This window comes from Sinohyriopsis cumingii, unplaced genomic scaffold, assembly GCF_028554795.1.
Source record: "Sinohyriopsis cumingii isolate HCF-2022 unplaced genomic scaffold, ASM2855479v2 utg000615l, whole genome shotgun sequence".
In the NCBI taxonomy this organism is placed as follows: domain Eukaryota; kingdom Metazoa; phylum Mollusca; class Bivalvia; order Unionida; family Unionidae; genus Sinohyriopsis; species Sinohyriopsis cumingii.
In genome coordinates, this window is record NW_028315917.1 from 1,403,138 (window position 1) to 1,475,226 (window position 72,089).

Here is a 72,089-nt window from a genome sequence, read left to right on the forward strand (position 1 = left end):
GTTTAAGTACTGTGGCAAGGGCGATATGTATGTATGTATGTATGTATGTATGTATGTATGTATGTATGTATGTATCAATGGGTTACTTTTAGGGAGAAGATTTTTTTTTTTAAATCGTATAGTGTATTAATTATTTTGTAGTTTTTCATGATTACATAGGTCTACGGGTTTTTTTAAAAAAAGGAATACCTACTTCGCTTCGTGATATTCTATTATTTTAAAAACATTTTCTTTCAATTTCCTTTACATGATCATAAATGAATATTGGTAACAAAATCATCAATTAAGCTTGACTCACGGTGGAAAGAAAGAAGATATAATACTGTTACAAATAAAATCAAAATCTGAACTATTATATTTTAAATTTTATTTCTTAATTCGTAAATAATATTTAGATATATTAAAATTTGCTTTAATGTTACATAGGGATTTGATAACTGAATAAATTATTCCATTTGACCAGTCTGTGGGTATCCATTTGTGATCTGAGTTTAGAGCAATGTTGTTGAAACCAGAATTATCCCGAGAGGAAATATGTATTTAAAATATTACTTGGAATCACTAAAGTGCTCATTGCCTTTTGGAGTAACATGATTGTTTCGATGTTTTGAACTCGTTCAATGACATTTTTGTTTCCGACATTGCGTTATATCATGAAATTCAAGACTAATTAAATTAAAGGTTTCACAGTTTCCTGTTATTTTAAGACTAAGAGACTTAACAAAAATTGGAAGATCTTACGGTTTCCGAATTTGTATAAAACATTTCAGAGATATTACACATTGCCTTTCTAATTTAGGAATTTTGATCGTCATTGGTATGGTTTTATTTTCACACATCTGAGAAATCTTTAGCGAAACCAGCAAGCATTCACATCTAAAGTTGAGAATTTCGGTTTAAATCCTACAAGAAAGTGTCAGAGTTTATGAAAAAGGACAAGTTGCTTGAGTTTGCCATACGCTGTGATTTTTATGAAGCAACAGCATTTTAACAAAGACAGAGTTATGGAAGATCTTGATCATTTGGTGAAAAATACATTGTTTGGGTAATAGTGCTTGGGTTTGATTCGTAAATCTATATTTGGTTTTCATAGAAAAGTAAAAGAATTACAGCTAATAACCCAGATGGAATTCGAATTAAAAACGTTTTAGCTTTTTAGCTTCAGAAAAAATTGGAAATTCAGAGTGGAAAATGTAATGCTGGAGAGAGATAAAGAAGCAAATTCAAATTCATAGAGAAGAAATGGAAAGACATAGTGAAGAGGGGTTAAATACAAATGCAGATGGAGAGAGAGAGAGAGAGAGAGAGAGAGAGAGACAAAGAGACAAAGAGATACGTAGAGGGACAGAGACAGAGTCATACAGAGAGAGAGAGAGAGAGAGAGAGAGAGACAAAGAGACAAAGAGATACGTAGAGGGACAGAGACAGAGTCATACAGAGAGAGAGAGAGAGATGGAGGGAGAGAGAGAGATGCAAGTAACCCCTATTAAAGAACACAAAGTTGATAAATACTTTAATCTCTTTGAGAAAATACTTTAAAGATTAATATGGTCATGAGAGGATTGGATATTATTATTGCAAAGAGGACTTACTGGCAATGCTCGTGGTAGCTGCAGTATGCTGAAGTACAACAAAGTGATGATTATGATTCGGGGGAAGGAATATGTCCTGAATTATTATAAGGTAGTACCTGAAGCATACGAGAAAGGTTAAGGAATTGTAGAAAAGATACTGGACAGACCCATGTGGAATTTGCAAGGGAAACCAAACAATTATTTGATAGATGGTGCCGAGCCAAGAAAACTCGTATTAAATAAAGAGTTCATGAGGTACAGCCACATCAAAATCTATCTTGGTTCATAATTGTAGATATTGATTACATAGCCGATGATTATTACTTAACTAACCAAATCAGTAAAAGATCATTTCAGTTGCACAGGAGTAGTTCAAATAATTGCAGAATGGCACAATTTTCTTTTAGAAATTAAACATCTTACAGGTTTGATCAGAAAACCTTATCTCTTCATACGTGAATGTATTGTATATAAAAGAACAGGCACGTTGTTTATGATTGTTACAAGTTGAAACGTAAGCAGCATAATAGAGACAGATATATTCCAAATGCTTGTATTTGAACCAGGTCTATGTCACAGTCTTCTAATGAATGAAATATATTTGTTGTGTCAAATACACCCCAGTCTTATTTTCAAACTCTGTATCACTTTTGAGATATTTTTTCCAATCCTATCGATTACTAAAATTGTAATAGACACGGAGCTGATTATTTAGCTCTTTTTCCTAAGAAGTCTACTCAAAATCTTATTCAAGAAGAAGAGTGCAGATTTTTTAAATATTCCTCTCCATTATGTCAATTTTGCATCAGACTTAGTTTCCGGACCCATGAATGTTATTGCAGTGACTATTGTACCTATAACAACTATTGATCTATTACCAGGTAATGACCTAGCTGAGATAATGTCTCCCTTGATCCACTTGTAACTGACAAGCCTTGCTTGGATCAAAATTTGATATCATATAGCATGAAATCCCTGGTTTTTATCCTGCTTGTGCAATTACCGGACCTATGACAACAGGAGCTCATGAGAATCATTTCTATCAGGATATTGTTACTTTATGCTGATACATTTATTGGTCAGTCTTTTGAAGAAGTCACCTTTGTTCGTGTTATTGATAAATCAATAGGTACTGATCACAGTGATCCTTTTTTAATCAGGGTGACAAAAACAATCACTCGTTGCCGAACATGAATAATATCATGAGATCTCCTGTTTGTTTAACAGATGGCTATTAGTAAAACTGAAGCCAAATAAGTTCCAGTTTGTTACATTGCGAAAAATGAGATGCTTATGAGAAAATGGAGACCACACGAGATACTCTTTGGTGACTAGTGGTCAGTGAGCTATCAAATTGTGGGTTTCGAGGTTATACCAACAGGACATTATTACTCTAGCTCATGAAATTCCCTTGGCTGGTCACTTAGGAGTCAAAAAAAAAGATCTTGACTATTTTTATTGCCCAGATTTTAAAATGTGATGTTTATAAATGCTGTAGATCTTATCATACTTGTCAAAAGAATAGACAACCCAATCGAAATATATATAAGATGCATTTAACACAGCGTTTAGCAGAATAATGGTATACTATGTCGGCCTCGTAACCTAAGACCAACTCAGGAATTGAATACTTATTGATCATAATGTTTAAATCCACAAGATTTACGGAGACATTTCCTTGGACAGATATTAAAGGGTTTGTTAAAAGTATTTTTTAACACTTGATGGCTTCCCAAATCTTTCCAATATGATCAAGGGTCAAATAATAGTTCTGAAATTTTCCAAGAAGTTTTGCATAAATTTAAATCCTCAGCCTATCACCCTGAAAGTCAGTGAGCTTGTTAAAGGTTTCATGGTCGGTCTGATTTGCTTTGATACAGAAAATGATTGAATTAAGGATGTTCATTCTGTTAGAGAATCAGTTCAAGAATTGTTAGCCTTGAGACTTTTGAAGCAGTTTTTGGACGTAATGTCTATGTACCATTAAATGTATTAAAAAGATACTTCTTTCAACTTATGATTCAACGATTAATCTTCTAGACCAAGACTTATCCTGATACTAGGCTGACCAGTCCTAAAACTAACCTTTTAATGCAAAGCGCCAAGCGAGGCAGCTGCTAGTACCATTTTTCAAAGTATTTGATATGACTCGGCCATGGTTCGAAAAAGTGACCTTCCGCATCCGAGGCGGACGCTCTAACTACTTAGACCGCCAGACCTGTCTATCTTATTTCAAACAGATTGTAAAGGCCTATGAAGCAAATTAAATTTCCATTATTTGAGTATACGATTTCAGTTGTTTAAGAAACAGCTCTAATTATTTTTCACTGATTCAAGCTAAAGTTCCTAGCAAAGAAAAAGCTGTTTAATAAAGCAATTGCCTGAACTTTTTAACATTTGCATTTTTGAATTGTTTAAAAACGAAGTTTTTCTAATTCTAATTATTGTAATAATTTTGATTTAAAAGTTCATTGACCATTAAATATTATTACTAAATTTCCTTGTTGTAAATAATAATCTGAAGTATTTTAAATAAAATATATCATTTTTATAGTATGTTAGTATGTTTACTAAATTTCCTAATATTTTCAGACAAGTCTAATTATATATATATATATATATATATATATATATATATATATATATATATATATATATATATATATATATATATATATATATATATATTAATTCTTTGACTAAACTTCCAATAATTTTAATTATATCTTGAAAACAAAGAAAATATAACTCCTTAAAGAGAAACTAAGATAATTGTTATGTTTTTAATGATTATTTTATCACTTTTAATTAATTATCAGTATTGTGTATTAATATAAAATGATTATTTTGTAACTTTCAACTATTTTGAAACAAAAGTCATTATTTTTCAATTTTTGTTTTAGTAGTTTTAAATTATTTCTATATAAATTTTTATTCTGCTGAGAAATGTTTATTCTGTTTTCTCTCTTTAAATTATTTCTCATAAATTTTTCTTAAATTTTGACAGACAACATAACTTTTATCGAAAACTCTTAAGTTTTAATGACTGTTGTTCAAATATTGAAGAAAAAGAAGAGAGCGTTTAGAAAAAAAAACAAATTTTATTTGCATTCAGATTTGGTAATATTCAAGTATTTTGAATTACTATTACTAAAGTTTAGTTAAATATAATAATGTTTTGACATGAATCTGTACTTTTTGTTAAAATTTTGTTTAACTTATAAGTGTTTGTATTAAATTTATACAATAATTCGAAAATAATCGACAAGGCTTCAAAAATAATTAAAATACCTGAACTGTTTTAATGTCAATCATGCAGATTTTATTAAAAAAAAGTAAAATGATTTAATGAATGGGATTCAATGGCCCGAAACTGTTGGTTGCGTTGCTCTTAGCGATTATACATCATGCAATCCTTGTGAGTTGAATGATAGAGTAACAGCCACGGACATGATGTCAGTTCAAAATGACCATTATTTCCTTACAAGATCTTTTCTATCATGCGACAGGAAATACCTCGTTGTATACTTAACGGTTAAGTCAGATTATATTCTGAAGACATCGGGATGGCAAAGGCTTTGATAAAAGTTGCTAAATGATCTCAAGGCTTTTTGTAATTATTAGAATGCCTATGATGACGTATAAGTACAATTATGGATAGGAAAGTAATAGCACCACACTTGCATGGAACTTTACCTATTACCGTCATTGTTCATCTTTACTTTTTCAGCTTTTGGGTGCCGCTTTGATGATAGGGTCTTGCATCGTCTGCTATGACAACAACACGGCGGATAAGTACATGGGTTACACGTTCTTCCAAAAAAGCGTTAGAAAGTGCCAACGTCAGCGTCAATTTACCAAGTACTCTGAACATTGGTGAAACTATAAAGGTGGTTTGCATTCCAGTCATTGTTATTGGTGTCTTGTTTCTCCTACTTGGAATTTTTGGGATCATTGTCACTATTCTTAGGCTCAAAGCTTTACTGATCACCGTAAGTATTTAGTTTTGCATTTATGTTTGTATGTCTGTTGGTATCTAGGTATGTAATTAGAGATTTATATGAGTCCGTAAGGACATATGTGTATTTATATACATAAATACAAAAATTACATGCACATATATAAATGTACGAGGCTAGTCATGTCAAAATACGCAATAGATGAGAGGTGGGTAAATTGTCTGGTGGATTGACATAGTGTTTCTAGATATCTGGGTAGGGCAGTAGTTTGTTGACTGGCACGTTAGACTGGAAGGAGCTGAGTGGGTTGGTTTATTTATCCTTTGTTCCCTGGAATCCATGCTGATATATCTATATATTATTACTATATTTGTTGTATAAGGAGTCGCGGTAGCTCTGTTGGAAGAACATTTGAATCGTAATCCAAGTGTCTCAATTCGATACCCGCCAAAACCAGTCAGTGTCGGCTGTCTCATTGTGTCGTCGGAATAAGGCATTGAACTCTCATTTCCTCGGCGTTATGTAAAACAAAAAATGGACTAAAGTGCCGTTGAAACATGCAGAAAACAAACAAACTTGAAGGTATATTGTTATTTGATATAAATTTATTGTATGTAAACATATTCCAATACATCTGTGGTTCTTAGTCCGTTGGTCGCCATGCTGTTTTCAGTGATTCGTCGAGATCGACCTTAATAATCTGAAATTTCTTTCCCAAGTTGATTTATTTCTTTAGAATTTAATTGGTGGAAGAAAGTGTGCATGGAGAATAAGCTGACCTTGAATAGAGGGCGCCATTAAAGACGAGCTTTCTACTACTTTCAAGAAGTGCCCCATCCCCCGCCCCGCTTCCTGCTGACGATGGCACCTTGTCCAGAAAATTATCGATTCTCATCCGATGCGCAACCCAGGTCTTAAAATATGGAAAAAGAATGTTTTGCAAAACCAATTGCTACCAACACAACCGGAGAAGATATTTTAAAATAGTAGATTTGTTTTTCTAATGAAGAAATATTGAACTGGAATCAATGTTTCAGTGTGTGCCATGATGGTTCACCAGTAATGTTCGGAAGTGCGAAGGTTTTTGTGACAGAATGAAGGTAGTGAAACTGGCAGTGAACAATTTTCACTGATCCGCCATTGGGATACTTTTACTTTCCAGAGGCTGTTGCCGCAGTTGGAGCTTGAGATGAAAGAGTTCATTTAGGTTGTTAAATCCATCAAAGCATGGTCGTTCAGGAGCAAGTACTTTAGCCAGATGTGCTCTGATTTTGGCTCAGAGTATATGCACTCGCTAAATCACTGTCAGGTCAGGTGGTTGTCTCGATGTAAGGTCCTTCCAGAAGTTGTGGCATTATGCATTGAGGTGGAAATTGTTTTGCTGAGAATAATCATCCCACGCCAGCTCCAACGTTCTCCGATTCAAAGTGGATATTACAAGTGACTTATCTGTCGGATATATTTGTCGAAATCAACAACCTAAATATTTTTGAATACAACGCCATAAGATGCTAGCTGGACTAAAAAGAGAAGTAGACAGCTTTCAATGGAAAGACTGAAGTTGTGAAAGAGAAAAACTATAGGAAGACTGCTTCTTTTCTCACATTAAATTTGCTTATGGAATGCTAAAATGCTCAATTCATCGAAGTACAGAACGCCATCGTGGAGCATTTAGCAAAATTGATAATAGAACCAACTCCTACATTCCAGGTGACGTGGCGAAATACAGCTTAATGCGCAACACATTTCATGCTACCAAAATGATTTGCCTGATGACATTTCAGGCGTTTATAAGCATTAAGAACAACGTGTTGAGATCCAAAACGACGAGACATTTTAAAAAGCAAACTGAATCGCTCATTGCGTTCATGAATCAAATGTGATAAAAAACACCAATCCTGGTAAATGAACTTTAATAGTAATACTGCCTTTTATACTTCGTACTTGTGCGAGGCAGAGTTTCCAGCACATAGTATAACAAAAACTATGTTCCAAAATCGACTACAGTCAGAGCATGAACTAAGATGAAGCTTTTCAAATCCAAGACCACGATTTAAAAAACTTTCAAAACTTGTGCAAAGTCAAGGTTCGAATTAATATATCATAACTTGCTGAATTTTATGATCTTCTTTTAACAATATATATACTTTTGAACGAATAACTATTTTAATTTAATATAAAATTTTAACGTTTATACTGAGTTGCTTGTTTCTTGTTTCACAACTGAAGCACGAGTCGCCAGGCTAACACCACAAACCCAATCTGGGTTGCCACCCAAAAAGGTTAAGAACTCTACCATACATTAATCGTAGATTCAGGGAAAAGCGCTTTCCTCTGTTTGATATATAGCTGTTAATTTGCAAATATAATTTTAAGTACGTACATTTCTATGTCGAAATACAGTGTGTTTTTGTACACTGAACTGAGCGTTTAATTCTATTCGCCTAGTGAGTCAGTTCCCGTATAAAGTACCTTAACTTCTTCCCTTAGATCATTTTCACTTGTGGGTTGATGAGTATGCGGTTGAAGAGTGGATTATACTGCATGTGGGAGAAATTATGCCGCTCTAATATGTTAACTAACACGTTAATCAAATTTGTGTCATATATATATATATATATATATATATATATATATATATATATATATATATATATATATATATATATATATATATTGTTTTCTTTCAGTATGCCGTTGTGCTTTTAGTACTTGTCATGCTGGAGTTAATATGTGTCATATTGGTGACCACACTCAGAGGAAAGGTATTGATAAAAGATTTTGTTATTTTGAAAATTTACATATCATGATAACAGAAGAGTTTCTTTAAAATTTGACTATCAGTTCATTTTTAGAAGAAAACAAGAAATAAGAACAACAAAAACGATACAAAACCTTGGTTTCATATTCAAGACACATGCTAGTGGTTAGATTTTACTAGAAATTCTAATCACCTTTTATAAGTCATTAGGATAAAGATATTACCAGCTCGTCAATCAGAAAGAACCCAATAAAAGGTTCTGTATAAATTCGCATCCCTTAAGTTAACGATAGAGGCATCAGGCAGAGTGTAGAAAAGCTACGTGATTGCCATAATTAATAAACTATTTTATTTAATCTTCTGCCATTACAATATTCAGTTTCTGAGTTAGGTTTTCTTTTTCTTTTCTGAACAAATGGTGGGCGAATATATATATATATATATATATATATATATATATATATATATATATATATATATATATATATATATATATATATATATATATGACGGTTTGCTGACAAGTTCCCTAAAATAATTCAAACAGGAAAATGCTTGATTTCAGATAGAGGGTTGGATCACAGATTTTTTAAAAGACTCTATACGAAATGATTACTCAGGAATCAACGGAAGTGACGTAGATACCCTCCGATGGAATTTTATTATGCATAGAGTAAGTTTTGATGTATATGTATTCCCAGTCTAAAATTCAGTTTCTATAAATAATGAAACGACATTTTTTACTTACAGCCGTAAATAATACAATATATTGTCAAATAAAGAGTGCGAACATTGTTGTTTTCAAAGATTTAATACGACAATGACAGTTTCGAGTATTATGGCTAAATAATGACAGATATTAAAATATGGCAATAGGGAAGCACACACACACACACACACACACACACACACACACACATATATATATATATATATATATATATATATATATATATATATATATATATATATATATATATATATATATATATATATATATATATATATATATACATATATATATATATATATATAGAGAGAGAGAGAGAGAGAGAGAGAGAGACAGACAGAGAGAGAGACAGAGACAGAGAGACAGAGAGTGGATATATTTCATCGTGTAGTGATATTTCAACGTGTGGCGAAGATGACATATATCCGGTATTAATGCATGAAAAAGACATTTTTCCTTTTCTTACAAAGTATAAATTCAGCAGACCACCGCCACCACCCATTTCGTAAGTTCACTACAGTTTATGGCATTTATTTGTTAATCATAAGGAGGGGATTAAAACATGCAGACGACATGACAAAACGACATGTACGTGATGATCGAATCGGTTGCAATAAGTTAGACTTTTGGCATTCTGTAAACTATTGTACCCTATTTTTGACCCACAAATAAAGCCCAACTGAGCAAAGCAGCACACCGGATCATTGCAAAAGTTGGTAAGAGGAAAAACATCATAAAGAATGAACGGAGGCGAGTCTGACACATTTGGCAACAAAGCGTCGCATGATATGATGGGAAATTATGTATTTTCACATGAGAAAATGTGAAAAAAGAATGGCAGTAAAATGTGTATTGTTTTTTCTGTTATTTGCGCACGGATTGGAGACTGTTCAACGTCCTGGACCTAGGGGGAGACCCTCCCAATCAAAATAAAAAAACACAGTCCAAGAGGCAGAACACATCCACAAGGGTCACAAAAGACATTTAACCATCTCAATAATATCAGACCACATCATCATATCGAGGAACGAGTGGCAAACTCGCCAAACGCATTATTTACATGGATGGGTAATTCTGAACCCATCATGACAAGTCCAATTCGGGCTAGTGTTTCTGTAATAACGCAGCAGAACTTACGGGCCTCAGCAAATAGTATGACGGAAAGGGAAAGGGAAGATATGAGTGAAGATACCTTTATAGAGTCGGCATAAACAAATCATTCAAGGTTGAGAAATTTAATGCTCGAAATAAGAAATGAAGTAAGGAAATTATTAAAAATGTATATCTATTGAATGTTCCCAGGATGAGTTGAAAAGTAAAATTGAATTGCTTACTAATCAAAATCTGGTCCTATGCAAGAAGATTGAGAACCTGTTATTGAATTGGAAACACGACTGCAGGCAAACGAACAAAAGCTTGAGCAACATGAGGCGTGTTCCGGTCGAGAGAATCTAGTGTTTATGGTGTGCCTGAAATCCGCGAAGAGAAGTGGGAAGATACCGTAAAAAAAGATTAAAGTGTATATGAGTGATGCACGTGGTTTAGATTCAAGGATAGAGGTTGAAATAACCAATCGGCTGCAGTGCCGTCTTAAGGCATGGGCACACTGGGCAGTTGCCCAGGGCCTCACGCTTCTAGGTGCATCATGCTGCCTATATTGTTAGTGAATATTGAAAGATCTTTTGGCAATTTAATTTGCTTTAAAAGTGCAGTGGGAAGCACGTTTCCCAATTTTATTGACCGTTTATTTTTATTTTACATTTTTCTTCCTGTGGTGGGTAGGGCCGGTAGGGGGCCCAGTGCATTGCTTTGCCCAGAGCCTACAATGTTGTTAAGACGGCCCTGATCGGCTGAGATCAAAAGAAAACCCAAGACCCGTGATTGTCAAATTTTCAAGTTGTAAAGACAGACAGAAAATGTTGAGATGCTATAAAGAAACAAGGAAAGAAGCCCGTGAAGCAGCTACGAGGACCACGCCTGTGAATGAAGATGGAACGGCAGCTAGCAGACCTGTTTGCGTACGTGTGGCTGAAGAATCCCCGTTCAGAGTGAGAAAAGCTCGCGCCAAACTCTACCCGACATTGAAAAAAATCATTGAACAAGGAAGAAAAGCTTTCTAAAAGTGTGTCAAACTAATAATAGACGGTTACACTTATCTGTTTGATGAGGTTAGAAATGATGCTGTTCTTGTGGACAAAAGATAGGACTCAGATCAAGGCCTGCAAAATGGGTATGGGGAGAACCGTTCTACCTCTGTGTTAGGTTGTTTATTATGGAATATATCTGGCTTTGCCGAGAAACTTTCTAGAGAAAAGAGGTCTGATTTTATTAACTATGAAAAAAAATTTGATATACTAGGCTTTGTTGAAACATGGGCAGAAACTATCGACCAGTTTCATATTAACGGTTATAAAAACTTTAATATTGTAAGAATTAAATTACAATCAGCTAAAACAAATTCAGGAGGATCTCGGTTTTTGTTCGTGAACTCCTCTCCAAATATTTTAATATATAATGAGAAAAAAGTGCCTCAAAAAAATATTTGGTTGGTTGTTTCGTCTAAGGATAGCATACTGAAGTAGAACTTAATGTTTGGTTTTGTCTATTTGTCACCTGCATACTCTGTTCATTCAGAAGAAAATGTATAGGAATTGGTAGAAAATGCGTTAGCTCACCAAAAAATAAAATTGGCTGACTATAAAATAATAATTGCCTGTGCTTTTAATGCCTATACCGGAACGGAGCCAGATTGTATTAAATATGATAGTATTATTGACCAACTTCAAGCTTTCATTTATAAAGAAGATGACGTAACGTATGCTTTGGATAATCAAGACGTAAGGTAAATAAATCACTATGGAGGAAAACTTCTACAATAATGACAAATGACGGGATTTAGAATCGCCGATGGTAGATGTGGGATAGGGAAATTTAGATAGTATGCATGGCAATTCGGCATCAACAATAGATCATGTCTTAGCCGACGTATGTGTTTTAAAAATATATCCTCCTTTGACATAGATGATAGATTGGAATCAATACACATACCCATTATGTTTTCCATTGCCTACATGAGTATACTGGAACAAAAGGCTATTACGGTCCTGGGGTAACGAAATAAATAAATACATATGGAACAAAGAAGAATGTCTATCTTTTATCCAAAATTGCAAAGATCTATTATCTCAAAATATGGATAAGATTTTAAACGATATCAACAATAAAGAATTTAATCAATGCGTCGAAACAATTACTGATATCGTACATAGTGCAGCAAGCATAATGAAGACAATCAATCGAAAGTAAATCCTAGATGCGACATATTTAATAAGAATTGTTAGATGTCAGCCTTGGTTTGATACAAATTGCATAAACGCCAAAAGCAAAGCCTTAAGATATCTAAAACAAATTAGATTAAAATGCACAAGTTGAATCACTGGAAGATTATAAATTTTTTTGGCATATATATAAATCTCTAAAGTAATATGAATTAAAACAAAAAATAGTCTTTTATCTGCATTAAACTCTAAAAATGCACAACTTTTCTGGCGCCTTGTAAAAGAGCCAAAGTACTGGTATGCAAACCAGTTTCACGTCTGTAACTTGACATGAATGAATAATTTTCAGAATTATTTAATTTTTCCAGTTCTCTTTACCAGATACAGGAAACGGAAAACATTTAGCTAATTATTCAGGTTGACTTTAGATTGAACTATCACTGAAGAGGAGGTACGCCTAGCATTAGGTAAACTGAAACATGACAAAGCTGGGGAATAAATGTTTTATCCAGCGACTTCTTTATATGTACGAGCAACATAATAGCGGGTTTCACGGTTGCAACGGAGTTACTGATCGTAGCGCCTAAAATTACCTCCCTTAGCTCCAATGCGCATGCCCACAAAAAATTTCCAGTTCCGGATAATTCAGGAATCTTAGCTGTACTACAGATCATTATGGCTAAACCAATGAATCAATTATATATGTCAAACATATTTTGTTCATACTAGGAGAATAAATATAGACATTAAATCAGATAATTAGATTCAGTGTCCATACTTACATTATATCAGATAATTAAATATTTTCTTTCCATACTTAAATGATATCAAATAATTAAATACGCTGTCTATAACTGATAATATAGGTTCATTGTTCATAATTTCAGATACATTTGTAGGAACATTTCACTTTGCTCTCCGATTTTAAGCATTAATTGAACATTTTTGGCTATATAACTTTAACGAAAACAATCTCAACAATTTACATTTTTCATATGTTGACATATCCTTCTTTCTCTGTTACTTTCGCAAGGCTAATAGTTCATTTATAACACGAGTTAAGAAAGTTATAACATAAGTTCGATAAGAAAATTATAACACGAAATCGATACGTCAGCTGATTTGTAATAGTGAAAATTTTAAACCAGAATTTTTTTTTTTTAAAAAATAAAATGGAACACAGTATTTTAATGTGTTAAGATGAACTTAACAAAGCAATAATTACATTAGCTACCATAACGACAAAGGAGTGTAATTAATGCTGATGGAATATTTATTCATATTTGGGTGTAAATATCGTACAATATTCAGATTAAATAACATGCCCACTGACGTTTTTTTTTTTTTTTTTTTTTTTTTTTGCTTCATTTTCATTTTGAGTTTTGAAACATCAAGTATCGTACGGTACATGGAATAACTTTCAGCATGATTTTTCTTTGCTTATGCTGACACGTAATAACTCTCACATTTCTGATTGCTACCAGCGAATTCATCTATAACAGCCTTCTTAAAATTAGTTTAATTATGTTTAACTTTTCTTGCATCAAATATGTAAGTTTTAAAGATCCAATCATTTCACAGATTCCGTCATATTGCTTTGGTTCACGTTTTAAATCAATATTGATCCTTGTGACCGGATGTAAAATTGCAAACAGTATGATTTAAAAACGAGACTGCTTGTAAGAACATGCTCTACTAGTCAATAATAAATGGATACTCACAAATATTCATATTTGTTGTCTTTATCTATCAGTCACTCTTTCTATCTTAGTGTCATTTTACACGCGTTTCTAACCAGAAGTATGTTTATGTACTATATGTATGCAAACATACATTAATTCGAGGATATACATACCCATGCACCAGATGAAATGAGACAGACATACATACAGACAGACAGATAGGTGAGAGCCACAAATGTCCAATACTTGCATAGTGTGTCTAACATCGATACTTCTCCAAACTGTATACTTTAAATTTCCAACGGTTCAAGGAAATGAAATTAAAATAATCTTCAAGGAGACTCGTACTTGCGCCTGTCTCTTCAAGCGTGGTTGACATTTGTGCATTTTGAAAAAAATTAAAGTTATTTCATTTAAAATTTAATGCACATTAATAGAAAAGCAACAGTCTAAATCAATAATAAAAGAACCTTAAGAAATTATAATTTTTTTCCTCGTTGTCGTTCAACCTCCATTAACTTCTATGATTAAAGCTGTAAAAATAAACATATTTTCATTATTCTTCAAGCGAGATAAATTGCAAGAACTTTTTACGCAGCGATATACTTTCGCACAATAAAATAATACAATCTAGAGCATAAGGTAGTAATGGAAAGATGATGAAGTTCTGAAATGAGCAGATAATATTTACTTGAAAGCTGGCAGCAGCGCAAGTTAGTGAAAATAAAATAAAAGATGTAAAAACAATAGATCAAATATTGATTGAATTTCTTTTTAAGAAAGTGAGATACCGATCCTACTTGCAGAATGTAAGCGGTCTGTCACATTTTCTTGATCTACATCTGCCATCTTAATTGATTGACCTATCCGGAAGTGAGTTGCACCGAGATGTCCTCTGGTGTTTTCATGGGGAGATACTAACCGTGAAACCCGCTATAGCACCAATATTAACAATATTATTAAATAAACTATTCGATGTTGAATATTATCCGGAATATTGGTCAGCGGCTATGATCATATCAGTTTTGAAGAAAGGGGATGTAAAAAAAAAACTCGAATTACAGAGCATTAGTCTACTACATTTATAAAGCAAAGTGTTTACATCGATTTTAAATAACAGAATAAACGAATAGGTGGAGGAAAACGAATTACTGGGCAACGAGCAAGCAGGATGTAGAGCATTCCACATCAGATAATATATTTATATTATATACAATAATTTGTAAATATTTAACAAAACGTAGAGGTACTGTCTATGCATTATGAAAAAGCCTTTGATAGGATAGAGAGACGTTTAATGTACCAAAAACTAGTTAGTGAAAATATTAGTGGAACTGATGTTAAGAGTCATTAAGGCAATTTATAATGATGTAAAAGCGTGTGTTAAGTCCAAGAATTTTATTATTGATGTGTTTAATTATTCTTAGGGCGTACGCCTAGGATGGTTTTATCGTCTGTACTTTTTTCTTTATTTTTGAAAGATTTTAAACCCTTTTTAATTCAAAGAAACAGGGAGTATCTGTAGAAATCTTAGAACTATTCTTACTGTTGTATGTAGAAGATTTAATTGTCTTTGCTGACACTGCTCACTAGTTGTAAAATGTGCTCAATAGGTTGCATACATATCACCTAAAGTGGAAATTAAAAGTGAATATTAAAAACACAAAAACAAGATTCTTTGAATTTCGCGGAGGTGGCTATCTCAGAAATTACGAAAAGTGGTACTATGGCCAAACAGAGGTAAAGATAGACTCATCATAACTGTTTAGGATGCATATTTTCTTCAACGAATTCTTGGTATATGTGCCAGAAAACTCTATCCTTTCAGATGCTGAAGGCTATGCATATACTGAAGTAAAGTCTTTAAAAATTTGGCAGATTACCCGTACCTGGATTGCTTCGTCTGTTTTACGCGAAGACAGCTCCCATGGTTTGTTATGGAGCTTAGGTTGGTGGTGGTGGTGGTGGGGATTTATGTTGCCAATGATATCGAAAAAGCTCATCTGTCATTTTGTAAATATATCTGTGGTACATCTAAGTCTACTTCAAATGCATTCGTATAAAACGAATTAGGCAGAATTAGTATGTAGTGTGTAAGACATATACGTATTTTAAAATATTGGTTAAGAATTCTAAAAATGCCGGAAGACAGATATCCTAAACAATCTACGATTTACAGTTAAAATGGAGGAAATTGTGATGGTTGGGCTAACTATGTTAAGAAGCTTCTTTTTTTACTTTAGGATTTAGTATTGTTTGGTGTACTCAGGGCGTAAATGATGAAAATACATTTCTTAGATTGTTCAGTCAGAGATGTGAAGATATATTTTGGCAAAAGCTGCAGGATGAGATTAAGACGATGGAAAAACTGCACTTAATGGTCATTGGGAGCATAATTTACTTCTCAAAGGTGGGGAACGTGCCAATCAGAGATAATAAGGGAAGATATGAAAATATTTGCTATGAGGAAAGATTGTGTCAAATTTGTAATCTTAAAATCGAAAATGAATTCCATTTTATTACTGCTTGACCGCTTTATGGAGAAATACCAATGAAAATATTCACTCATCTTTGTATATAAAAATCCAACTTTAGAAAAATTTAGGTCTTTTATACACAATGATGGTAATGAAATAGTGATGACTAATTTAGCAATGTTTACTATAAAAGCCTTAAAGATTATAGAAACCGCTTTATCAACGACTCCTGCTACATAAGACTTTAGATCATTATCACAAAACTTGCTCCATGCAAATTTTGGGTTGCCCTTAAAATCCGTTTTTTTTTTATTATGTGTAGTATATACCCGTATCTAACCCAATTCAAAAAATGCCACATTGATTACTTTTTCATGTATATTACTTCCAATAGTTGCGATGTTCTTTTGTTGCGCTCTATAACATCTTTTTCCACCGCGTGATGTATGGATATGTATCATGGAACTGTGGCCTTTATTACAAATAAACCTTATATATATATATATATATATATATATATATATATATATATATATATATATATATATATATATATATATATATATATATATATATATATATATATATATATATATATATATATATATATATATATATATATAGTAATGGAAAAAGTCCTAATATCATCTTTGCCTCTTTGAATATATTATATATCTATTTATTCTGATAGATCTATAGATAGTAGATAGAAAACTGGATAGAAAGCAAGAGAAACAGACAAACTGATACTCATAATAATATATTTTCTGGTTGAATATAGATAGAAGTATTGTTTCGTGCAATGTGTTTTGATTCATAACACTGCCTTCCTATACGTATTGCAGTGTATGGGAAGAAAGTCTGTAGATGATTCAATTTAAACGGTGAACCAGAAGTCAAATTGTCATACATCTGTAATTGTTTTGAAACATATTTATGTGAAAAATAATTGGGAAACATTGTGCATGTGAGCGAGCCCAGCTACATGAAGTTTCATATTTTCAATAAGATGGGTTGATGACAGCGAATTTGATTTGTCAGGTTCAGTATCACACTTGATAACATAACTTCTGCATTACATTTTGTATGAACTTAAAGGTTATCGGTTTAAAATTCCTTCTTTCCCGGAGATATTAAATAAAATATCATTCGAGACGATAGATTTTGGATTTGAAGGTCATTTTTGTATTATTTACCAGATCATGTTAATGTGCTAACTGTGTGCATTCCTTTATACAACATCGAATCAATCCGAAGATTTTGAGGAGAGCAATCGTTTTCAGTCAAAATTTTACGTAGTTTTTTAAGTCCACTAAATATTTTCTCATTCCTTGAGTGTGTTTTATGTTTACTAGTCCTCTATCGCATTTGATGTCGTGAATTTTCTTCTATGGACTTCTAAATTGGATTGAACTTCAACCCTGATTTTCTCAACCATAGTTACCAACCAACGAATTTATTCATTTATTTATGTACTTTTTCAGTTTCAATGTTGTGGCGTGGACAGATATACGGACTTTCGTAAACTGCCATCAAGGAAGTGGAATATAACAATAGAGCTTGGCAGCATTGTTACTGGGAAACAAATTCTATTTGCCTGTTGCAAAGTTAAAAATGATATTGATTGTGTTCTCAGACCGAATAGCACAACAGCTTTCAGTGAAAAGGTAGGCATTGTATCCATTACAACAAAATGTAATTCTAAACTTAAATCTTCTTATGCAAATAGAACGTATTTTGTTTTAAAAACAACTATTATCTTTATTGTACAAGCAAGTGCTACAGTGTTCCTATCTGAAGACTTCGACATCGAACTGCATGAGTACCGTTGGCTTTTGAACAATCAATATCACGAAGAAGAGACATAATGTGCGTGTTAGAATTTTATATTGATATGTGAAAGCTCCATTTATACTTCATGACTTTGTTCTCAATCACACGTTTATGTATGCAAAACTATGGTCTGTGAAAGTTATCAACATATACCCATAGTAGTGAATGGGGTCACCCTAGCGTCAATGGGAATTAGCATTAAAAAAAACCTTGGGTCACTCTAGCGTCAAGGGAAATTTAACATGGGGAAAAATCGTGGGTCACTCTAGCGTCAAGGGGAATTGAACATGGGAAAAAGTCTTGGGTCACTCTAGCGTCAAGGGAAATTGAACATGGGAAAAAGTCTTGGGTCACTCTAGCGTCAAGGGAAATTCAACATGGGGAAAAGTCTTGGTTCACTCTAGCGTCAAGGGAAATTGAACATGGGGAATAGAGTTTGGGTCTGTCTAGAGACAAGGGGAATTTAACATAGGATTTTTTTTTTTTAAAAAAAATTTAAAAAAGGGTAGGCAATCGAAAGTCATTCTCTTTTCGAGACCTATGAGTGGCCCTGAAAAGGGCCTTTGGGTTTATGTTAATGTATCCATTAAAATAAAGGGCACCGCATTGGTCTTCTTCTTGTCCTTAGGCTGCGTCTCACTGTTGGCCAACGGTCCACTTGGATCGGACATACATTAGCATGTCCGTCCTAAACATCATTGAAGACACAAGGGTGGATGATTCAACTGTGGTCCACATCTTGAGGCGACGTGAACAGGTGAATCAATGCAGTGAATTGCGCTTATTTATAGGTAGAGGAAGGATTGAAACGGATTGAGTTCATTCACCAATCCAAACACGCGTTACAAAATTCAGTCAGTCCGCATCCAATCCGAAGAGAACAGTCTGTGACGTCACGTGGTCTATATAGATTCTCTAGCGCCTGTGTGCAGTCAATCTATGCGATAGTGATTCAACATGACGGAAACTCAGAAAACGATTCATTAGGGTGTACCAGCAGTGGAGACCGCCCAAGGGAACCCGGACTTACTTTCAGAAGAGGTAAATTGGGATTTTGTGGATTTTCTTACCTCACAAGAATTTGTTCCGGAACCTTCGTTACCTTCTTCATTACCGCAAGTGGAGAATTTTAGACAGAGACAGAAAGAAGAATTGGAGAAATTTATACAACGACAAAAGGAAGCGGAACAAGCTTTTCTCCTACAGCAACCGCAGCAATAAGAAGAGGTAAGAAAACAACAACAACAACAACAAGAAGTAGCAGCAAAGAAACAAGAGGGTGAAAATCAAACGGTCACGGTACTGTTGGACATTTTAGCGGAGTTCAGAAGTCTGAAACAAATTATCAGACTTCTTTATTACGACCGAAGAGAATACGACCTTCCCGAGCTAAACACGTCAACCCTGTGACTAAGCCTACCGTACCAGCCTTAGTGATTTCAACCCAATCAACATCATCATCAACAGTACGCAGTCCAGAAGTAGGCCTTGGCCGTGGCAAAGGCTTAAGGCAGTTAAAGCTGATTGCTTAAACTCACCCTTACACCAAAAAAGGCCCTTTTCAGGGCCACCCACGCCTCTCGAAAAGAGATAGTCTTTCAATTTGCCAATAACTCAAAAATCAACAAAAAAACCCATTTTACCCCTATAGTACGTGTATATGAGTGCGTGAGTGTAGCTTCTTATTTTAAAATCAAAACTCAGAGACACTTACCTTTTAATACTTAATTTATTCTTTATAAATATTAACAATCCAATTCACAATTCAAAACAGAGCACTTTAAAAAGTTCATACACTTCTTCTGTCTCATTTTTTAGTCTCTCTGTTTTTTTCAATTTCTTCACCGTCACAGGCTTTTCCTCTTCTTCCTCCTCACTTTCTTCCCTTCTTCTTTTCTTCTCCTGTTTCTTTTTCTTTGCCTCTTGTAAATATAATTGTCTTCTTTCTTCCTCTTCTACCTCTGAAGAATCCCTCTCTTCTTCCTCTGAAGAATTCCTCTTTTCTTCTGACTCCTCTTGTTTCTTTTTTGGGCAATCTGGAGACCAATGTCCTTTTTCTTTACAATAATAACAGGTATCTTGACTTCTGTCTTTTCTAGCCCCTGTTTTATTTCTTTTTTGACGGTCTGGACACTCTGAAGACCAATGCCCTTTCTTCTGACAGATATAGCAAGTATCTTGACTTTTATCTCGAAAGGAAGGAGAGTAGTCCGTCGGCTGGTCTGAAGAGAATTTTCTAATGACCCCTCGCAAAGCTCTGATGAAACGTTCCATCTGGGTAGTCTCTTGCATCGTTGTGCTCGGTTTGAGAGTGAAATGAATAGTGAAAGGGCAAGACACACACCCTTTTATATACGCTGGTCTGCCATGACTATAAATTAGTTTATGGTGTTTAAACTTGAGTCATTTGACGTTTTGCACTCAAGATGAAACGATCCAATTCATTTGAGAAGAAAGAAGAAGAAGAAAGTAAGAGGCAGAAACGTGATCTATCGCCTCGTACCAGAGCTGAAGTCTTGGCACAAATTCATGCCAGTGATTTTGAAGAGGACATGAGTGAACCAGAATTCGAACCCTCTAAACCAAGTTTGCCACCCTTAGTGAACCCTGAAAAATACTATTCCATTCGAGAGACGGAAAAGCTCTGCTCCAGAAAATTTAGAACCACGGCTTACAAATACACAGTGAAGTTTAAAGATTTCAAGTCCGACGTACCATTAGAGAAAGCAGAAGGGTTCATCACCGGAGTGTGGGATTCTTTGCTCACCACACTCAAGCGACAATGTCAACCCAAAGAAGACGATCGCTTGAGACTTTCCATACAGCATGACGGTTTGAAATCCCCTGTTTGGATCGAGTTTAGCACCCCTGCAGAATTGACCACTTCCAAAGTCATGGACAAAATTCAACACGTGCAACAATCTAATGACCAGTTTGACATCACCGATGGAAAAGCCACACTGGACATGACCCACGTCTCTCCTCCTCAAGGGACTGGACGCAAAAAGGTCTTATTGGTGGACGAACTTCCCAACACCAAAACAAGTCTCGTCCGAATTAACAACCCTCAAGACCAGATGTGTTTAGCCAGGGCTATCGAGGTGGGACGAACCTATGCTAACAAGAATGACACGGTAGAATGGAAAAGAGCCTGAAAAACTATTCAACAATCCGACCGAGCCAAACAACGAAATGAAGCAGAACTCCTGTTACAACAAGCCGGACTGTCCAAAGACAAACCCTGTGGCATCCCTGAGATGCAAAAATTGCAAGATGTCCTAGCTCCACGCTACACCTTGAAAGTGCACCCTCAAGAAGTGCATGGGCCTCTGTTGTTTCGAGGCCAAGATTTTAAGGATTGAAAATACATTCACCTTTATCATCACGATGAACATTTCGATACCATTACCAGTATCACTGGATTCCTGGGATATGTTTATTATTGTGAGAAATGTGACCATGGTTATAATAATCGAGAGCAACACAAGCATTGTGGATTGAAATGCTCTGGATGTTTGGCCTCTCCACCCTGTCTGAGCGAAGAACCAGTGCCTTGTTCAACTTGTCTGCGCACGTTTGTCAGCCCTACCTGTTACCAACAACATTTGAAGACGCAAGGTTCACAGCAGAAATGTGCTTGTCAACTGCTGAGATTGTGCCCTACGTGTGGACAAGGCATACGTACCAATAGTGCCAAGGCACACATATGTTCATGAAAGAAAAAATGTCACATTTGTCACCACATCGTGGACTTGGAACATCAATGTTACGTGCAAAAATACCAACCCCAACCAGAGGAAGAGGACGGACACAAGAAGAAGAATAAAGGCAATTTCATCTTTTTCGATTTCGAATGCATGCAAGAGACTGGCATTCACATTCCTAATTTCTGCGTGGCTCATCGAGCGTGCGAGAAGTGCATTCAAGAACCTATCTTCAGTCATTGCCCTCACTGCAGCAAGATTCTTGGAGGGCGTGAAAAAATCTTTCGAGGACTAAACACGTTAGCCGATTTTGCCCAATGGGTCTTAGACCCCATCGACAAGTCGTGGAGCCAAGAGGACATCGAACGTTACGGAGATTGTCATCGTCATGCCACGATGATGGCTCACAATTTCTCCGGATACGATGGACAGTTTCTTTTGAGATACTATACGGAACAAGGCACCGACCGTCCTAAAGTGACTTTGAACGGAGCCAAAATCATTTTCATTCAAGTAGGACAAGTACAGTTTAAAGATTCGATGAGTTACTTGGCCATGCCTTTGAGTCGAATGCCTAAGACGTTTGGAATGACAGAAATGGCTAAAGGGTACTTTCCACACTTTTTCAATACGGAAGCCAATCAACACGCCGTTCTACCCCATTTACCTGAGGCTCACTATTACGACCCCGACAACATGCGTACCGAACAACGAGAAGCTTTCTACGCTTGGTACCAGGCTCACGCCTCGGACCCTTTCGACTTTCAGGAAGAAATGTTAAAGTATTGTCGTTCCGACGTGGACATTTTACGGCGTTGCTGTGGAAAATTTCGAGAACTGTTCATGGAACACGGAGGGATCGATCCTTTGAAGAAGCTTGCACCATTGCCAAAGCGTGTTCCTTAGTGTACCGCCAACGATTCATGCCTGAAAACACCGTGGTTGTCATCAGCCCTCAAACGACCAACTATGTCAAGCGTCAATACTCGGTCAAAGCCCTACGTTGGTTACATTACTTGTGCGACAAGGAAGACAAATGGATTCAGCATGCCCGCAACGGAGGAGGCGAAAAGACCATCGGAACGTATTCGGTCGATGGCTGGGACTTAGAAAACCCCAAGATCGCGTACGAGTTTAACGGTTGCTTATTTCACGGATGTCCCGTCTGTTACCCTGATCGTAACACTAAAAATCAGTTTTTACAACGGACCATGGAAGACTTTTACCAGGACACTTGTCAGCGACGCCTAAAGTTAGAACAGGAAGGACACCAAGTGGTGGAAATGTGGGAACACGAGTACGATCACCGTTTGAAAATCGATCCCGAGTTTAAACGCCTCGTGGAAAGTTACCAGTTCATGGACCCGCTGAACCCGAGGGATAGTTTGTACGGAGGAAGGACCAATGCCACCTGTTTGCTGTACAAAGCCGACGAAGAGAAAGGAGAAGAAATCAAATACTTGGACGTGTGTTCGCTGTATCCCTACGTGTGCAAATATTGTCGTTTTCCTGTAGGGCACCCACAATTGCTGACGGAACACATCGACCTGAAAAACATTCGACAATACGAAGGTCTAATCAAGTGTAAAGTTTTGCCGCCCACGGACTTGTACCATCCCGTCTTACCTCACCATTGCCAAGGCAAACTAATGTTTCCTTTGTGCCGTACTTGTGCCGAAACGTGCAACCAAGACCAGCCTTGCCATCACACCCAGGAAGAACGGACCTTGACGGGGACGTGGGTCAGCGTAGAATTGTTCAAAGCTCTGGACATGGGATACCAACTGTTAGAAGTGTACGAAATTTGTCACTTTCCCAAGACACAACAATACCACAAGGGTGATCCCAGTCAGAAAGGCATTTTCGCTGACTACGTGGATGCTTTTTTGAAACTGAAGCAAGAAGCCAGCGGCTATCCTTCCTGGTGTCACACTCCCGAAGACCAAATACAGTTCAAAGAGAAATACTATGAACGAGAAGGCATCTCTTTAGATCACATCGAGAAAAACGAAGGCAGGCGATCGTTTGCCAAAGTGATGTTAAATTGCTTGTGGGGTAAAATGGCACAACGACCGTGTTTACCCAAGACGGAATATTTGACAGAACCTTCCCGCTACTTCCAGATGATTCACGACAAAACCAAATACATGAAACACGTGGACGTCGTTCGAGAGAATTTGATCTTGGTCAATTACGAAGAAGATCTGGACTTTGTACAAGACGACCCTTTTGGAAATGTCATCATTGCGGCTTACGTGACAGCTCATGCTCGCTTAAAATTGTACGAAGCTTTGGAACTGTTAGGGGAACGCGTCCTGTACTTTGACACGGACAGTTGCATCTACATTCATCACCCGAGTCAACAGCACCCTGACATCGAAGGAGACCGTTTAGGAGCCTGGACAGACGAGCATCCCGACGACAAGATTCTAAGTTTCGTCAGTGGCAGTCCCAAAAATTACGGCTACGAGTACCGGGACCCACAAGGAGAAGTGCACACGACGTTCAAAGTAAAAGGACTGACTCTGAATTATCGTACCAGTCGAGTGGTCAACTTTGGGGTATTGAAAGAAGCCTTGCAATCGGGAGAGGATGGAAACTTTAAAGTGACCACCTATCAACCGAACAAGATTGTACGTTTACCCACTCACCACATCGTCAGTCGACCCTTGGAAAAAGTCTATCAAATCGTGTACCAGAAGCGAGTGCGACTACCCAACCACTTTACTTTGCCGTATGGACACGTTGGTATAAAACATTGGTTGTAAGAGGATAGTCACCCACTAGAAGGATGACTTCGCCACAGCAAGAATCGAGTGAGAAACCCGATGAGAACTCCAAGTTCAAACCCTACCATTTTCCAGTCTTCTTACCTGACTATTGTGACTGTGCCCGTCGATTGGACACGTTTCAGAAATGGCCTACGGATAGGGAAGGATTACCTTCTTCGCATGTTTTAGCTAGAACAGGATTTGTCTACTTGGGACCTGAGTCAGGATTGGGATATGAAGTACAGTGTTTCGCTTGTGGCCTGAAGTTACGAATGGATCTATGTATCTATAAAGATTCAGCTATTCTGGAACATACTCGATGGTCTCCGCACTGCCCTTACCTTTCTATGGCCTTTCCACCCATGACATTACGGTACAATGATGACGGTACCTTAGAGACGGTACCTTCCAAAACAAGACATAAAAAACATAAAAAAGGAAAGATGTACAAGCTGGAGACTGCATTGCGACTAGTATAAAAAGGGGCTATGGTCAAGATCGATAGTTCATTGGGACTACCAAGACCGAGCGAACAAGATGAATACTTTCAGTGAAACACAAAACAAGTTTAGACAGGTACACTTCAAGTGTGGGACTTCTGAAGTGGAATGTGATTGTGAGCCTTGCGATGGGTACGATGCTGTACGTTGTGACCTTAGCGATGCCGTAAAGCATCATGGGAACTTCAGTGTCACTACCCGTATCATGGAAAGTGATGCTGTGCGTGTCAAACCTGAGGGATGCGAAAGCGATGCCACTCGTCTTCTTGGACATTTTACTGGGTTTCGTTTTAAAGGGGAATGTTCACCTTCACGTCTACTCACTACGGATGTCATCCAGCCCTGAGCAAACTCCTGCCCATGTCACCCAACCCTCATCGAAACGAACCTGTGAAAGACGAATATTCGTTTCCTGTGCGTTTGTCGGAATACTGCGACTTTGAAAATCGTCTTCAATCGTTCAAAGGAAAATGGCCTAAGTATCTGGGAGGACCGACCACCGAAGAATTAGCCAGAGCCGGATTTTTCTACTTGGGCGAAGGAGATAAAGTCAAGTGCTTCAGTTGCGGTGTGTCACTTCATTACTGGGAACCACAAGATTCGGCCTACGTAGAACATGCTCGATGGTCACCGAATTGTCATTACTTACCCTTAGTGGGACCGAGACATTAAAGTAACTTACCATGTCGTTGACGAAGAAGAAACCAGTTTGGCTAGGAGTCAAATGTTGGACATCACCGAGACCAGTATTTAAACTTCATTTCAAAAACGATATTGAATCATTACCTAAAGAACTGCAAGAGAAGATTTACGAGGAAGTTTGGCACTTGCCAGAGTGAAATCTCAATGGGTCACTGTAGAACTTTTGTGCCGAGAAATTCACAAGAGGAAAGTGAAAAAAGTCAACCAGTGTGTTAGATTCCTTTGGGTCAAGTGTGTATTCGTCCTATTGTATTACTCTAGGCCGTTTACATCAAAAAGAGTTCAGTGAGATTCTTGGACGTTACCCTGAATGGCAGTGGTCAGAAATTACTCACTATGTGGATTACTTTTGCTCTAGGAGAAGATTGTGAATTGTACGGACTGACCTATTCATGGATACTTTACAAGAGAACATTCGTGCTTTGCCTGTGGAGTTGAGAGAACGCATTTACCGAGAGCTGATCAAAATACAAGTGAAACGCAAACGCAGAGTTATTCATCCGTTTTTAAATTATGCTCTGTTCCAAAGTATAAGAAGACTGATTATGAGTGGATATTACATCAGCCACAAAGGTAAACGAGGCTATTGGCCACCACCCAAGGATTCCAAAAACAGTGTATATACTTATGGATACTTTACAAGAGAACATTTTGGGCTTGCCTGTGGAGTTGAGAGAAGGCATTTACCGAGAGCTGGTGAAAATACAAGTCAAACGTAAAGAACAATTGCATCCGTTGCGTCACCAGATCTTTAACCAATGGTACCTGAATGGTATAAGAGAACTGATTCGTCAGAAATTGTTTCAGTGGTCAGACCTTGTTGAACACTTTCAGTTTGTGAATGAACTAAACGTTCGTAATTTTGGTTACTTCGAGATTCACCTACTGCAACGTATTGAGGAAGACGAGTTAAAGGATTACCAACATATCTTACGTGGAATCTGCTTAGCGGAAGACGAAACATCTAGACAAACTCTGACGTTTCGGTTACAGTATGTAACATTTAAATTCCCCACTGGAGAACGAAGATGTCTAGTTAGAAATTACCTTTATTGCTTCCGAAACAAAGAGACTATAAAAACAGGCTGCCATGCCACGGATTATGTCACATATCATTGAACAGATTCAGTGGAAGGAACTCAATGACCATATTCAAACCGTGGATCATTACCATCGATTATTACAAGAACTGTATCCATTCAATTTATGTCGACAAGTGGTGTGTGTCTTAGTGACTTGTTTTCTGGGATTTCGTTTACCAGCCGATTCCTTGTGGACTCTTTACGAACAGTACTTACCACCTCAATGGCCTTAAATGGTCACGAAAGACTCCTTTTGCTCAAAGCCTTGCGTTTTCATCTGGATACTTCTCGACCTCAACAGAAAAAAAAGATTCGTCAACTTTTAGCTACCCAAGACGTGTATGACGACGTGTGTGTAGCTTGTGACTTACATCCCCATTGGACAGATGTCCGTGCCTGGAAAGAATGGGATTTTGAGACTTGGACCCAAGAAGTGGCCCAGTATGTACGAGAGTTGTTCAAGGAAAAAAGTTACTTTTCAACCTGTGTTAGTGACGGTGCCAGAAGAACCCGTCACCCAGGACAGGACTGTCGTGGACAGGCCTGAAAGACCCTTTCGGGAGAACACTTGTGTGACCTTACCCCCTATAGAACTGGTCAGAACTTTACCCAAAACAGGTTGTACAGACACTAGTTTTTATTCCACGTTAATGGTTATCATGTGCCTTTTATCCTTGTACTTAAGCCTTTGGCTTTTATGTATTTTTGTCTTTCGTATTCATGTTTAAAACATTCAATAAACGTGTTCTGAAAAAAGTATATAAACTCTTGTCTTGTTTGTTTTCGTGTCACAAGTGACATTTCTCACACTATGGCTACCTCTGCTGTCTCTGCTCCCTCTTCCTCTACTGTCAAAGTCATCGACGAACACTTAGATCGTGCCAGTTGGGAGGCTTTGTATCTTCGCCATCCCTTTAACATGCTCATTGCTGGACCTAGCGGTTCAGGCAAAACCGAATTCGTCAAACGTTTGATCGAACATAAACATCATTTGATCGATCGGCCACCTCAGCGGATCGTGTGGTGTTGCAAAGAGTGGCAATCGGCGTACAGCCTCTTGCGAGAAAGTCAAGGTGATTCCATCGTGTTTGTGGAAGGCATTCCTAAAGAAGACGACGGCATCGTCTCTGACTCCCGTCTAACCCATTTGGTCATTTTCGACGACATGTTAGGAGAAGACGAAGAAGAAATTAAACTGTGGTTCACGCGCAAAGGTCATCAATGTAATGCCAGTGTCGTTTACATCACCCAAAATTTGTTTCAACAAAGTAAAGCCCATCGCACCATCAGTCTCAATGCACATTACGTGGTCTTGTTTAAAAGCCCTCGAGATAAATCGCAAGTGCAATTCTTAGCCAAACAGTTAGGAACGCCTTGGCTGACTCAGGCGTACGACGATGCCACTCAAACTCCACACGCCTATTTACTCGTCGATTTGGAACCTACGACCCCCGAGGATTTGCGATTTCGTACCCACTTGTTTAACCACTGGTGCCAAGACGGAGGGCCTGTCCTGTACACGTCTCCGTCCTCGACTTAATTTCACTCCACAAAAAAATCTATAAAAACCTCAGACCCTTTTCGTCTGTCTCACACACATTTTAAACATGACGTCCCTTCAGTCGAATCTTCCCGTCAAATTGATTCGTTCCTTGTATGGCATCAGTCGAGAAAAAAATCCACAAATACGAGCTCGTGTCTTAGAAGCTAGTCTCAAAAAAGTCTTACGATTGCTCACGGAGAACTTCTCCAGTGGCGGGACCCTCCTCTTACCAGACATCACCCCGGAAAAAGAAAAGAAGCCCCCAGAAAAAGAAACAGAGAAAAAGTCCCCAGAAAAAGAAAAGTCCACAGAAGAAAACTAGTCGCAAGAGAGGTACTTCGACCAGGACGCAACCTTACACTCGCAAACCACGACCTGCCACGGTGGTGACTGCGTCTCCGGCAGCCTCACGTTCATCCACTTCTCCGTTGATGATACCAAGAACTGAAGAGTACTTGGAGACGTTGATCACACCAAGAACTTCTCCGTTGATGACCCCAAAAAGAACTTCCCCAGTGGCAGGACCCTCCAATTTAGTGGCAGTGACTGCTGCTCACAAAGTACCTTCTCCCAAAATCAAAGTCCAAGAAAGATCGGGCATGTTACAAAGTTTACTGGATTTGTCCAAGCAAGAACTGGCTCGATTTAGTCCGTTGCGTACCCCTGTACGACGTGTCATGCCTGTCCTCAAATTGATACGACGTAAAGACAATCAGTGGCGACGCGTTCCAGTATAAAAAAGGCCTGTGACCAAGTCGGGGGTATCAGTGTTTTGGTGCTCCTGAAGATGTCACCCTCCAGAAAACATCCCTCTTCTAAACAACCCCAAGGAAAGAAAAGAAAAGGACTGCCTCCTCGTTTAGTCAAACATGGGGACATGTTATCTGTCCTGTCCAAAGCTTCTCCACCTCTACGAAAAAAACTCATTCAATCGGCCTCCAAAGAGGTCATCGATACCGTGTGCGAATGTTGTTTGAACGTCTTGAAAGGCACGATCCCTTTGTCCAAACACCAGAAACAATGCTTAGGCAAACATCGTCACGTTCTTCGCCAAATGGTTCAAAAGAAAATTCCCATTCGTCAAAAGAAGAAGATGTTGGTCCAACGTGGAGGCATTTTACCCCTCTTTTTAGGCCCCATCCTGAAAGGAGTCTTGGGAACCATGTTGGGAGGACTGGTGGGAGCAAGATAAAAAGGCTCTCGGAAGTCCCAAGATCTCAGAATCGACCCCTGACAACCCCATGGAAGGACGAAAACTAGCTTTAGTGCCTTACAAACGATGGATGGAATACCATCGGTGGCAAGAACAACGCACCCCGCATTTACCTCCCAATCCCAATTTGAGCGAGATGTCCCAGTTACAACACGAATTGCAGTCCTTGATGGATCGCCAAGATTTGTCCGAAACAGAAAAATCGCAAAAGTACGGTCAACTCTTGCAACGACTGCAACTCTTTCACCAGAAAGCTTTAGACGAAACAGCTCTACCCACTCTGAAAGATTTTAAGACCTTGATGAAAAGTCCAGCACCATCATCACTACCACCACCATCACTACTACCATCCCCAGAGGTCACCAGAGATGCTACCCCACGAGGACCTGAGGAAGACGAGATGCAAGAAGTGTTTCAAACACCGTCAGCAGCTCCCATTTCGAGTAAGATTGCAGCATCCTTGTTGACCCCGTCCCCCACACCCCAACGAGAAGAAATGAAAGCTTGGGTTAAAAAGATGATGTCAACTCCTCGTTCGACAGAAGTGAAAAAGAAAGAAGGGAAACCAGAAGTGAAAAAAGAAAAGAAAACCAAAGCCATTCCATTGCCACCTGCACCACCACTACCTTCGACTTCTACTCCCGTAGCCCATCGGACACGTAAATCCGTTTCTAAACCACCCTTTCGACCCACCCAATGTAGCATCACCGAAGAGTGGGTGACTTATTAACACTCCAAAAAAAATGGAAAAAGTCTTAGCCAACATTTACTACGATCCCTCTCATCCTGCAGGTTACGCAGGAGTTCAAAAATTGTATCGTGCTGCCAAAACGCGAACGAAAAGTCTCCGTTTACCTCAAGTGCAACGATGGTTACAAGAACAAGCTACCTACACTTTACACAAACCCATTCGACGCAAGTTTGCCAGAAGTCGCACCCGAGTGGAAGGCATCGATCATCAATGGCAAGCCGATTTAGCCGATGTCTCTCATTTGGCCAGCTACAATCGTGGCTACAAATATTTGTTTTGTGTCATCGACGTCTTTTCCAAATTTGCCTGGGTCGTGCCCTTGACTTCCAAATCGAGCAGCGAGTTAGTGCGAGCCCTGCAACGGGTGTTGAAACAAAGCGGTCGTCACCCTCTTCGATGGCAAACGGACAAAGGCACCGAATTTCTGAACCAAGCTTTCCAAAAAGAATTAAAGAAACGTGACATTCATTTTTTTACCACCGAGAATCCAGAAACCAAAGCCAGCATCGTGGAACGTTTTCAACGCACTTTGAAAGAACGCATGTGGAAATATTTTAGGCATCACCACACTCTGAAGTACATCGACATCTTACCGCACCTGGTGCAAGCGTACAACCATTCTTACCATCGAAGCATCGGACGTGCCCCGCAAGAAGTGACTCCCGAGAACGAAGTGTTGGTGTTTGAGCGCCTGTTTGGTACGTCCCCGACGAAGGCTGTCCCCAAGAAAAGTGGAATGTTGGCCGTAGGAGATTGGGTGCGCATTGGCAAAACCAAACGCACTTTCGACAAAGGTTACTTACCTAACTGGACGACCGAATTGTTTCGCGTCACTGGACGAGTGCATGGCCGTCATCCTGCCGTCTATAAATTGGAAGACATGAACGGAGAAGTGCTAAAAGGAACGTTTTATTTGCCCGAGTTACAACGTGTCACCAAAAAAGAAGACGACGTGTACGACATCGAAAGCATTCTCGAACGCAGAACCCGTAAAGTGGGCAAACGACGTATCAAAGAAGTCAAAGTACGTTGGAAAGGATATCCACCCAGTTTGATTCTTGGATCGACGCTTCGCAAGTCATCGACTATAAAAAGAAGTGACCATGATGCCCTTTCACACAGACGCAGCTACTACGGCTACAAATCCTTCACCCAGTTCTTCTCTACAAGATTTGCAAAAACAACCCTTGTGGGGGTGGTGCGGAGAACGTGTGTCTAAAACGCAAATCGTCTTTTTCTGCCAAATCTTCGTGGTGTATTGTGTCATCGGGGCAGCCATTGCCAATTTGAGTTTGCAACAAGGAGACAAACAATTGTGGACCATTTTATTGAGCAGTTACATCGGTTACCTGCTTCCCAATCCCTCCCTGAAATTCTCCTCGAACGGGAACCACGGGAACCTAGTGTCCAGTGTCAGTGCCAGTCACCACTCTAATAACAACCACAACCAGAACCCCATTTTAGGCGGAGACACGCCTTTGACGTCCAGTAACCCCTCGGAGAGCCACAGAACTCTGGAATTATGAGTCACCAAAACCAATTTTACTTAACCTTACCCAGTGACAGTTCCATGGAGGTGTTTCCCAACAACACGTTGTGCTGTTACAAGACCAAATTACCTCAGGCCATCCCGTTAGATCACGAAGCCCATTGGGAAGTGGCTTTAGTGGAAATCATTCACCCGACCCAAGTCCACAATGTCCTTCCCAGTCAAAATTTTTTTTACGGTGGAAGTTCATGACGAGCAAATGCAAAAGTACTTGAATACCCATGTCAAATATGACAATAAAACCTATGATGACAAAACTCAAAAGTGGACCTACAACTTGTTCATTCCCCCAGGTTATTATTTTAGTGGTCAACATTTGGTCTGCACCATAAGCTCCAGGTTTAATGTCGTGTTTCTGAAAGCTTTGGAAAGTGTCCAAAAAAGTGTCACCATGGAGTACCACAAAGCAGCTCGTCGCTTCTTGATGAAATTTGACCGGAGTAAAATCGTGTCCATTTTATTTTGTCCTGAATTGTTTGACATGTTGGGCGGAGACATGGACATGAGAATAGCCATGATCAAGAAAAACGAATTACCAATCATTTACGACAACGGGTCGTTTAGCAAGTTATTTCGTGCCCCGGTAGAACTGAACCAAGGACTGAATTTGATGTTTGTATACTCCGATGTGGTGGAGTATAACGTGGTGGGACACACCTCCGTACCGTTACTGCGTGTCATTCCTTTCAAAGTAGATTCTGCCACGAACTCTGACGAGGAAGTTGGAAACACTTACCACGCCCACCGCGAATTTGTACATCCTCACTATTTGCCTGTCAGCAAGTCGTATTTGGACACGGTCAACATTGCTATTAAAGGAGATTTGGGACAAAATATTACATTCACCAAAGGAAAAGTCACGGTGAAACTCCATTTTCGAAAACGGATCTCTCACGACTCGTAAGTCATGTATCCAGTGTACCGAGGGGTTGCTCGACAGCGAGGATACGGTTTAGGAGATATGTTAAAATCGGCCTTTCGTTCGGTGGCCCCTGTGTTGAAACCGATGGTGACACGCGGATTGCACGCCTTGAAAGATGTGGCACTGACACAAGGCAAAGAATTTCTCCAAAATGTCATCATCGACAAACAAAATCCTAAAGAAGCCTTCATGAGGGCAGGCAAAAATGTCTTGCTGCACACGGGTAAAGACCTTTTGGGCCGACGAGACACACCTATAAATGCCCTGCACGCTACCGAGTCAGGCATTCAGCAAGGACAAGGCAGAAAGAGACGACGAAGAAAACACCCTTTCACCAGACTTCACACTTCTAAAGCGAGAAAGGCAAAGAAAAGAAGAACCGTTCGAGACTTAGACGTTTTCGATTATTGAGAAAGAGAAAAAAATGATGCACCGAGAGTCTTGCGCTTGTTCCAAGTCGGAACTGGATCTGTTTGCCATGCCGCCCACCATGATGACCATGCAATAATCCCAATGGGTGGAATTTCACCCGGTCTCCTCTTTGACGGATTCTGCTCCCATCGAGTTTGACATCAAAGGACAACCCGAAGATTACATCGATCTGAATAGCAGTTACCTGTATTTGAAAGTCAAAGTGATCAAAGCGGACAACACCAATCCTGGAGCCAATGATAGGGTAGCGGCCGTCAACAATTTCATGCATTCCTTGTTCAGCGAAGTGGACTTGTACTTGAATAACAAACTGGTCAGCAGCAGCATGGATACCCGTATCGTGCCTACCTGGAAAATCTCTTGACGTACGGAAAAGAAGCCAAGAATACTCATCTGGATGCTTGCGTGGTATGGAAACCTGACACGGCAGGCACGTTTAACGAAACAGCCCTGACAGAAAATGGGAATGCCCACAATGTGGGGTTTAACACACGTAGAAATAAAATTCTGCAAGGGCGAAGTTTAGAACTAATGGATCGTTTGCATTTGGACATGTGGTTACAAGAAAAGTATTTGCTGAACGGAGTGGATATCCGACTGAGACTGAATCGTAGCAGTGCCACTTTCCATTTGATGGTTGCTGGTGATACCGTTTACAAAACTTTCATTCAAGAAGCCCGACTTTACGTGCGTCGTGTGGAAGTGTTACCTAAAGTGGGAAACGACGTTAGTCAGACGTTGAGCAGAACGACCGCCAAATATCCGATACGACGCGTAGAAGTGAAAACGTTCACCATTCCTGTTGGACATCGATCCATGATCGAAGATCATCTGTTCCAAGGACAGTTACCCAAGCGTTTGATTGTTGGTATCGTCAGGAATTCAGCTTTCAATGGAGCCTACAATGAAAATCCTTTTGAGTTTCAACACTTTGGCGTGTCCAAGATCGAAGTCAGTCGCGATGGCAAGACCTTGTGTACCCGACCCTTTGAGCCTAAGTTTTGTGACAGAAATTATTTGAGATCGTACTTGTCCCTGTACGAAGCCACCGGACAGTTAGGAACCAACACCAGTCACGGTATTCCATACGAGGATTATGCAGGAGGCTATGCTTTGTGGGCTTTCGATTTCACTCGAGACCAAGGCAGCGACGAGGGACATTTCCACCCTATAAAATCCGGCCAGATTCGTGTGCAAATTCAGTTTGCAAACCGAGACCCTACTGATCCAACGTTGAACGTCATCCTCTATGCAGAATTTGATAATACCATAGAAATCAACAGTTTGAGAGAAGTTATTCTAGATTATTAGAAGCCATGGAAGACTGTTATCCCTCTTTACCTAGTGGAGAAACTTTGGAAATGGAATGTGAGGAGACCGTGGAAAAAGAAGAAGTTATCACGATGAAGTCAAGATGGCCAGAACAAGAAGCCCATTTAGTCTCCTGTTTTGCTACATTCCTGACAGATGTAATGAAAGAATTGATCAAGAAAGAGTGCTATGGATGTCACAACAATCATCCCAGTCAAATTCAACACGACAAATGTCTGATGTTGAGCCAAGAAGAAAAATTGGACGAATATCTGGACAAAGCTTGGGGTGTCATCGAGATAGAATTCGTGTTGAACGAGTGGTATAAAGGCTTGGATAAACATTCTTCTCCTCCATTAACGTCTTTCAAGCGCCGTCGCATCGAATCTCTCTTTGACCAGAATAAGAAGTCGGAGCCAAACGCCTTTTACTTGTCAGACATTTTCAAGCAAAAGGTCAGGATCGAATTGATGACTTATCATTACCTGTGAAGAAGAAGAAAACATGGATACCTGGGAACTTTATTACCTTTTGAACCACAGTTCGTATACGGCTTCTTGGAATCCTGTCGTCTGTGCTAAAGATGAACTCCCTCATCGCAAACCTCAAGACCATCTAGCTTATGTGATCAACACGGACGACAGTCATCTCCCAGGAACCCACTGGGTAGCCGTCTACTTTCCTCAAGAAGGATGTGTGGAATATTTTGGATTGCCCCCATTGGAAGACGATATCATTGACTTTATGAGAAGAAATGCTCAGACCACCCGATTCAATAATGTGAAATTAAAAGGCACAGATTCCTTGGTGTGTGGACAGTACTGTGTGTATTTTCTGCATCATCGCAGCCTGGGCTATTCCTTAGAACATTTAGTGACTCATTTTGATCCTCGTTCTTCTTCTAGAAATGATGTGAAAGTAGATCGATGGTTTTGTGACAATTATGCTTATCTTTTGTCTCAAGCTAGGAAACGTAGTGTCCATCAATGGCCTAATGACTTCCAACAGTGGAAATCACAATTTCATTCACAACGTAGTCAGCCGTGTTTAAAGTAGAGTGTGAATTGAAAAAAATGTTTGTCATTTGAAAAAAAATGTTTGATGTTATATTGTTGGATTATTGTTAAAAATGTTAGAGTTGTTTGTTAGTGTTAAGTGATTTTTTGAATAGAAAATGTTGTGTTTTGAAAAAAATGCCTTTGTCTTTTGTTTGGCTATAAGAATGTTGATTCATGCTCTTTCACTTCTCTCTATCCCTCTCATGACACTCACTGAACGTTGCGGCTCGAAAACCGTGGAGGGATGTTTTCCTTCACGTCCGCGCTTTGACTTTAAGAACCGGGAAAGTTTCCAGTCTACCCATCCATTGTCGACTCATCCTTTTACGAAGATGTGCTCCAGACTAGCTAAGCTAAACGAAGCCTACGTGAATTTGCATAGGGTCAGACACAGTCTGATACCGAAGCCAGAAGAGATAGAGAATGTGAGAATGTTAAAAGTCACTGAAGACCTGATAGAAGAGCTCTTCAGAGAAGAAGTGAACAGGGAGAAAGAAGAATGGACAGAGAAGTACAGACTTCAGAGACAGCAGCGACAGCAACAACAACAACAGCAGCAGCAGCAGCAGCAGGAACCTGAACCTGACAGAGGCTTTGTCGATTGTCGTATCGACACCAAAGAGTTCTTCTTCTCTTTCCGAAGAAGCAGACCTATCGTCAGAAAGTCTATCCACAGAGGACGACGCATTCTTAGAAACTAAAAGATTGCCATAGCAAACAAAAAACAAAAAACAGCCCTTTTCAGGGCTACCCAATACTCTAGAAAAGAAATAACAATCAATTTGCCAATGTGTTTAGGTAGAGTAGTGTGAATATAAACACTGACTCTTTTGTGATGTGAGTGTATGTGTTTGTGTATAGGATTGTGTGTTTGTAAGTGCTCGCGTACGTTGGTGTGGATAGTAGATTAAAATCATGTTTTTTTTTGCTGTTTGAGGTGTGGAAGAGTAGATCTGGGGTTTGATTGGATTGCTTTGGGTATGTGGATAGTATATTGAAGTGATTAATGAAAATGTTTTAGAATAGTGATGGGCAGTATAAAAAAGTGAGTGAGTGTTTCTTTTAGGTCCGCGCGTTGTTTGGTCATGATCTAGGTAAGATCAATTTTGTTTTAGGGGATGTTTTCCTTCACGTCCGCGCTTTCAGTATAAATTGAAACTCGCTGGGCAGTCTAGCTACCCTGTTCATTCGTTGACAAGACAATGAATACCAGAATTGTGAAACTGCTAGAACTCCAGATGCACCTGGAATATGCCAGGCGCATACTAAATGAACTGGCCGCGGAGGCCATTGTCGAAGAGGCAAGGATGAAAGAGGAGGAGGAAAGAAGAAAAAAAGAAGAGGAGGAAAAGGAGAGAGAAAATTTCAGAATCCCAGAGACAGAAAATTGGGATTCTGAAGCCACTTATCCCGCCTCTGCACTCCCAAGAAGAAAGGTAAAAGGAGACTGGGGAAGAAGATGTGTGTGCGGTGCCAGGCCTGGAAGGTGCCATCATTAGATAGGTGCATCTGGAGTTAAAAAACAAACAGCCCTTTTCAGTGCTACCCAGTACTCTAGAAAAGAAATAACAATGTGTGTGTATGTAGAGTAGTGTGAATATAAACACTGACTCTTTTTTTTTCCTAGTGTGAGGGTATGTGTTTGAGTTTGTGTGTTTGTGTTTGTGTGTTTGTGTTTGTAAGCGCTCACGTACGTTTGTGTGAATAGTAGATTATGGGTTCGTTTATTGTTTGTTAGCGTATGTGGAGAGTATAGTTAGGGTTTTGTAACCGCTCACGGACGATTGTGTGGATAGTAGATTATGGATTTAGTTTTAATGATTTGCGTGTGTAAATAGTAGATTTGGGGTTTGTTTATTGCTGATTCACGTATGTGGATAGTAGATCATATGAAATGAGAAAAGTAGGGGATGTTTTCCTTCACGTCCGCGCGTTGTTTGGTCATGATCTAGGTAATATCAATTTTATGTCTTAGGGGGATGTTTTCCATCACGTCCGCGCTTTCGCTATAAGAACCCACAGTATTCGTCGTTCAAACCATTCTACAGAGAAGATGGCTTCAAACCACCTCGATAAAATGCAAACATTGCAAGACGTCCTGGACAATTTGGGCATGATGGAACAAATGCTAGTGAGACTAAATGAAGATCACTATTCTTATAGCCCCCATCGAGTAAAGATGGAGATTAACAACTTAAGAAAAGTAAAGGAAATGATAAGTGCTGTGATGAAAGAAATAAAGGAGGAGAAGGAGGATGAAGAGGAAAGGATAAGAATAAGAACATGGAATGAAAAAATTGAAAAAGAAGAAGAAAATGAGAAGAGGAAGAAAGAAGAGGAGGAGAAGAAGAAAGAAGAGAAAAAAGGAAGAAAAGAAGAGAAAGAGTGTAGGAGAAAAAATAAGAAGTTGGTGGAGAAATAGAAAAAATTAGAAGCAGGAGAAACCCAAAGGCCCTTTTCAGGGCCACTCATAGGTCTCGAAAAGAGAATGACTTTCGATTGCCTACCCTTTTTAAATTTTTTTTTGTAAAAAAAAAATCCCATGTTAAATTCCCCTTGTCCCTAGACAGACCCAAACTCTATTCCCCATATTCAATTTCCCTTGACGCTAGAGTTACCCAAGACTTTTCCCCATGTTCAATTTCCCTTGACGCTAGAGTGACCCAAGACTTTTTCCCATGTTCAATTTCCCTTGACGCTAGAGTGACCCAAGACTTTTTCCCATGTTCAATTCCCCTTGACGCTAGAGTGACCCACGATTTTTCCCCATGTTAAATTTCCCTTGACACTAGAGTGACCCAAGGTTTTTTTTAATGCTAATTCCCATTGACGCTAGGGTGACCCCATTCACTACTACCCATACAAGAGGATAGTCATATTTGGCATAAACCTGTGATTAAGATATCAATAACAGAAAAACAACCACTGTTATTACTCTACTTGCATACACGTCTTTTGCCATTGTGATGTGACAATGCAGTCCGTGTGTTTTATATTTCTGCCAAAACAATCTCGAATTCGGCTGTGTTAATTATTTCATCCTCGGAAGCCATCGATTTGATTTTATTAATCGTACTGAGAATATTTTGTGCCGCCTCTGAATAAATTCGAATTAGTGAATGATGCCGTTTCGAAATAATTTTACATGCACGCCAGTGTTTATACTTCAAGAATAGCGCGGCTCTCTTGGCGATTCTATCATGCAGTTGTTGATCGGCTTCGAAAACGTTTTCACTTCTGTAGCATTGAGTGCCAATTATACTTTTTCTATTAATAACGTGATCACTTAATACATTTGCTCGACATGTTGACCACGAGGTGGAGCACGAACACGCTCTTCCAACCAATTACTTATTTTTACTGGTACAAATGTGATGCTATTAAAAATCTCTGTCTGAGGAATATTTAAATCTTCGGCGATTATACATTCTGAGTATCTAGCACCACGTTCATGAAAAAATAAACCGAATACGTCACTGAATAATGTCTGCAATAATTGTTCGCGTCTTCGCTCAAGAACTGTTGTATAGACAAGTGCATCATTGTTGAATAACGGTCGAGATCTCGTTATGTCTTAGGTAAGCCAATGTTGGTGTAAAATATTCGCTGCAAAATGTAACCACGGTGGATTCAGCAGTGAATAACACTTCCTCATTGTAACAATAATCACTGGGTGTTTTAGTGCCAGCTGGTGCAGGTAACGCTTTGCGTGCTAATGCTGTAACGCAAGGCTGGACTCGAGTTTGTATTGGTACATCAAGGTGATAGCAAAGGTTCATCTCTTTTATACAAAATAATATTTCAGTGCATATTACAGATTGTTAACACCATTTGTATGCAGATATGCATCGACAGGTAGAACAAAATCACTATCGATGTTGGCATCACTAGTAAGCCGATCCAACAACCCGTGTGCAAAGTACGCAAACTAAGTACCCGTCATGATAACAGTTAAGTCCTTCGAAGTTCATCCTGGAGATTAATTATGTTGAAAGCGTATATTTGTAAAATTCGATAAATGACCTTTTTGTCGATATATGATATTAGTGTTCAATTTAATCAAGACCAAGATACCGTTTATCATTAACATTCCAATTTAACCCCAAGTACCTTACATCTGGTTATCATAAACAACTATTATCCGTGCTCGCGCATCTTTAAGATGTGAGGTTTAGGTATATCAGAACCTCTTTTAAGAGGATGGAAAATAAGCCAACCATTTGCTATGGTTACTTTGTCAGATTGTTTTTCTCCTTCTCAGGTTATTATTCCTTGAAGCTTGGCTCCACATAGTTAATACGCATAGCAGTTGCGGCATATTTGTAATTAGTTCTTCTGCGAATTGATTCATCCCATCACGGCCTACATCGACGTTGTCTTCAAAATACGCAAACTAGCGTCTATTATTCCTCTAACTTCAATAATCATTATCAGAGCATTTCAACTTCACAACAATATTTTTATGTCCATCTGAGACGTAATTCCCAGCTTTACGTTGAAAAATCACACACTTGCCTGGTTTTATATATATATATATATATATATATATATATATATATATATATATATATATATATATATATATATATATATATATATAACAGTAAAACGGTTATGTTTGCAAACATGTTGGAAATTTGCCATTAGACACGTATCTAGTAGTGATGAGCGTGTTTTACCTTTTTTCGCTCGTATCTAAGTAGCTAGGACCGGGCAATTTCCTTATTCTTCTTTCTTGTGTTCTTGTTGTTATATCAAGTCTGCGGATGTATTTTACATTTTTATAATCATTTTATTTGAGAATAAAATCTTTTGTTTTGATTATTCAGTGGAAATAGAAAGTGCTCATTCGACTATACTATAAGTTTGAAACTATTGCGAATTATTCAAACAAGTTGTTGACGCCGCCATTTTGACACAGCCGGACCGTTTGCGGACCAGTATATACCTGGACCTGAAATTTATACGGAATAGTTTGTTCTTTTGGACTTTAATAAAACTTTTCATGATTATTAATTCGACCGTTAATTTAGATAACCTAATTCAAATCCCTATGAATTCGTCAACCTTTTTGTCAACTATCCAAGAGATACCTCTGCGTATTTCATTATTCAATGCCCAGTCAGTAGGACTACCGGAAAAGCGCACAGAAATAGTTAATTTTATCAACGACCAGAATATTGACGTCTTTTTCCTGACAGAAACATGGCTAAAAACATCAGGCAATGAGCCCAAGCGTGCGGATCTAACACCCACTGGTTACTCCATCAAGTCGTTCCCCCGTAATTCTCGCGGAGGTGGAATTGCTGTCATCACAATTAACTCCATGATAAAACGTCTTAACCACACCACAACATTCACTTTCGACCACTTATCGTTTGAACTAGTCCAAACCATACTCACATTGGAGCAAAGGTCAGTGCATTTTTTCTGCCTATACCGCCCTTCTCCTAGTAGAAAAAACAAGCTGGCTGACTCCCTCTTTTTGGAGCAGTTTCCGAATGTCCTGGACTATGGAAATTCGATAGGTGGCAACTTGATTATTCTTGGAGATTTCAACTTTCACTTTGACAGTCCCGAAAACCCAAATACATAAAAACTCGTAGATTCCATTATTGTTTTCAATCTCAAACAGTCAGTTAACCAACCAACCCATAAACATGGTCACATTTTAGACTGGATTTATTATAGACCTGATGATAACATTCTACGTTCCTCCCTGGTATGGCTTTGCATCAGATCACCTCTGCATTTTATGCCATCTTGACGTATCAGTCCCTAACCCTCCACCTTTACCTGCTACTAAGAGAAACCTCCGTATGATAAATAAAATGAAACTAATGCACGACATCCAAGCTTACCTAACAACTTGCTTACCTCCTACCGCAGAACAACTCGATAACTGCCTGCGTTGATTGCTTGACAAACATGCCCCAGCTACCAAGTGCAGAGTATCAGTTCAAAAGTGTTGTCCATGGTATAGCAGTGTTAGGGACCAGCTTCGCACTGCTAAAAGAGACCGCCGTAAAGCTGTGAGGCTTTGGCTTTCCACCAGACTCACTATTCATAAGCAAATCTATAAAGCCGCTAAGAAGAATGTCACAAATATAGTCCATGCAGCGAAACCAGCCCACTACACTACTAAGATCATGGAAAGTTTCAGCTGCAAAGGGCTCTTCGAGATTACTAACAAGCTAATGTCAAGGAACAAATGTACACCACTTACACAATAGACCATGATATATTACTTCACCATCTCCAGCATGTATTTGGCATTCATGATACAGCCTTACTGTGGTTCAAGTCCAACTTGGTCAACAGGACACAAATTGTGTCTGCAAATGGAATACACTCCAGCCCAGTTAATCTTTGTTGTGGTATTCCACAGGGGTCTGTTCTTGGACCTGTTCTCTTCATTCTGTACGCTCAGTCATTCTTATGTGTCATAGATCATCATCCAGTGTCTCACAAATTGTACGCTGATGACACCCAAATATACAAATCTAGCATCTTGTCGATGCTTTAAAATCCTCTTCAGGATAAAATTATGGTTGTTGTTGTTGCTTTTGTAGGGTTTAACGCCATTTTTCAGCACAAGATAGGTCATACATGGCGGCCAGTAAAATTGGTGAAGGAAGAACCCTGGAAAACCCCGTGAAGAACCACCTACCCACGAGAAGCTACTGGCAGGCTTTCTCACGTGCCAACGTTAGCCGAGCCTGAGACTCGAACTCACACACACAGAGGTGAGATGTCAGTGATCCGTAACGGTGAGCGCTTTAGACCACTCGGCCACTCGGGGCCCCCAAACATTTTGGTAATTATAAAGGTAAAAGTACGCGAGGAAATTTGCTTGCATAATTCCTTTATAACATATATTCGGATTTTTAAAAAAAAATTCGCAAGGTTATTTTTTGAACCAAACGCAAGTTGATATGCCACTGATTCCAATGCGAAAAAAAAATTGCTTTCACTAAATTAACACTTTAGATGCCATCAGTTTGGAGTCCGTCAATGGCCACAGACAAACTCTTGTCATCATTTATTGAGTCCGACGGAAAATCTATAATTTAATATCTTGCTGTGATCACAGACTCTCACCAAAGCAACGTTCTTGAAAAATTATCATGGCAATTGCGTACTCAGTAAGGTAGAAGCACACCGCGTAAAATTTATATTGCATTTTCAGTTGTAGACCATCTGAATACCAACAGGAAAGTTTGATGATATTTGCAGAACATGGAGTAACTGAAGTCTCGCCGAAGGTACACCATCACTAAAAACCCTGCGAAAATAGTTTACTTAGCTTTGACAATTATCAGCTGTTGCAATATCTGGACCGATTCAAAATGTCAACACAGGCTTGCAGATTTTCCAGCACGACTTTCTTACATTGTGCCCGATTTGTTATTTTTACATCGAGAATCTATGCCTGACTAAACACTCCGTGGTGAGTATGTATTTTAAAGTACGTCTAGGCCCTGGTGATGCAGATTGCAAATGTACTCCTGTGATCCTCACCGCGACGACTCTATTGTTGCAGGGCTTTGGTGGCTGAATGATGTTTTTTGACGCCCATGTAGAAAGTGGACAAAATTAGTAATTGAACCGGTTACATTTGTAAATAATAGTCTCGAAGTTAAAGCTAGACTTAACCCTAAGCAGCTTAAAAAAAATGCGAAATACGAAACAATAGCAGTCTCAAAATGAAGCTTTTTTCGGCAAAATTGGTTGGAATTATTCTCGCGTGGTTGACCCAAACACAACTTAATCAACTTATTGCAGCCAAATGAAAGAACACCGATTTGACAATCACATTATTGACGTCGGAGTTAACAAAAATGCATAGGACGATGAAATATTTCAAGTCTTCGCGGTCATTCCAGCGCTGTCAGAGGCTTCAGTTTCCGCTGTTGCAAAAGCAGATGAGCAAGGAATCGTCGGAACTGCATCCGGAATGAATTTGACGAAGGCGGTTTGTGGCTGACATACTCAAGAAAAAGGAAACTTTCTTTGATTATACATACGTGGGAACCAAACGCTTCAAAGAAGTGATCTTTACCGTTAATGAATCAATCTTCTTATTTGTCTTTTGACTAATTTTGATTATTAGCTATGAAAATGTGAAATAAATAATCAAAACCGAAAAGAAATGCACGATAAATCGCCAAAGAAAGTGCTCTACTCGTGAAATACAAAAGGTCGACGGCGCTGATAAAATTATTTCGATACGGCTGCGTCACGAATCCGTCTTTATTCAGAACTTATCGCGACGGCACAAATTAGTCTCAGTACGATTAATTAAATGTAATCAATGGCTTCCAGTGACGACATAACTAACACTGCCGAAATCGAGATAATTTTGAATTTTAAACGTTTCATTTTTTTATCATTAAACTTGTAAAACGCTACGATCTGGGTATCACTCTTTGTATCTTTACATCAAAATAACTCAACACAAAAATGTTTTCATATCATAGGGTTTTCGTTCATTTCATGACAAATACACATTGTTTTAGATACGTCTCAAGTGCCTTTAATATTGCTCATATATTATAGAAAATCCTCTCTCTAATTGATTTATGCTTGCTGATCTTCGCGACTGTTAGTATTTTCGCTAGATGTTTTGAGCTCATCATTGTAGTATTGATTGATGTTCGTTATCGTGATCTGTCCCATGTAGTCCAGTCAACTTCAGCGATTTCGTTTACTCCTGCACTATATCAAATGATGACTTTTCAGGCTTTTTCTCATAATATTTTCCAAGTCCACATCATTGATGTTTAAAGATAATTCCTAAGTTGATTAATTTATCAAATATGCTCCGGATATGTGTTCAAAAAGTCAAACAAATATGTATGATGCAATTAAGCGAAACAGCGATTTAATCTTTTCTGTAATGTTGATCACACTTCACAGATATATCCATAAATCATTTCAAAATTGTTATGTATGTCTATATTGCGTGTTTAAGTTTTGTCCATGTGTGAAATTTGTAATGATCTTTTATAAACAACATATCACATTACTGTATTTTTTCCACGATTGTTGATTGTTTTTTAAGATGGGGTCATTTGTAATAAATAGGTTGGGTTTGTATTAATTCGGTTTGAATTCTAACCACAGCGTCGATTATAACCTTAGATAAGTCTAGAAAATGAACCTTTTCACACATTGGGGTAAAGTTATGTTGGGGCCATTGATTTGTAATGCGACATATCTTAGGTAGTGGTATATTGCGACATAGATCAAGTAAGGATGCATTGCGACATAAAATCGTGGGGATATATGCAAAAGAGGAAGAAGTGGACAATTCATTCCTCTTCATATGCTTGTTTCTATTGTATTTTCAGTCTGCATAAATATTTACTCCTCTCTTTAGCCTGAATTTGCGTCGAATCATTTATTAAAACTATTTATATGAGCTTCAAAGTTCTCATTTGACTATTTATACTAAAACACTATTTTGAGATTATTTGAGATTTAATTCAGTATTAAGTGTTCTAAAGGTACTTTTAATTGTTCAATTTATAACTAAGAGAATTAAATTGTTTCTTACGTTTTACTAAACTTGTTGGGTTCGTTTGTTTTTGTCACTTAATTTAAGACCATAGAGGCGGATTAAAATACTACCGGCATCAATCTGTGAATTTGTCGATATATATATATATATATATATATATATATATATATATATATATATATATATATATATATATATATATATATATACCAAAGTTATGGTTTATTATAAAAATACACAGTTTAGTGGCGATCAATAATCCTATTTCTGCAGTCGCACAGAAATGTGTAGAATAGATACAATAAATAATATATTTCTGACTGAATATTTCGGTTGTGTGTGTAATGCAGAAGTGGTCTTCCTGTTAACCAGGCGGGCGTTGATTCAAATCAGGGTCCGCAGAACCCAAAAGGCGTGTATGCAAGTAGAACGATAATAGCGGTTTATATTGGTTATATATGTCACAGTTATTTGCCCCATATGACTGTCCTTTTGCATGGGTTCCTGATGGTAAATTTCTCAATTCACGGATTCGCATGCATACACGTGTGAATGAGGACGATATAACGTGCTATAGATGGAACTGGCTTAATTAATATCATAAATGTAAAACGCCAATTATTAATCTACTCATTATTAAATCATGTTATTCAGCTCATTAATTTAATTGCCTTTGAAGGAAAAGATTTTCCTTTCTTATATTTCTGAGAACAAACGAATTCATCTATTTATTGAGATGTGGAACATATAATATATTTAGTCATAGTGGTGGCACTCATCGCCAAAGTTGCTGATGATTAACGTGTTCTTCTTCTTTTTCTTCCTCTTCTTCTTGTTCTTGTTATTATTATTATTATTATTATTATTATTATTAAAGGGATGTTTCCAGGTCATGAGGAACTGGGTTACAGACAATGCGAGTGTACTGACCGGTGTTGGGGCCAGCATTTTGATAATAGAGGTACGGTACCACTTCCTCAGTGTCTACTACAACTAAAACTATTGCTACTTCTACTACTAATGCTATCATAAGATACTATTTCTGCTGCTGCTACAACAGCTAATACTGTATACTTAAGCTGAAACTACAGCTCGTGTTGTTGCTGTTTATACTACTTCTTCTACTGTTGCCACCACCTTACTGTTACTACAAGTACCTCTATCCTAAAGAGTTTCCGAATTCTACGCATATTCCTATTCCAGTTCCTGACGCTACGTACACTCCTATTCATAGTCTGTCACGACTCTAGGTCCAACAATTAAGTAAAATTCCAAAGTCAATTCATTTCCCTTAAATAAAAATAATGAAAGTTTAAAAGACACTACGGTACTGTAAATTAAATTCCAAATAATCCTATAATATTCTCTTACACTGTCCAGGAATATAGAAGGTTCATAATGATTTTCAAAAGCCTTGAATGTCCTGATATACCATTAGTCGTCAAAGTCGAAATATATCATTGATACAGTCCAGAATGTCGTTGAATGAATTCGCAAAACTGCAAAGGAATATGTTCATCAAAGGTCAATGAGAACTTTAGTAAATCCAACGAATGATTTAAAAATAATTTTTCTCGAATTACTTTTAAATTTAACAACAAATTTTAAGCTCAATAGATTTCAATAGATCGATCTATGACAGAAATGAATGATTCTTACCAATCAAGCTATATATATATATATATATATATATATATATATATATATATATATATATATATATATATATATATATATATATATATATATATATATATATATATATATTCATTTATATACATATTCATTTTCACCTAAACTGCGATGCCGAAGAATGTTCTTTCATTCAAATCAAATACCAGTTTAACTGTATATAAGGTTTGGCCTTGAACTCAGATGTTAGTAAATAACGTTATTGTAACTTATAATTATGCAAAATGCCAAGTATTTCAAAACTTAATTAACAGCACTCAGTCACGGACAAAATCGAATACATAATATATATTGAATGTGCATACCAATCTTCCGAATGCTACTGCTACTTCTAATAATGTTCCTGATGCTCCTTAGTATCCTATCCTATTTAAAATTTACACTTCTCTCTTATTGTGTTTCCCATTGCCATTCCTACTCCTATTGCTGTTTTGATACTATTTATATTCCTATTATTTTAGATTTTTCTGATGCTACGTCTATCCCTATTGCTGCTTCTGATACTACTTTTATCCCTGTTGCTGTTCTTGGTGCTACTTATACCAGTATTTTAAATCATAATGCTATTTCTACCCATATTCCTGTTCTGATATCACTACTATTCATATTGGTGTATCCACTGCTGCTTCGGTTCCTATTGCTAATGCTACATCTATCTCCATCCCTGTTTCGGATGGTACTTCGAACAATATTTCTGTTTCCATGCTACTTCATTTCCTGTTCCTACGGCTACTTCTTTGCCCATTGCTGTCCTACTAATTTTTCATCTGCGCCTATAGGTGTTCCTAATGCTACTTCTACTCCTATCGGTGTTCCTAATGCCACTTCTACTCCTATCGATGTTCCTGATGCCACTTCTACTCCTATCGGTGTTCCTAATGCTGCTTCTACTCCTATCGATGTTCCTGATGCCACTTCTACTCCTATCGGTGTTCCTAATGCCACTTCTACTCCTATCGATGTTCCTGATGCCACTTCTACTCCTATCGATGTTCCTAATGCCACTTCTACTCCTATCGATGTTCCTAATGCTACTTCTACTCCTATCGGTGTTCCTAATGCCACTTCTACTCCAGTCGATGTTCCTAATGCTACTTCTACTCCTATCGATGTTCCTGATGCTACTTCTACTCCTATCGATGTTCCTGATGCCACTTCTACTCCTATCGGTGTTCCTGATGCCACTTATACTCCTAACGATGTTCCTGATGTCACTTCTACTCGTATCGGTGTACCTGATGCTACTTCTACTCCAATCGATATTCCTAATGCCACTTCTACTCCTATCGATGTTCCTGATGCCACTTCTACTCCTATCGATGTTCCTGATGACACTTCTACTCCAATCGATGTTCCTAATGCTACTTCTACTCCTATCGATGTTCCTATTGCTACTTCTACTCGTATCGATGTTCCTAATGCTACTTCTACTCCAATCGATGTTCCTAATGCTACTTCTACTCCTATCGATGTTCCTAATGCTACTTCTACTCCTATCGATGTTCCTAATGCTACTTCTACTCCTATAGGTGTTCCTAATGCTACTTCTACTCCTATCGATGTTCCTAATGCTACTTCTACTCGTATCGGTGTTCCTAATGCTACTTCTACTCCAATCGATGTTCCTAATGCTACTTCTACTCCTACAGGTGTTCCTAATGCCACTTCTACTCCTATCGATGTCCCTGATGCTACTTCTACTCCAATCGATGTTCCTAATGCCACTTCTACTCCTATCGGTGTTCCTAATGCCACTTCTACTCCTATCGGTGTTCCTAATGCCACTTCTACTCCAATCGATGTTCCTAATGCTACTTCTACTCCTATCGATGTTCCTGATGTTACTTCTACTCCTATCGATGTTCCTAATGCTACTTCTACTCCAATCGATGTTCCTGATGCTACTTCTACTCCTATCGGTATTCCTGGCGCTACTTATTTGCTTAATGATGTTCCTACTAATGATATTTCTACTTCAATCGGTGTTCTTAATGCTGCTACTACTCATATCGGTGTTCCTGATGCTACTGCTGTGTCCTCTTCAACCACAGACTGCATAATTAGTCTTATGCTTGCCAGAGCACTTTCAGGACCCGATGACCCTATGTTCTTTGGTATACATAAATCCCTAATGATTAGAGAAAAAAACCCACAAAAAATCACAACAAATTTCCACATAAAGAATGATATAAAATGCACAACTCTTCATGATGAATAGTTCTCTGTGTTTATTTACATGAAAAAGGATAAGTTAATTTCTATATATTTTTAACATTTTCATAAGAAAAACACAAGTAATTTAATAATGCTTTAGTGTGTATTTTAATTTCTTTCCTTATGCTTTTTTGTGTATTTGGCCTTTGTGTGCTTTTTGTATGAGAGAGAGAGAGAATACATCTTTATGGTGATTGGATTTTCGACACTACCGTATTTGTCTAAAGCATACAATAAGTTAAACTTTCGATAAAATGAATTAAAACTTGGAAGGATATGATTGTATGCATATCGACTGACATGAAGTAGAATTAATATTAACTTAACACTGAATATACTAGTGTTTTGTACTCCCTGCTATCCGTGTACCAACTTCCTCTAGATCAATTATCAGACTATAAATACACTATTGTCCTCTCCGTACTGACGCTGTACTTAACGTCACTGCAACATTTGACCATTATGCGTTTGACACAATCCAATGTAATATTTAAAAAAAAATTAATTGATTGGACTTATGTGGAAGCTCGGAAAATATTTCACACAATGTCACTTTAGACAGTGGTGTAGCATAGTTGTGTCATTATAAGGGTTAAGATCTCAGGTCTTGAGTTAGGTCAATGTTTTCAATACCCTATGATTTGACTATTTTTACCTGATCGTCACACGTGACTGTATGTAGTATGGAACAATACAATATTATTATACCGCTTGTGTGAAAGGTATTACATAGTCACTTTGACTATCGTAAATCTATGTAGCCGTCATTAATAATTGTGAAATACAATCATTAGGTTTGAAAATACAATTAATGCACCTTTTCATCACATAAACAAATTGCCAAGCTGAATCAGACCGTAAATCAATTTTTGATTTTTGTCATAACGCATTAGGTTCTTATCTGTGCGCGTAGCCACCGATGGTTTTCCATTTCAATCAACAATATCAAACTCGCTTATGCTAATTATTGTATCTTACTGCATATGGAATACAGTTTGTTACTTATCGTATTGAGACAACTTTGTTCCGCCACGAGCTCTGAATAGACACTTATTCGCGAATGCAGTTGAAACGAGATTATTTTACCAGCGCCGCAAGTCACATCAGTTACTTTTGATATGGCTCGAAAAATTCATATCGGAGTGCACATAATAGTTACTGGAGTCTTGATTCCTGCCACACCTAAAACAATGGTGTCTGATGCGGCTATTCCTCAGAAAGCATCCCACATACACGCGCTTGCAATTCACGAGTAGCGTGGTTCTCTTGATACAGATATGGTGGCAATCACATTTGGTACTTCTGTAAATAATCCCTACACAGGATCACCGAGACCATTTGAGTAATATATAGCATAAACGGGTTTCCCTGTTAACAGTACGCACGGGAATCACCGTCAATGTAGGACTGTCGTTATATTTAATCATATCAACCTCTGATGTGCAGTGGTAATGACAAGGTCTCAATGCGCATATGTAACGTGTACCCGTTCTCCTCCACAACGGTTAAACGAATATGAGCCTACTGGTCATTATGCCAGGGAAAATACACGGGTGTGGGAGTAATCGATATCAAATCACTGGGAACTTCAGTCGAGACAAACCCAAACAGTAAATGACCCTACGATGCTTGTGTTGTTGATGGTGTAACTTTATAACTACCACTGATGTCGTCCCATGTCATTTTAACCTTTTCGTGTTGATGATCATGACAATGTCTGGCGCGAAAGTGTAACAGTTATCGCCGGGTTCTGCGCGCAGAATTCGTTGGTCCTCTGTAATCTGATTAATATCCGGAGGCCGATTGAACACTGTTCTCAAAGATGACTTGCAGTATCATCCACGTACGGGTTTCGGTTCGTTTGAGATGGTGAACCAAGTGTAGGGTCGTGTACCTGTATGGTGATTTTGGAATCGCGTTTGGAAACCAATGCGAGAGTTCATTATTGAATCTCGTACTCGATAGGGGGAAATTCCAATAATCTTCCAGGAACCTTCTCGACAGCGCTCTGATGAAAACACCATCGAGTTATTATCAGGAAATGCATAATATCCACGAGCCATTATTAAATGCAACTGCGACAAACTCACCAAAATGCTAGTCCTGTCTCGAGTATGGGCACTTTCCCTGCTCTGATTTGTTTAGAAAAAGTAACATAAACTTCTAGATTCGTCTAGGCGATCGTGATAATCGAGCTGACACTGGGGGTTGTGTTTACAACAACACGCTGCTTGCTGTTTCGTGAGGAATGCCTTAGAATTTATTATTGGTGTATGAACTTCGTTCGCTACATGCATTATCGATATCTAATAAGTTCACGCTTCAACCGCCGACGAATCGATGCGGCCCTATTTATGTTTTCTGGTGTGTTGTTACCCGTGCAATACTTCCTTACGAGTGTATCTAACCGGTCGACAAAGTCGTGATGGTCACAGTCTATCAAGGCCTTTTCCTTTTTTTATTGTTGCCAGATCCACCTCTTTTGTTCCTCTTCTTATTTTAACCATTTGACTTGTTTTCTTCTGGTGGTAGCGCAGAAGGTCTTTTTGGAGTGGGTGGGTGGATGATACAATTTCGGGCTGTGTAGAGATTCGAGTGTTTCTTCTATTTGCTCCAGTGCAGGTGATGCAAGCCTTCCTTACAGTTGATAAAATGCACGTGCTGCTTCTAATATGGATATCAGTCTCCTTTTTTTCTCTTTGGCTGGTACACGTTTTTGTTTTTGTATGGGTGTATCTTTGTTTTTGAATATGGGCGTGGGTTTGTAAATACAGATTCGGTGGAGTTGCCGCTTGTCCGGGTTCGGGTTTACATCGACGTGCTTGCGGTCGGTTTCTTCCTTATCTGCCTTTTGCAAAACTTCTCCCAGCTAGGCGTTGCTTTCGTTAATGACAATTTCTTTGGTACTAACTGCGTCAAGTATGTCCAATATAACGATACAACAGCGAGCCAATCGCTTGTTTAGACACATAACTTTCCCAGCATATGCACCTGACCTATACAGCTTCCGTATTCTATTCGGCGAATATTTTAACACAATTTGTTTTCATTCTGGGGTTATAGTTTGAGCTGTAATTAATGGTTTCCAAAGATCAACTCACGACCTGCTTCATTAAAGTTTTGCGGTTATGTTCCCACCAGCAGTGACTTGTACAAGGCTGGTGGTAATCCGATGCACCTTTTGTAGTCTTCGTCTAGTTCTTTGTTGCCTTGTTGAAATTTCTCCATCTGCACTGACAACTGTTCTTTGGCTTGGGCTGTCCTGCAACTTTTCTTTACTGATCCGAGGTTTCACACGTGGGATTAACCAGTCGTGCAAACGTTTGACGAAGCGCTCTGGTGAAAGATTCACGTGCAATTTGTCTTAACTGTAACATATATCTGATTGTTTGCGGCCAATTGCAAACTACCATTTTGTTATTGGGGTTTGTCGACAATTTTACTGCGTCTCTCACAATACTCCACTATGACATCATTGTATAAAAGCAGCGCTTTGTCTGGTTTTGATATTTTTATGGTCGTACCGCTGTGTGACATAGATCACATCTGTGTTTTTATGTCGGCATTGGTAAACTATGCTCGCGACAATTTTTAGGTAATAAAGCGTTATATAGTTTTAAAGGACAAATATATTCTCATTCGAATCAAGTTCACCAGTAAAAGGAGCTTCGTCGACTTTGGAAACGTAATCAACATTGGACGATTTACTATCATAAAATCCCAGAGTACATCATAACACGGCTGTTTGTCTGCCAATAGCGCAATTATGTACAACCGATCCCCGGCCATCTCATACTTAGAGTTAACAAGAGGCTGAGTCAACCGGATCCATATAAGTGGTTTCATGTGCTTGAGTGTCCTGGCCTTTGCCTGTTCGGAACCGTCAGTGATAGAAAAATCTTTTCAAAGCAGAAGTTTTTAAATCAACGTTTTCCGAAATCTGATTTTTTAATATTTTTGATACCATTTTGAATGCCACATTTTTTGTATAATATAATCATTGTTCGTATTGAGTTTCATGCTAAAACATCTTCTGCAAATCTAACTCGAGTTCAAACATCTAACGGCCTGGCCGCAATAAGTGGAACTGGTGTTCGAGGTGGAGCTAAGTAGATCACGTTTGTGTAACCTTCGATGTCCACCGAGAAAAGCCGCGGCATGATATCTGTGCAAGGCATCACCATAAACTGCTGCACTGCAGACATCGTAGCGGTATGAGTGAAACTTTTTAAAGCTACCTTACAAATCCAAATCACACACACACACACACACACACACATACACACATACACACAGACAAACACATCCGAGCACGCCAACTTGCATATTTAGATTTCATTCAGGACCTTAATGCCATGAAACCTTCACTTAGAAGAAGAACTTCTCGATGTATCATCAATGAAGGTACAAACGGTAAGATTCTGATTGGCGGTTTCAATTAAACAAGATGTCAATCATGCAAACATGGATAAATAAGCGTAATTTTGAGCGTATTTTAAATATACTACAGTCCCCGTAATTCCTGAGAAGACGAAGCTGTTACTGAAACTGTAGTGAGTTCGGCAACAGTTACACCTGGGATTGCTGAAGCACGGTTGGCTGAACAGGCGCTTAGAAAATTTCCCTATCTGTAAGATAGAAGATTTTCAGTGGTTGGTTTCATGTCCAAACACCTAACGCAGTTCACTAAGCTGTTCTTTTGTATCTTTCGCATGTTCGGGAACGTGGACGAGTAGACAAGTACACGCTAACCATTGTGGATATCGTTAGCAGATATAAGGAAGCAGAGTCGTTGACGTCTAAAAATTTAGCAACTGTCGCAGATGCCCTTAAACGTATTTACGCATGTCTACGACTAACAAGGTTACATCTATTTCAGGTCAATCTTAGTTAATCATTTTTCAAAGACATTGTGACTAAGCTATTGTTGTACGTAATAGACGTACATTTGGAGACATGTTACTAGAGCAGCAGTAGGAGAATGTTAATGAGCTATCAGACCTGTTGTTCCCAATGTCGAATTTTGAGTATCTGCACTCGGGGCACAACCGATCTCGATTTCCAAGCAATGACACGAGTATATAACACGGCTTTGTCCAGTCAAACAATCTTTAAAAATGAAATCACTCGCAATTGGATTAAAACCTGCTGATGTATTCAGTGGACAACTGAAAACGATGGTTAGAAAACAATTTCACAACCTCCGCCATTAGAAGCATTCAGACACAACTTTGGTTGGTATCTGTATGCGCAAGGTGAGTTAAACAGTGGGCAACGTCGCCCTAATGATCGGTATGGTACATCGAAGAATTTACAGAGTTAGACCGAATCGATATTTTGGGACAGACAGCATTTTGCCATTTGGTGTATTCGCTGGCGAACAAGCGGAAAAGCTACGAAGAAGAACATTTGTGCAAGGAATTTTGTGTTAATACGGAACTACTCGCATGGTATTTTTTAATCATGTACTAGTGCATCAAACGCAATCAGGTGGTGATCGTAAGTAAATATACGTCGTTTGGTTACCAGCGGTGACAAACTCACATTGGTGCAACGGTATATACCTATTTGATGTTCCAGCAACCGGATCATATTTACTCGGTGTGTGAATTAACCTCGCTCGGGAAGATGTTCAAAATAGATCTCGTATATGAGATGTTTTGCACAGCACACAGTAGAACTCCTTTCGCAATTTTGCTGGTTTTTTTCTGGTTCCTAAGAATCCTCCGATGGAAATGGAAGTTCCAAACACGATCAAGTAACATTTGGCCAGCAGACCCACCTTTTCCTCGATGGGTTCACTCAAGTTCGCATCTGTGATATTTCGTACGACCGTTTGTTGGTGTTATTATACAACGGGCGTTCTTTCCGATATTCGCTGTTGTCACAAATTTGTTCGCCAGCGTGTCGGATGTAGTATCCGAATAAACATCATCGGTAGTTACATGTATCAGCAAAGAGTCAATGTCTGTACAGAGCATCTTGACACAGTCATCATAATATGTTTTGATCTAGTCATAATAGGAATCGTACAAGAGTAGTTTAGATAAGTCTAGAACTAACCCGCCAACTTCGATAGGCACTATCAGCTTTAGCTTCGGCATTTTGTTTTACTATATACTGCAAAGCGTCCACCATCCTAGATCTTTCAGGATTCAAATGCCTGGTCGGCAATAATCTATTGAAACTTGTCTTGTTTACATCACAAACTCAATAAGGATTCGATTTCGGATATTGCTCCCTAGATTTGCCGAACACAAAATTATTCAAGAGCTTAGCAAGTCTTTCTGAATCTCTGAGCTTACGTTCTCAGAGTTTTATTCATATGGATAAAATGAGCCATTCATGGGCTTTGGTGAAACTGTAATACTCGATGGACTTTACATATACGCATCCCAAGCAGCAGATTAAGCTGGAGGTTTCATAAGTGTTCTATTTAGTTGTTTTAAGTTCTCAGGTGTTGTACTAACTTTGTACATTCTGCAAGCATGCGTCTGCATTCGTTTTCAAGTCCATACTGATCGTGGGACAACCACTCACTATACTCAGAGAGCGTATCGGGTGCCATCTTGTAATCATTGTCGGTGTGGTGAAGTTTCATGAAATACTCCGGGTAAACTTCAAAGAATTATCTGTTGTCACCTTTTCTACCGTATAGTAGTATGGTAGTATATGTTAGTTTTGCGCGAGGATATTGATAGTTTGCCATAGCAGTCACACCCTGAACTGAGCGCTCATTAAACAGATGCACATCAATATCGGTGAGCAGTTCCAAGCGAACCGTGGTTTTTCACAGCAACGTATTTCATGCCATTCTCAGTGACAAAATGCTTCAAAAACAACATGAGCAAGCAATAACACGTCGTTTTCAAGTCCATACTGATACGGGGACAACCAATTATAACGTTCCGAGAGCGCATCGGGTGGAAACGGAAAATCGCTGTGGGTCTGGTGAAGTTTCTCGAAATATTCCGGGTAAACTTAGAAAAGAATTATGCGTTGTTATTGTGTCTACCTTATTTGTGCACGTGTTTTTATATCTGTCCACGGAAACGCGGCAACAGGCAAGCGCTGCATCAATGCCCACTCTTAAAGATTATTTTAGTCCAGGTGCATGATGCAACTATATAGGACAGCACAGCAAGGTCAAATACGGCCACGTTTTGGTAGTTTTTGCGAGGGTATGGACCGCATGTCATAACAATCCCACCCTGAAATGAGCACTCATTAAGCAGATGCATATCAATATCGGTGAGCAGCTCCAAGCCAACCGTGGTTTTTCACAGCAACGCATCTCAGGTCATTCTCTGTGAGGACGTTCTTCAAACATATCAGCAAGCAGTAATACGTATGTTCTCAGATGCAGATAGTTGCGAAGGTTTTTACATTTTTATATGGATTAAAAATTGTTTGTGTCCACTGTTTTAAGTCGTAGATCACAATTTTCTGTCACGTATCAAACACGACCTAATCGTCTAATAAACGCAATGGCAACACGATTAGGAGAATATTTCGAGAATTACTTATGATAATAAAGTAAGGGAGGTGTATTTTGCATAAACAATACATGCTACCATAAAGTCTCGTGAACATTCTACATTATGTCGCATGCCCCAAATAATTCGTTGTCTTACACGATCTGAGAAATACCTACAAACACCAATTTCTCATACCTCTACAAATAATCAATTACATTGAGGTTTCTACACTACGAAGTAATTTGTATTTTGAAATACAGCTATTAATCAATATGCCAGTGATCTATTCATGTTGATTCGTCTCTTGTACATTTCTAACATCAATAAATGGAAACTACTATGAAAGAGTTCTCAGTTCTTTTTTGATTTGCCTCACTGGACTGTAGCACCGCGTTAACACTAATATTCATCCACTTGAAACTTGGCATTAGAAGCAACTATGTTGCATGACTCATGGTGAGGTCAAAACCAGCACTTTTATTTTCAAAGCTCGTTAATATATTCACTTCAATATCATGTACAAATTTGCTGAACTTTCACTGTCTTTCATTTTTCAGTTAATTCTGGTTGTGCTTGCATTCGTAATATGTTGTATGTTACGAAATAAAACCTATGAGAAAGATGAAAACATGGATCCTGTACAGCCTTACAAACTGCCACACGCGCATCTCGAGTCACGTAATCAGAATCTGTTTTATCCTAGTGACGTCTTTAGCAACCCTGTATATGAAGCCCCGACATCCTATGACAGCTCAGTAGAAATATACCCACTACGTCAATCGAGAGAACTATATAACCATTATAACCAACCTACAAAAGTCTACGACAGATTTTCTCATGACGAGGACACATATCGCGGCGCACTGAGTCAGAACGAATTTCATGAGGAACGTTCCACAAGAGAACCGTTAAGAAGGTCTTTTAGGTCACGACATTCAAGTGAAGTCATATATGCAAAAGTCAGGAAAAGGGAACTGAACATTCAGAGCGAGCTGTTGCCATCAGGAACTGATGGTACCTCGGAGCACCCACTTCAAAATACTGCTGACGAAAGCCATTCCATTGAAGTAAAGACACATACGAATAAATCATTCAATTTGTATTCCTCAAATGTTTGAAAATTAAGTTTAAAGAAAATAGAGATAATACCTGGCTTGCTGTGAAAAAACGTTTGCCGGAACATTGGGAAAGTGTTTTAGTCCCAGGGTTCAAAATTGTTCTCAAATGCTGTGAATGAATTGTGAACACCGGAAAATATTTATCAATATTTTTGCATGATTCATTGCTATAAACATAAATTACGCGATAAATATCTGCAGTCAGAGTTTTTCAACAGTAAATGTTCTATAGTTAAAAAGTACATGACCTCTGATGTTTGCGTACATGTGACGTAAGAAAATTATTTAGTTAAGCAGAACCAGTGCGATCATTTAAGAATATGACATCAATTATGAATGACTTGCTAAACATCCACGTGATCAATTATTATGGATTCTTTGTAGCGTTCAAATCATTTTACTGCAAAGTGTAATCTGTATGAGTCACTATGTTATTGCAATTTTGCTTTTAATAGAACGTCATTTAATAGCCCTACATTTTAATGTTGCATTAAAAACTGGATGTCGTATATCACTCGTGTTTTAACAGGATGATAAACATTGAAAGATACATACATATTTGAGGTGAAAAAGGGTAATTAAAATCTGTTATCTATGTGCACTTGCTACAATTCTTTGTACATGATTATATACTGTGGTTTTACATTTCTTATGTTCTATATCTTAATCAACATACTAATAATATAGGTCAAATATATTGAACTTCTTCGTATCAAGGAATACAATCTGCCATTTCTGCACTATCCATTGAATACCTGCTTTAGAAACATGTTATACGTCTATTTGTTATACATATATTGAACAGTATGCTGGCGTTAACGATAAGTTCAAGCCAATAAAATAATAAGTTACATGAATCATCTATTTAAAATTCCTCCGAAATTTAGCATACATTCAAAACTTACGTAAATAATAATAGAACAGATTGTCAGTGAGATGGTGCATAATTGACCTCCATCTTGTAAAATAGAGAAAAAATACATTAATTATATTTAGCTACAAGAATGTTTGGAGCATTTAATAATCTTTAAAACGTTAAACGAAATTTGAAAATATCAGTTTTTTATATTCTTACCTAAGATAATACAATACTTTGTGAAACAATGATAACCGTGTACGTGAATGTATTCATTTGTCCGAATGTAAATATTTGTCATGAGCGTAAGAATGTTTGAATAGTATCTCACTCTCTCTCTCTCTGTGTGTGTGTGTGTGTGTGTGTGTGTGTGTGCAATTGACCTTTCTAAAAGATCAAGTATTGGTGTACCTGACAAATTACATTTATTTGTAAATACCATAATAGATAGCTAATATGTCTTTAAGATTGTAGATTAAATATTCAGATCATTATGAAGTGAACATGTTTACCTCTATTTAAATGTGGGTTCATATTAATTTCTTACTTGGAAATTCATAAACTTGTTGAACATCCTGAATGTTTTAGAGAGGTGCCTTATTATCAAAAACAGAATATTTCTTATTGTTGTGCTTCAGTTTTTACTTTGGACGGATTTATTCAAATTAGTATTCACTGGAATTTCAAGGTGCTCAATAATATCGTCGACTAAAACATGAATTTAGAATTATAATGAATTCAAAAAATCACATTTTTGATCATATTATTGTGATTCGTCAAAAACCTTTTATCACATTGCCACATTCTAGGCAAGCGGCACATTAGCACGTTCGAGACCACAGGCGCAGCAACACGTTCAGTATTGAAATGTATTTGGAATACCACTGGAATTCAATTGGAACGTCATGTGTCAATGGGCTCATTTAATTTTAAAACTGAAAGGTTCAAACAATCGTCTGCTTTAGTTTCGATATTAAATTGGCTACTGTTATCTAATTATGCTGCATTGCAAAAAGGCTGCATGATTTACAAAACGGTCCATGGCTTTGTACCTTGATTTTCCACCTTTTCTCACCAAACCGTTGTAACGTGTGTGCTTGTGAACATACCCGGCCTTTAGATGTGCGTGGCCCAAGGCAGTATCCGGGTCCCGAGGCAGCAGGCAATGAGCTCGGGGCCACAAGCAAAAATACTGCATTGCGGAGTTGATTTCCTGAAAGCGCGGGGCCCAAGGCGGTTGCCTCGTTCGCCTTGCGCTAGGGCCGGGCCTGCGTGTGTAGTTTGTTCACAGTTGTGAAGACCATATAGGATATTAGCTTTAACGATAACTATATTATTTTCTTTAAAATAAAGATATTATTATTATTATTATTATTATTATTATTATTGTTGTTATTGTTGTTGATGTTGCTGTTGTTATTGTTGTACCATTAATGATTAAACAACCAACGTCAGAAAACTCGTGTTAATCCGCAAGCACCTATAGGAGTTGTCTCCCTTATGAAACATTTTCACGTATTGCAACATGGGCGGCAGTTCCAACTGATACTATTACGAATGCGTTCGTTGTAAAATAAATTTCTTTGTCACTAGATTTATGACAAGCTTTAGTTCCGATCATAATAAAAAAATAATGATATGAAAAACTTTGATAAATTATTCGGGAACTGATCAAACAGGAACATAAAAAATAAGCTGTTTCAAAGACTGAACGTTGAAAACGAACGTAATAAATATTGCCGAAGGAAACGGGTTTAGCATATTACTAGTATAGTTCTGTAACGAGTAGGTAAAGACCAAAAAGAGCTGACAAATTGATTACTTCGAAGCTTAAAACGTGTATACGGTATGTGATTTTATGAAACAATAACAACTAATTCAGCTGCTGAAACATCCTGTTGGGAAACGGTGTGTACTCTCATATAAGGCAAATGTGGAGAAAAAATAATTCGTCACCTACATGGAAAAAAAAAATAGAAAAGATGTCAGTTTTTTAAAAATTAAACGATTTATCGAGAAAATAGCTGAGAAGAAAACCAAAAACGGAAAAGACAGGTCTGAAGAAAGCATAAAAGAGGAGTTTTGTACAATTCCTAAAGGCAATTTCATACTAACCTTATATCAAATAAAACGTGATATAATAAATGCATACACTAAATCAATCATCTTTCTCCAAAGTAGAAACAAATCAATAATACGAAGAGTCAAAGCAGAAACAGAATTATAATTAAAAGATTCAAAAGCTTGTGCCAAAGAGACTTAATGGGTACATACTGATTTGGGAAATGTTCAGAATTTGTATGCAGAATTTCAATGATGCCATCTCATACATGATATTAAATAGGCACATCAGAGGCTTTAGGTCTTCGAAATTCATATCAATTTAGTCCTTACAATCACATCGACAACGGAAGGGAATTTGCTTTTTAGAGTTTGCCATCGCAGATAAAGGCTATAAACTCGATCAATAGAAATGGAAGGGAAAAATCTATTTTTCATAGTTTTTAAAACTCTGAACATAAAATTTAGGTTAGAAATAACTGAACATTCCAAGTGATTAGACTTTGCAATCTTGAAGGCACATAACTGTCATGTATTGAAAGGAAAATCATGCATACAGTTCCAAAGAAGGTGGCAGACAACAAATAAATGTGATTCTGTTCCACATAAACTATGACAAGTTTTAGACAACTTTTTCATCCGAACTGCGTTGGCCCTCTTTCTCAACCTCAGTCGTGTATTGCATCTTTATTTATTTGTTTTTTCTACAGAATAAAATACAAACTGCACGTTCTGTGTTAATGATAATGCCCGTTAAACCTGATTTAAGACAAGGGTTTCCCTTTCTGATCAAAATTGGAAACCCATTTCTCAAGCTACTTCTTTCTGGCGATGTCTCCCTCTACTACGCTAGATGCTTCAGCTATGTTGCAATAACATAAGGCGGAATCACCTAAAACAAAAGTATAAGACGGAACAGGCATGTTACAAACTTTACTGAATTCGTCAAAACAACACCTGGCACAATTTAGTTGGTTGAGAACACCAGTAGTACTTAATATCAAGCAGCGGAGGTGAATCCAAGTCTAAAAGTAAACGCTGAATAGGATTCACTTAAGTGTTCTTACGTATCAAATTGGCACAAAGTCCACACTTAGCCATCACCCAAAGAAACCTGTCGAATGAGGAGAAAACGTCTATTCCTCTTTCAGCTATATATTTTGATGTTTATCTGTACTTACCAAATCTAATGCTCGTATTCTAACGTTTAACATCGATACAGAAAAAACGATTATGGCGATAATTCCAATCATAAATAGTGCTCATTCAAGGAGGTGGACTTCTTACGATGTTAATAAGTGCGATCTTAGCAGTGTCTGCTCCATTATTTTGTTTGATTGCTGGACACATTTTGAAACAGTGTTAATCGTTAGATATGAAGGACATACCTGTTTGGAAGGACATCACATTTGTACTGATGCATATTGTGGAAGGACGAAAATTAACTTTAGTTTATTATCAACGGTGGGTGGAATTCCACTGCTGGTACACAATATTGGATACCGAACTTACCAACTATACCTAATCTAACCGAAATTTCATACACAATAAGTGTAACTTTCGTTAATGGATTAAGCAGATTTGTGAGAAGAAAAAAAGTCTGAGTGTTATTATAAGTTATTGCCACGTCTTCAACTGTTTCAACATAAATTTGTTGGCAAGACAGTTAAACCTAATCAGAGGTTTCAAGAATGTCTTTAAAACCAATGAAAAACAAAACCAACGAAAAAACAGCAATGACTATGACAGACACATCAATGAGAATTGAAGAAAAATAGCAGTGCAATTAATTAATATTCACGGAGTTAAAGGATCCTAAGATAAGTATTAAACATGCATGCCTTGTACAAACTGGCGTAGTGAAAGATGTTTTGCAATCTGCCTTACTCGTGAAGCGTTTAGTCGTCGAGACACAGCAGATACCTAGCCCCTCGCTGTCTTTCAAAACATATCGCTGCCATAGAGCTGATTTGACCCCTAGGATATCCAAGCCTCATCTTTTTGTATAAAGTCGGTGATGTACCAATTATCATATCAAAACACCTCATTATGCCACAAGTGATATGTTGACGTACTATAAGAGCAAGAATTTCGAATGAAAATTGTGTATTTATTACATTATTTTTAACTCTTCCACATATTTTTGTAATGCATAGAAAAGGGAATTCAAAAGAAACAATTACTTTAGTACGATACCTCGACGAATACACGCACTCGTCGAAGAAAATCCCTAAATAGTTTGGGTATTGTGTACAATAGGTATCGATGGACAATCCCATATGGAACACCAGGTTAGAGATGTCAAACTAACCGGATATACAATAAATACAAATACATATGAAAATTGTAATTTAATCTTTAATTGCAGTCGTTGATTTCTTTCTGATTAAACTTAAAGAAAATTTGTAAAAAGCTTAACCAATAAACTGGTTTTTTTATAAGATTGTAATATCAAATTTTCCTTAAGAAATGTTAAAGGTTAATCTAGCATATAATAAATCCATACCTTTTTATGAACATATATTATCTTATAGAAATTCATTTTCAACTTTTAAATGACATAATAGTTTGCTCAGTGCATTATATTGGAGACATTGAAGCCAATTGCAAGAATGAAATGATGTTTCCCATATCCTATTACTACCGCTTTTAACCAGTGCTGAATGTTTGCTTCAAGGAAATGCATTTTGGTCAGAAGGTACTCATTGTGGTGGATTAATATATGATGAGTGCTCATTTCAGATTGGATAACCAGTCTTTATAATTATCACGCATATTGCGATCCACTACGTGGGTCGAAAATTCACTTTAAGCTCGCTTGACATAACATTTATTAAATTCGACTCTGAATTTGTCGCGAGTGTAATTAGCAACAATGTATCACCAAAGTCCCTTGTGAAGCTTTTGTCATATAAAGCTCGGACTCCGGTCTCTTGCTAAATAAAGTATAAATAATATTCAATCTCTAAAATCATTAATTAATAAATAACTTAAAGAGGCAATATCTAAAAACTTATAAATAACATAACGTAGGAAGCACACCCTAAACACCTCGACTAGGATTAACATAATAACCTTGAAAATCTCTCTTCATACATGATTTCTGCTAAGAACCTCTATAAACAGTATAGAACATTCCCATCCACACACCTTTTTAGAACAGTTTGAAGAATATAAAAAAAAAATTGAAAAAAAATCGCAAGAGACACCAGGCAAATACAACAAGAAACCAGCGATGTAAAGCAAGCAGGACCGTTCCCGAGCTCTCCTTCCCACTAATGACAGCCAACCATTCAACTGTAAGGGACCTTTATGGACCCACAGATTGAGGCCAAACTATCAGGGTTCCTTGAATCCATAAAAGCCTGGGGGAGGTGACACCATTCCCTTCCCCAGGAAAAACTAGCAGGTTGCGGTGCAGTCAGAAAATGTGGCACATGCACAATTGTGCGTACGCCACTATAATTAAACTCAACAACAACAAAATATAAAGCAAATGCCTTATCTCTGCGGCGATAGCATATTATGGCAATAATATACGCAATATTTCTACTGTCTTATTCTACTGTTTAACTTCTCAAAGCATGAGACTACAGTCAGCACATCTCCAAGGTTAAGTCACTAAGTTGTTTATATTTCATGCAGCTCGTTATATGCTCCATTGTCAAAGCTTTGTCGTAAGTGATTGTGATCTAATCGTATTCACTCAGCTCTTGTCGGTGTAGATGTGAGCTCTTTACTATTATTACCTGGAATTACATAGTAAACTTCAAGTTTAGTTTTCCATGAGGCTTCTATCACTCTATGATTAGGAAGGTTCACGTTCGTGACGTAAACGATGCCGTACATTTTTTCAAGACTGATTACATAGAATGTTCGTAGGAAATGGAATTGTGACTGAGGAGGGGCTGACAGCCAGAATAATCAGCAAATGCAGCTCCAGCATCAGCCGCAACGATTCACAATAAAGTGCCTCATCAGGAACAAGCTAGCGAAATTTAATTTGACATATAAAGAAGCAATGGTTTGAAGGGGCCTTTTGCTAAATCTCTGCCGGTTAGGCAAAACTTCATCAACTTCGATTTCATTTTCAAAATAAATATTCTTGTTTCCTGAAAAAGTACAGCAGTGTGAGCCTGTCAAGAGTAACATAGTTATTGTCTAGTACGAACCAATTTACAATAGCATCATTACTGAATTCTTGTCTTAGGAATCCAGAAGTTTAACTTGCCTGAGCATGATTCCAATTAAGTAATGGGTTGACGTACATACGTTCTCTTCTGCAGTTCTTGTTTGTAAAAGTAGCCTTCATAAGGCTCACAGCGGTGGGTTTTGATACGATAATAACAGGACTTATTGATTGGATTTCAGATGTTATGAATACTTTTTCAGTCCAGTTTTGAGCATGTCCTTTCTCAGATGTGCCTTACCTCTTATATTATATCCGCATTACCAAAGCCCTACTTGTGCTTGTTACATAGCGAGTCAGAAATGTAAGAGATTTTACTTTATTCAATAGCCCGTGCTGGAGTCGTTGCAACTTTCCTGTACTAAGCGGTGTTATACCTATCCAAAAGGGATTGTAACATGTCAACGTGCCTGTTCTTGTTATTTTTCGTGGAGTTTCCACGTGATGATTTTCTTACTTGCGTGAGATTAAACCAACTGACAAAGACGGCTATGTTAGGCTGTACGTCAAGTAGGTGTAGAGCTGATTCTTATTCTAACCAGAAATCGATTAATTTGTTGCAGAATTTGTCTCCCTTGTCTAGCCAGAGTTCACTAGGCCTTCATGACTGTGTTTCGAACGCGTCACTGATAGAGGCTCCAGTCTTATCTTTCATTGGAAGATTCTACGCTTAATTGCTAAATACATCACTGAAGTTCAACAAACACTTTATGCCGTGGTTGTGTTTAGGAAACTAGCACATGTCTATAAGGTCTGCAGATCAAATATTGTCAGCTTCATTGGCAAGGACCCTGTGCCGTAGAAAAAATATTCTGACCTGTATATTCAGTTCATTCTTGAATCCAAATCCCGGTTTTGTAGTCTGCGTAAATAACTCCTCTGACAAGCGCTTTGTCAACAAGTTCTAACAGAATAATTTATTTGATCGCGAGCATTTCGTCTAGCATTAATTTGTGGCAATCGTTATGACCAAGGATTATGACAGTAGCAGATGTGTCGCACGGCATCAGCGTCTGTTTGCTTGCATTGCTCTTGTGGTAGTGTCTTTCATTTGAATCTAACTGAGTATCACATGGATTATCACTCAATGTGTGTTTATTTCCAAGCAACGTCCATCCATCTTTAGTCAGCTTGCGGTTATCCATGGCGCAGTCCGCGTGCAGGCAGATCATAATTTAGTTATTACACATATAAATGAAAACATCTGATGCGCTAGACAGCGGCCGCTCTAGATAAACTTTGAATTGTACTTGTAGAAGGTAACACGTGTTTAAGAAATCATATGACTGCCATTTATATTCTTTATGGATTCGTCGATCTAGCAGTAGCTTTCTCAAACAATATACAAGGAAGCTGCAATTACAATTGATATTTACACAAATCGAGTGGCCCAAACAGTGTTGAACTTTAGTTTGTCTTTGTATAGTGTTGGCGAAGCCTGAAGCCCGATGAGAGGGGCTAGATCTAATTTGCGGAATACAGTGACTTAATGTAGCAAACGCACTGGAATTCACATGTGGCGCTATAAACGTGTTGTAAACTCGTACTCGTTTAGTGCCATTATATTAAATAACATCATAGCGTACATAGAGATCAAAGGAGTAAAATAAATCTGCCTCTGCTCTCAGGCTCGTTGTAAATTGCACAGCGTTGCGTGCCAAACCCAGGTTATAATTCTCTATATTGGCTACGCAGTTCTCGTCGTTAAGCAGTTTTGTTGGAAGCCTGTCTTTGAAAAGATTCCTTTGAACCATGGCACTCCTGCCAACATCGACTCAATATCAAAGTCGTTTAGGTGCGTACCGTCCGAGGAAACTGCAGTTTACGGCCACTGTTTTGTTTCCCATTTTGTCAGAGCTTGGCAAATATTATTGGCAAAAGGGTGCCTTCCACCCCTGTGAGAACTGAGCGATGCAATGAATCATCCGTTCTTCTTCAACTGTCCTGCGGACATATGCAATGTGACTTCTTTAACAGCAGCGTTTTATTTTAGGATTTTATCATGTTGGCAGCTTGTCACCAATGAGTATGTCATTTCCAGATATTTATGCTGCTAACAGCTCGAACGGACTGGGTTGCACTATAAGCTTTTGAGGCGGTTGTTTTGAGCTGTGGCTCTCTCATGGACAGTCCAACCTGTTAGTTAGGCATTTTACACTATGTTTATACAACAAAAAAGCGACTTTCCTCTGCGTATACGCCACACTTTGTCACTTCGCTAGTTGCACCGCTGATGGAGCCAGAGGTAGCTGCTAGTCACCTTAAAATTATCAATATTTTGGCAGAAAGGCGGAAGCTGCTGATTTCAGCAGTGGCGCTATAGCGCCAATACAGCCTCCAGTGCCGGGTACACTAAAGTAGCAGGTACTAAAATGAGTGATAGTGAGAGAGCTAATAAAACACAGACTGCAAAAACGGATAGACGAGAAAAGGAGAAAAGGAAAGGCATGGAATATGCCAAGCATTAAACTGTATTTAGAGCCTACTGAACACAAAATAAAATCAGAGATAAATACTTTAAAGAGTGACATGGAAAAATAATGATATTTAGAAGATTATGTCAATTTACAGTCTCAGTTTGAACAGTTGAGATAAACTGATTGACGAAATGCATTGAAAGCATAAAGCTCTTACAAGAGTTATGAAATATTTTTCTGCACGAGTTGCATTTTCAACAAGACGATAACTGCTATTAATAATAACATTACAAAGTTGCAAACGGATACTGACCGAGAACAACTAAATAATACAGGAAAAAAATATGCTATATAAATGTGAATGGCAACAATTATTATTTATTTGATTTTACAGGTCAAAGTGATAAGATTAAAACTAAAAATGATTTTCACCTTTAAGGTATTTAAAAACTAGACAAATACTGAGTAGGAATGATCAAACCCAGATGAGGATTGAGAACTAGATGATAATATTGGCATGGTACTAGGTAGTATTTTCAAATGTCGACAAAAGGACTTAATGCACGAGAAATAATTTGAAAGATAAAAGCAAGCGTTTAAAACGGAAGATATACACTCGGATCTGAAATGGAGAAAAACGCCTTAGGCTTTAATTAAGAAGACTGTGTTTTATTTAAACCAAACATAAAAAGTTCTAACAGAATTGTCGGTATAAAATATCCTGCATACCATTCTAGATTTGTTAAAATAAAATGGAAATTCACTGAAACGTAAATGAGTTTAAAGAGGAAACTAACCCCCGGATCTATATTACGGTATGGGTTCAATATTGTTTTAATTAAGAGGTGTTTTGATGGTAATACAATTATATGATTATGTGTAAAACAATAATGGAAAATCTTCATTCGGAAAGACATATCTAAACGTTTTAGCATTTGCATTGAAAATAAAGCAACATTTGGTCTGCTATTTTTAAGTCTGCAATTACCTCACAAACAATAGATTTAACATCTGAAACTAGCTATAGTCCATTGCACCTCTGATTTTAGGATATGTTATGAATGACTGCAGCATGACATCAAAATCAATGAAACGGGGGGAGGGGAGTTTACGTCTTTGAGTAACTTATAAAATCACAGCGCAAAACTAGATAGTAACATTACTTGTATAGGCCCAATACCTAACGGTCTAGCATTTAATGGATATGCCTTTTGTTTGGATTATGTTTATGACACGGTTTAAGTTAGAAGAGAATCAGGAATGATAAAAACTGAAGAATTCAAATTGAACGAGAAAGGAAAAGTACGATGCTCGGTTGCTCAGATGTTAAATACCTTAGATAATGTTTTTGCTCTAAGCGCATCAATTCAACCAATGGCAACTATAAAGAAAATTTAAAAATCGATACTTGGTGATTATACATGCGTTCTGGTGAGCATGGAAATTATTGATATGAATGTATCGTCCTTGTAACATTAGTAGATGTTAATGTTTACGTGTTCTAATTTGTTTCTGCGCAGATTTAGAGTCGCTTCTGGTTTCAATTTTTGGTACTGATAACAGTGCATATGCTTCGTTTACACACGAGTACGAGTAGCATAACTTTTTGGTGTGATATTTTTTGGGTGTGCGTAGAAAATGGTCTATGTTAATGAGTCATTTAGCAAGCCATTGAAACTTTATCGTGGCCAGGACTATATTGCATACTTCACTCAGAGTCCACTTGCAGAAGCTGGCTTGGCAGACAAAATGCATTTGCCAATAACCTTCACTGTACAGGAAACAGAACATTTCAACAGGTTGCTGGATTGCTTTATTTGTGGACACAAGCTTTGTGTCAGAGACCACTGTCCCTGCACAGATAAGTACATAGGACTACTCATAACAGTTGTAATCTAAATTTGAGGGTTACAGACTATTTCCTGTTGTGCTGCACAGTCTGCGTGGATTCTAATCACATAAACGATTACGTTTATTCTTAACAACATGGAGAAGTACTTGAACTTCTCGCTTGGACGACACATGTTCATCGACAGTGTACAATTCATGAACGCATCGCTAGACGATCTAGAGAAGAACGCAATGAAGTTCACGCACACTGCGGAAGAATTTGGCGATGGGCTTGTATACGCGACCTGCAAACGAGCCTAGCGGTATGAGTTCATGACACAGTGGATGAAGCAAGATTTGAATGTGTCTACCATCAAAAGAATTTGTGTTCAGTGAACTTCTTGACTCTGATATATTTGACTCTGACTTGTATATTGCTTTCAGATTTCGGAAACAATTTGGCATTGTTGACATGAGCCAGTATCACGATCTGTTCATGACAACAGGTGAGCGCTGCCATCACACGTGTTTGAAAGTTTCGTGACGTCTGACTGAACTACTACGGACTGGATCCTGCATGGTATTACTCAGATTCTGGTCTGTCACGTGACGCCGCATTAAAAATCAGCGAAGTAAAGTTACAGCTGCTTACTGATGTGACCGTAACTTAGTTCATCGAGAAGGGAATTCGAGGTGAGCTTTAGGTGATTATTCACAGGCGCTCAGTTGCAAACAACAAATGCTGGCCTGATTATGGTCCTAAAAGAGAATCAAATTAAACCATGCACTTGGTTACCAACAACCAGTACGAATAGCGAATGAGCCAGAAATTGTCTGCTGTTGTTTTCAAATGGATGGATTCTAGGCTGTTTACTGAACAGTTTCTCGAGAGCAAAGATGACTCTGGTTATATTCAAGTCGACTTCGAACAACCGACAGAGATGCACGATCAGCACAATGACTATCCAGTTTTGCCAGAAAGCCTATAAGTATCCGAGGACATCAGTCCACTGACGATCAATTGCTGTCACCAATGACTTGGAAAACGATTGTTCAAACTGATGTACAACAGTGTGTTTGGCAAGACAATGGATATTATCAGAAAACCAGTAAATGTTGAGCTGCTTCACTCACATACAGTATGTGATCGTCCAGCGTCAGCAGTAAAGTTTGTCTCAAAACGATTTTCGATGAAAATGCGGTCGCGATCCACAGCAGGAAGATAATAATGAAACTGGATTCATTGTGCTTGAACTGTCGAAGATGCTCGTGTAAGGTTTCCACTACAGCCTCGTGAAAACAAAGTATGGTGACAAAGTCAAGATGCGTGTTCACTGACATGGGCAGTTTATTGTACAAAATCACAACTGAGGATTTCTATTCTGATATTCACAAAGCAGGAGCGCTCTTTGACTTCTCTGACTTACCCTGTCGACGGTCCTTTTCACGACATTAATATCAAGATGCGATGGCAGGTTCAAGAACGAAACACCATCGGTGCCTTTTGACAGTCTCAAAATCAAATTATTATTCTTTCAGACTCGTGGATGGACACGTTAAAAATTACTAATTGGAATCAATAGAATCATTGAAAAATACAGAAAAAGGAAACGAAGAAGAAAGATCGGTTGCAGGCAACGTGAGGAGTAAAACAATACGCGCAGTTAAATATGATCTTTCAAGTAACCACACTCAATACAAGTGCACGTTCAACAAAATCGGATTACATGGATATGATGACAAGGGATAAGCGCTAGACGACTGTGTCTCCGCTTTGGCCTACGGATATAGTGCCACTCTGAATCACCAAGCGTGACCACTTACTTGCTGAACTAGGATTTATCTAGTGACGTTGGCGCACAATGATCTCATCCTGGCAAACAATTAACTAAATACAAGCTATCTCAACAAGTACTAAAATTAAAGCCCGGATATGAAATCAGTTCATAGCCAATGCGGTAATTCCAGACGAATTTTTCTTAAAATGCAGTACATGTATAAAAGATGACTAGGTTGGCTATCAAATGTGTTGCATAACCGAACTGCACTATTACTCTTCCAAATGGCAGATTGATAATTACATAGCTGGACACACTTGTCACATAATCGAGTAATGTGCATTTATCATATATCTTGCTGGTGAGGAAGTAATAGGAAATAAGTTGTCATTATCAGCAGAATCGTCATGATGATGGTGCTCATCATCACTATTGTACGTCGTCGTCAACATGATCATCATCACCATCATCAAAAAATAACAACATCATCATTTTAATTAGGACACCGGCACTTATTCCTACACTAATCTGAGGGACGCCGAGAAATAAATACCTCGATTTGTCAGTTTTAATTTAGATGTTTTTCTCGTAGTTTCGCTTGTTCCAGAACAATTAACAAATTTCCACTAATCAGAATTATCCACAGTATTCTTAAATATTTATTTTATAAGCACATTTCAGTTGTTCCTAGACTGGGTCCCTTCTTTCAATCTACCTTCAAAATAATCTAACAAATCAATAAATGCCTGATCAGTCGGAGGTAATCCAGTTATATATTATTTCGCAGAGATTATGTAAATTATCATCTTCTGAAGAACAGTTAATGACACACACACACACACACACACACATATATATATATATATATATATATATATATATATATATATATATATATATATATATATATATATATATATACTTTTATATTCAGATCTTTATTATTAGCAGTAACATCAATTACAATATAAATTACCCCACCAGTTGGAAAACCAATAACAACAGCAATACAAAAATGATAGTTGGCTGGTTTATACAAGATTGGTTTAAACAGATTAATTAGGTAATTTTCAGATATCTGAGAGAGAGAGAGAGAGAGCA

At 38.0% G+C, this 72,089-nt stretch overlaps 1 protein-coding gene and 1 long non-coding RNA gene across 2 annotated transcripts in view; both read left to right on the plus strand.

Annotated features, from left to right (window-relative positions):
* LOC149773764 (uncharacterized) overlaps positions 1 to 8,299 on the plus strand; it is a 14,011-nt gene extending 5,712 nt beyond the window's left edge. The window contains exons 3-4 of the long non-coding RNA XR_016417289.1: positions 5,305 to 5,566; positions 8,224 to 8,299. This is a non-coding gene — a long non-coding RNA (uncharacterized LOC149773764). The remainder of the gene's footprint in view (positions 1 to 5,304; positions 5,567 to 8,223) is intronic.
* A 9,932-nt stretch (positions 8,300 to 18,231) lies between these two features.
* LOC149773765 (uncharacterized) lies at positions 18,232 to 58,792 on the plus strand. The gene is made up of 3 exons (XM_089946035.1): positions 18,232 to 18,330; positions 46,233 to 46,316; positions 57,297 to 58,792. The coding sequence occupies exons 2-3, from the start codon at positions 46,248 to 46,250 to the stop codon at positions 57,855 to 57,857; spliced, it is 630 nt and encodes a 209-aa protein (XP_089802161.1). The 5' UTR covers positions 18,232 to 18,330; positions 46,233 to 46,247; the 3' UTR covers positions 57,858 to 58,792.
* Positions 58,793 to 72,089: the final 13,297 nt, after the last annotated feature.

Bases quoted from the DNA above. Each gene is read 5' to 3' on its own strand.
- LOC149773765 (XM_089946035.1), top strand. From the start codon at position 46,248: ATGAGGAACTGGGTTACAGACAATGCGAGTGTACTGACCGGTGTTGGG. The intron at 46,317-57,296 runs GTACGGTACCAC...TTCATTTTTCAG, and splicing joins CCAGCATTTTGATAATAGAG to TTAATTCTGGTTGTGCTTGC.